Consider the following 72,089-nt stretch of genomic DNA (forward strand, 5'->3'; position numbering starts at 1 on the left):
AGTTTCTCAGAAAGTTGTGAAAATAAATAAGTAGAAATTTTTATTTGGTAATCTTCTGAAATTTAGAGGTTTTAATGTCCCTAAAACAAAGTATGAATTAGATAGGAACTAAAATGACCAAACCTGGGACCCCTATACAAATATTCCACATCTATTTGTGGGTTATAATGACAATCTGTAGTGAGCCCATGGAAAATGCAGCACTGGGGACTCTGCACTTAGTCATAAATATAAACTAAACCAGTCTGGGCCCAGTCAAGCAAACAAAACAGAACCAAGAAATTGTTAAGATGAAGAGCTAAAAACATTGACATAATTGAAGATGATCTGAGATAACTGATGACGTCTTTACAGTTTTTAGAAGATGCACGCTCACTGATGTTGAGTAACTGAGCAAAAGCATGATCCATTTGACTGTGAAGTGTACATGATAAGAAGTATACTAAAATAACATAATTACGTGTATACGGACACCTGCAGAGTCAGTGGTCTGTGTTCTCGTCTGGGTCTAGATTTCTGGGTTCCAACCAGCCATGTTGTAACTCCTATCGTGTTCTTTCCTCTGATCTCTCAAGCCCAGTACGTATGTCACCTCCGTGATAGTAAGAATTCTTAGACTCCCAAATGGTTATGCCCTTTTATTCCCTCCACTAACAGGTGCACACGCCTTCCCTCTCCAGGTGATGTAAATGGCTGCAACCTGCTTCAACCCTAGACTTTGCTTAAGAGGCGAGCAGAAGCAGAAAGCTTCCTCTTTGGCTTTATACCCAATCTGAGTACTAATGATTTAGAGATAGGCAGAGAATACTGATTTGTGGGGACAGTTTACCTTTGGTTCAGGTCTATGTCAGCACGAGGTGAAGCATTCGGGGCAGCATCAAGAAGTGGTCTTGACTGTGGGACCATAACCACATGGGCAGTGTAGTCAGGATCCAGGCAGTATTTTAGATCTTTAAGTATTGGAAATTTACCTGTTTGAAGTTTCAAATATTAGCCATCTAATGATGTCCACTATACTTTCTGAAAGTGGAAATAAAAACCTGAGTTTGGGAAAAAAAACAAACATGTTGGTTGCATCTGGCATTTGTGTCAAGTATACAGCATTTCCTTGAAGCAGAAGAAAATCACACTCAAGCAGGCGTTTTTCAAAAATGTGCAAATGATCTCTTGTCTCAAATTTGCAGAGCAAATGAGGAAATTCTAGTGCTCTAAAATACACTTACCTACCCCAGTTTCCTTATTTTATAGCTGAGGAAACAGGTTCATCAGTGGTGTCTGCCCAAAGAGCCACAGAGCTTATTGCCATTTGCCTGTTTAAAACCTAAAATTAGGGGCACCTGGGTGGCTTAGTTGGTTAAGTGTCTGCCTTTGGCTCAGGTCATGATGCCAGGGTCCTGGGATCGAGCCCCGAGGACTCCCTGCTCAGCGGGGAGTCGGCTTCTCCTTCTCTCTCTCTGCCTCTCTCCCCTGTTTATGCTCTCTCTCATTTGCTCACTCTCTCAGATAAGTAAAATCTTTACAAAAAAAATTAAAACCTAAAATTAGGAGTTTTAAGTTCAAGAAATTTTCCACTATGTTATATGGCTGGATGAATCCTGATGACCTGAATTCAAATCCTGATGTTGCCATGTCTAGGTAAATGACTTTAAGCAAGTTAATATTTCTGTGTCTTGTTTCTTACCTGTAAAATGGCAATAATGTACTGCCTGCTACGTAGGACGATTATGAGGGTCATATCATGTAAAGCAGTTAATTTCACACAAACACACAAATGTTGAGGGGCGCCTGGGTGGTTCAGTTGGTTATGCATCTGACTTCAGCTCAGGTGATGATCTCAGGGTCCTGGGACCAAGTCCTGCCTCGGGCTCCGACTTCAGTGGGGATTCTGATTGTCCCTCTGGCCCTCCACCTGCTTGTGCTCTCTCTCTTTTCTCTCTCTCTCTCTCAAATAAATAAATAAAATCTTTAAAAAGCACACAAACAAATGTTGGCTAATATTATAAATTTGAATCATTTGATAAATTCATAACTGTTCCTATATAAATATATATACCTTCTTAGAAAACCTACCTTCTGAGAAATATCCATTATTGGAGAGCCAGCAATAAGGATACTGTAAGATAACCTTATAACCAAGAAAAGTATAATTCCTAAAGCTAGGTGATAACTGCTCTTAGTAACATTAGCTATAGAAACCATCTCAGAGTGGCCCTTACAGAAGGTAGGATCTGCAGAACAGCTCTTCCAAGGGACCTGGCTAGTGCTGGATCATGGCCAACTAGACAGCCTACTTGGTTGGGTGTTTTCCCCAACAAAGCAAGTGGTCTGAAGGTAATTGCAATCTATCTGAACTGCATAACGCAGAAGACAATAGGTACTCTGTGGAATATCAAGGTTAAAAAAAATGAGGGTTTTTTTTCTCTTTGTGACATTTTATGACTTCATTTGAGTAGAACAGGAGAGCCCTGTTGCGCTACTGCAATAAAAGTGTAATTGTAGGTTTTTGCGGAATACAGTACTATGTAAAAGTGAGTGAATAAAAACAATTATCAGCTAAATGGGCAATTCTGTTACTTCGAAATTACATGAGATTATGGAATAATGTAATGGTCCTACTCTTTAGCTAAATTGAGAAATAATTTGGTGTTTATTAGCAACTCGGAGAGGTAGGATGTTGGTTATTTTTAACCATGCAAGGTATGGGAAAATAAACTAAGAGTCACTTAGAAAACATAGGTTACTAAATTCCATTGACTTTTAATTGCGATGCCAAGTGATTAACAAAAAATCCTGAAAAGAGGCCTATATTAAGGATAGGACATTCTATCCACTTGGAACTTTGAGATCTAGGTCTGTTTAAATATCATTTAAGTCTTCAAAAACAATCACCTTTTATAACTGAGCAAAGTGGATGTCTTAGTCCTAGACATTAATTAAGATTGTGCCATAATTTTTTTCAACAGTATTGTATGTAGGATGTTTAGCATCACCCTGGATGTGTATATGTACTTTTAAATCGCCATGAATCTATTAGTTTAATGAGTCATTTCTTTAGTAGAAAACTTTCTCTGATCTTTGCCTCCTTCTCCTGAAGTTTCATTTGGGCATATCCATCACCATTGGTCTCAGTAAGCTGCTTAGACTCACTGATCCGAGTTAATCTAGCTGAATTAATTCGTGATTGGGACAGGAGTCCAGAATGCATAGAGATGACTCAAATGTAGGAATTGACCTGCAAGAAGACACAAAGTACATAGGGGTACGTAATGAAACATATCTGATGTTTCAGCTTAGCCCCGTCATTTTAGCATTATAGCACTTGCGTGTGCTAGCAAGCACCAACACGTTTTAGGAAAAGTATTATAAGAAGAGATTAGTTGCAAAATGGGAAAATTGCAACTGTGATCCTACCACGTGACTTTTTCTCCTGAAGTCCTGTGTGAGGACAGTTCCAGATCTCTTAGAACAAGTGAGGACCAGCAATCTTCCTGTCCCAAGGCCTACCAAGACTCTGGTGTCACTCTCTGGCATAAAGGCTCTCTAACTTTGCTTACAGGCATTGTTCTCCTGTGCTTTTGCTCATGTTTTTCATCTATCTGCTGCCTTTTCTGGTCACTTGAAGTTGGTTAGCACTGGTCTTTCATGTTACAATTCTCACCCTGCTCCATACCACTACTGTGAATTCCGTACTTCCAGAAAAAATCTTTATGCTGCAACTTCTTTACCTTCCTAAGATTTGAAGCCTGAAGAGCCACCCTCCCAAACTGCTTTCCCGAGAGGAGCACAGGGCTATGTTTGAAGAAACAGGAGAAAAGGAAGATCGTTGCTCTTCTTTTTCCCACTTATTCTACAAGCTATGAATCCCTCTAAACAAGGACTCAAGAGAAACTAATTGAATTCAAAGTAATAGGGGATTTTGGACTATTTAATTAGAATGCTCATATTGACGATATACTCTGGTATAATGAGTAAAATTTAGGGATGGGTACAAATACAGTTGGAGAAAACCAAATTGACTCATGTTCTAGAGTTTTCTGAGCTCTGCCTCCCTCTGAAGCTGTAAAGTTAGACCTGATAAGGGCCGTTGTGTTAAGTAGGTGTTACTGCAAGGCTGAAAATAATATTTACGATTCTAATGGTTGCTGACATGGCCAAATCTGAGTACATGTGGGAAGACACAGGCAAAGCACATGGATACAGGGAGGCATGAAAAACTGGGGCCATTTGTACAATCAATTTACAAAGCTGTAGTAGTGAAGAAAGCATTGAGATGGAGAATAAGAAAGCAAAGCAATGGACTTTTTCACAGGATGTGGTCTAGGAAGGACACTGAACAACAAGAATATAGGGCAGCTCATCAAACTTTGCAATATCTACAGCTGACAAAGAGTAAACTATCTGTAGGTTTTATAAAGTATTGTCAGACTTTTTAAAATTGCTTTTAGAAAATAGGTTATTTTTTTTTTTTAACACGTGAGTCATCTGGATATTTCTATGCACTTGCCCAAATCATTACTTCATTTCATTTTGTGTCACAGTATCTTCTTTTGTGCTAAAGAAAACCTTAAGAATTAGTTTTTATTGAAACCGAATCTCCTGTGATAAAAGATTTTAAAACAGCTGTATTTTTAAAAATCTTCTCTTAAACTTCCAAACTCTTTGTGTGATAATGGAAGTGTGATATAAGGCCTGACTAGCTGCAAACCTTGCTACATGCCATTTTTGAAGCATAGTCCTCAAAATTATTTGGCTTAGAACAAAAAATAAAACCTGTTCAAAGTTAGATAAAGCCAAAGTTAAATAATACCAGCTTTAAAAAACCTGTCAACTCCATCAACAAAAGTTTTCTGCATTTAAAGTAAAAATGTTTAGATCTTTTCAACACAGTGAAGTCTACAAAGAGATGAATAAAAAGATTAAATATTACAAGAAACTTTAAAAGGGTAATATGTATTATCCTGAAATAGAATTTATATTTACTGCAACTGTATCCACCATGGCTTCATTTTTCTGTAGTTATTTGCTTATCACATTAATTTATATTTATAACAAGCTATACCTGGTATATCTATTGATATAAGATATAAGAAAAAAGAGAGAATAAAATAATTTCTAGGTGGAAAAAATTAAGATAATAAACAATAAAATTCCTAAATGGTAAGACCTGAGGGAATAATATTTTAGAAAAAAAAATTAAATGTTGGCAAATTAATAGAATTTTAAAATAAACAGAGCCGTAGAGCACAATTTGGGGGACTAGGACTTTGAGAGAGTAAGTACCATTGCAAGGAAGGGAATATGTGGTCCCTTCAAAGTCTTGCTAGTTTGACAGCCTGTGCCTCTCTATTTTAATTTTAGTCAATATTGGAATATTTCTGCTTGAAAGCCTCTTCCGTAAGCAGGTGCCCTGGGACCTAGAAAGCAGACCTGGCGTCTTCACTAAGTGTCTTCGCTTCTCTTCCTTCATCTCCCATTGATTGGTCTCACTTACAGACCAACATGGGTGTAGACAAAGCGAGAACAGTCCTTAGAGAATCTTCAGAAAGAGGGAAGATTTTAAGAGAGGGGGAGGAGAAAAACTTAGTTGCAATTGGAAGTAGGGTCAAGGTGAGCAAAGGGTACAGACTGACAGTTGGAAGAGGAAGAAGTTCTGGGAATTAATGTACAGTGTGGTGCATGTACTAAAAATATTGTATTCCATATTTGAATGTTGCAGAGAGTAGATTTAAAAGTTCTCATGCACACCACAATTAACAGTGCGAGGTGATGGATGTGTTAACTCACGTTCCTGGGGATTCCTCTTGCAATATTTACCCCCATCAAATCATTGTTGTACAATGATTAAACTTGGACAATATTATATGCCGATTATAGATCAATAAAGCTAAACAGTAGTGACGATTGCAGCAGATGTTCTCACGACCATCAGATCCCTGCTTCTCTGCTGTCCAGATGATGGAGACCCTTCTGGAATGTTTCGAGGTTTTTTTTATTTGTGCCCAATGAGTTGTGAAATACTCAACATCCAAGAATGTTTTTTGCTGATAAGGTAGCTCACTGACTCACTTGAATTTAGCACAGACCTTCTCAGTCCTTCCTTCCTTCCTTCCTTCCTTCCTTCCTTCCTTCCTTCCTTCCTTCTTTTCTCTTTTCTTTTCTTTTCTTTTCTTTTCTTTTCTTTTCTTTTCTTTTCTTTTCTTTTCTTTTCTTTTCTTTTCTTTCTCCCTTTCTCCCTTTCTCCCTTTCTCCCTTTCTCTCTCTCTCTTTTCTGCTGGGCCTCTAAACCTGCCCATGCAAAGTTGAGCATTTGGCTGAAGAATTCCTAAGAAGGCCACTCTGCAGAATTCTGGAGGTTTTCCTTTATGTAACTCACTTCTCCAGCAATGCCTCCAACATTCCCTCAGCTTCAGCAACCCCCCCCCGCCCCGCCCAATTCTGATCACTTCACCCTCTGCTTAGTGAGCCTTCTGTGCTCTTCTTGGGATCACTTGCCTACAACGAAATCTGGAGAGTGCCTTTAGGCAGAAAGCCTGGGTGATAGTGGGAACTCACTTCATTGCTTCCTCTTCCTCAAGAAGTCCTGTACTATCTCTTTGCCAAAACGTGCACACATTTGCTTCCTATGTTTCCGGTTTGAGAGCTGGTTTTGGCAGGAGTGCTAGTCCTGTACCTGTTACTCACTGACAGCCGGAAGGAGAAAGTTGATTTCTTAAAAATTTATTTCTCAGTGTTTTTATATTCCCCCCATTATAAAAGGATCAAGAAATAAGATCTTTTCTCTTTTAACTTTTCTTTTTTTTTTTAAAGATTTTATTTATTAATTTGACATAGAGAGACAGCCAGCGAGAAAGGGAACACAAGCAGGGGGAGTGGGAGAGGAAGAAGCAGGCTCATAGCGGAGAAGCCTGATGTGGGGCTCGATCCCAGAACGCTGGGATCATGCCCTGAGCCGAAGGCAGACGCATAATGACTGCGCCACCCAGGCGCCCCTTTTAAATTTTCTATACATAACAAAAAATGAACCACAGTGGTATCTTACCTGAATGCTAAGGACTGTGTAATATCATTCATTCTTAAAAACATATGGGGACCACACTTTGCACATTGAGTAACATGTAGAGTAGTCTATAATCACTGTGTTGTATACCTGAAAATAATACAACATTGTCTGCTAACTATGATTTTAAAAGTTGTAATCCCATCCTAAAATTTGTGTGGCAACCACTTACCCTTTGTCAAAGCTAGCATGCAATAATAATTAAATTAGTGAAAATATCTTTAACTGTTTTTACTGTTTAAAATTTCTCAAAGGGTTTATTATAGAAGCTTATCTCTGTCAGGGATCTAATTATTTGTCTTCATATTCTATGCAATTTACCTTTCATCTTTAATCTTGACTTCCTTGAACTTTTTCTTTTTGTATTTGCTTCAATTTTATATGACTTGTGTTAGGTCATGCCATGCCTGTTGATTTTTATTTTCTGGGTTTCCTGTGCTTTCTCTTCATTGCTCCCTTACAATTAATATTGATCGCTTTTCACCTCTGGTATATTTATATCTCAAAAGTACATCTTATTGAGTGTCTTTCTAATTAGCTCAAGTCTTTTCTTTATGCCCTTCCTCATATTCAGGGGCATCTGGCTAAGAACCAGATTTTCATATATTTAAAATCAATTTTACTTAGCATCATTAATATTTTATATTTTACCTTAAAATTTCCACTACTGATTCACTTGGAATTAAAATATTTTCATTAAGCTTACCTTTTTTTTTTTTTTTTTAGGGTATACAATACACATTATCTTACCCTTTGCTGTTGAGACAGTATTCCATCTGGCAATCCTAGATATTAAGGTACTTAATATCTCTGCTTCAGGTATTGCTTTGCTCCTTTGAGTACCTTTGTTTTTCCTCCCTTCTTTCCATCCTCCCCTCTTCACTTTTTTCTTCATCTCCTTTAAGCTTTATAACTACTCCTTAAGGAAACTTGCAGGTAAGTCATGTGAAAATTGAGATATAGCTATGTTTTCTCTCTCTTTTTTTTTAAGATTTTATTTATTTATTTGAGAGAGAGGGCAAGACAGAGAACACGAGTTGGGGGGAGGGGCCAAGGCAGAGGGAGAAGGAGACTCCCCGCTGAGCGGGGAGCCCTGTGCAGGACTTGATCCCAGGACACTGGGATCGTGACCTGAGCCAAAGGCAGGTGGTTAACCACTGAGCCCCCCAGGCCTCCCGATATAGGTATGTTCTTGAAGTTAAAGACTGAGTAAGTAAAGTAAAAAACCCAGTTCTGATTCATGAGTCCAAGCTCTTAACTGCCAGTAGGTATTATCCGAAAATTGAAACATGTAATGACTTTGTAAATGGAATAAACTCTCTCTATGGTAATGATACTTATTTACTGACTAGGAAAACTGTTTCTAATTTTCACATCAGTCTCGTAGGTTAAACTATATAATGACAAATGTTGCAGCTATACAAAATAATTACTTAGGAATTCAGCAAATCTCACTTTATAGTGGAATTCATATAAAACTAAGGCAGTGGTTCAACTTTTTCCTTCACTTCAGTTTAAACAAGGACATACCCTGGTCACTGGAGTCTATGCTGTGACCACCAAAGGCTCTTTATAAGTCAAAGGAAACCATGTTAAATGTGAATAAAATCTCTTTTATATGAACATCCACCCATGCATTTGCCCATTCACTCATTTACTTGATAAATACTGAATGATCTGTTATTTGCCAAATATTTTATGCAGAGAGAAGGTAACAGTGAATGTGATAAAAGCATTCTCTCCTTGTCCTGAGCCTTAAATTATAATAGAAAACTCAGGCAGGGCACCCGGGTGGCTCAGTCGGTTAAGCACCCGACTCTTGATTTTAGCTCAGGTCTTGAGCTCAGGGTTGTGAGTTCAGGCCCTGTGTTGGGCTCCATGCTGGGCATGGAGCTTGCTTGAGAAACTTTCTGTAGAGGTTTTTGGTTTGTTTGTTTGGTTATACAGAAAGGATAAGATTATATCCCAGTATCATTTTAAGTCTTTAATATTCTCTGTACTTCTTTTTGAAAATGAATATATATTTCCTCAGAATACCCTGGATTTCTCACTGTTTTGTGTAGGGAATCTAGTTATGGCAATATTTATTCATCAGCTTCCAGTAAGAATAGCAAGAATGTTTTTTATCTGTACACTTTTAATTTTAAAGGTTGGTTATTTTTCTGAACGTGAATAGTATCTATGCATGCATAGGGACCCTCTTACAGCTCTCTTCTCTGAGTGTTGGAGTGGGAAATAGCACAAAGCAAGTGGCCTTATATTCTCTCTAAGGAGTTTCATACTTGTAGAAGTTCTGAGAGATCCTTCATAAGTGTTGTCAATACAAACGCGATCATTTCCTTAGAAATCTAAGGACAGAAAATGTTAGGAATACATTTATGTCTTTGTGCTTCCACATTCTATTTGTGAGATTTCTTAAAGAAAATTAATATAATCCGCTATTGAAAATGATTCTCAATTAGCACTAGGCCCCTAAAAGTCTTAAAAACATAATGATTTGCAAAAAGGTAAGACGAACAGCTTTGTGCCATAAAGTAGTATGTTCTGACAGAGAAGCCTTATGATTTTCTCAGATGGCAAAAATACTGTCCAGTGAGAAAACAGTATTTAAAATTAGCACCATAATGATTGTTTAATGCTATTAACAGAATAATCTTACAAAATGAGAAATTGGGCATCCCTTCATTTTGGGGCTCCCTCAGACTTCCAGAAATGTTAAAATTTTTGTCAGTGGTTCACAAACTTCCTCTCTGGAGAGGCTCATAGTAATATTTTAGCCTTTGGGGTATAGAGTCTCTGTTGCATGACTCAGCTCTGCTGATGTGGTGGCAAAGCTGGCAGATCTCGACAGGACCTGACCGGCTGAGTGTCTGTGTCACAAGGAAACCGTACTCACCTCAACAGGACCCCTGTGCTAGGTGGAGGTGGGCATCCTAAGTATAGTCTAAATGATGGAAAAATTGTTTGAATGGAAGGACCTAGTGATGTCATAGTTGATATAATTAATGTAAGAACTGTATAAAGAATAGCTTCCCAGATGAAGTACATAAAAAGGTAAAATTAAAATAAATGGCAGACTTTGTCTTTTTTTAAGAAGATTTTATTTATGTATTTGTGAGAGAAAGAGAGAGCAGGCATGCACACAAGCAGGGGGAGGGGCAGAGAGAGAGGGAGAAGCAGACTCTCCATGTAGCAGGGAGCCCCCATGTGGGGCTCAATCCCAGGACCCTGGGATCATGACCTGCCCCGAAGGCAGCTGCTTCACCAACTGAGCCACCCAGGTACCCCAAGACTTTGTCTTAATATTCCTTTACAAGCATTTTTTGTTGCTGTTATAAAACCAACACGTATGTTTGTTGATGCAGATTTTGTATCATAAACTTGTGTATTTCAATTCCATTACCACATGGTCTTATTTTTTCAATAAAAGGGTTGATATTTAAATTACAGGTTTTCCCTTGGGAAAGGGGCTAGAAGAATATTTTAACTTGAAATTAATACTTTAAGAAATCAAACTATGAAGTTAATACTAAGTCACGTCGTCGACAAGCTTTATCTGGTTTTTCTCAGCCTCATTATACTTAAGTTTTCAAATCATTGTGAGTTTCTTAATTCTCCTGTCAGAAAAGGCATTTTTTTAAGGATTTTTTTAAAGATTTGGGTTTATTTATAATAATGCGGTATATGTAGGGCTTTCATTTGTAGTTATTAATTGAAAAACTCATTTGACTTACATATTTTAATACACATCTGCTTCTCTTGATTATCTAGCGCTTCTGTCAAATAAGTCATAAGTCACTTGTTTTCCATCACCACTACTTTTCAACCTTAGATCTCTGTTTTATCATCTTTATCTCCTATTTTCTTGTAGCTTCTTCTTGAATTCCTTAATCCCATCTGCTGGTAATTCTCCTTACAGAACTACATAAATGAAGCCTAAAACCTTTGCCAGACTTTCAAAGATGTCTAGTACTTATGCTAATTTATTTCCTTTGCTCTTTTAAACTGCTTCTAGCTTCTTGAACGTTTGAGGAGCTTTTTCCTAGAATTTTCTCCCTTCACTGCCTGATCTTTGAAATCCTTTGTTTTCATGTAGGTCTAGGTCAGATATCAAGAACCCTTCCCTGCTCACTGAATTGTTTATATTATATTTCTCTAAGAGAAATCAGCATTGATCCTGCAGGCTGATGCCCCAGACACAAAACAGGTGTTCCAAGTCCAAGGCTGTGTCCCACGGGGCTCCTGGATGAGCTCCATTCCTGATCACTTCAGAGGAGGGATTGCTGTCCTCTAATGACGAAACTAAAAATCCCCCCAACTAGTGGTTCCCTCCATGGGGTGTAACGTGTGTCTCGGATCCCTAAATGCCCCAGTATGTTACATTTCTGAAGGCTTGCAGTGTCTGGTCGTTGGCTTGGGTTTACCAGCATTTTCCTATCACTTAAAGATAGGTTTACAGACTGTAGTTACCCAGGGTGTATTAGAAATTTTACATTTTAACTTCAATTAAAACAGCATGATCTGGCCCATCTCCCTTAGAGTACCATTTGGCAGTATTTGATGAGCATTAATATTCAGAATCCCCTGGGGATGGAGAGAAGCATGGAAAAAATGCTGGAAAACAAATATCTCGTTGGATCTTGAGTGCCAGTCCGGAAGCCTGTTTGGTTTTCCTGTCCACGGCCTGTGGTTTGGCCTCATTTCTCTAGGGGGAGTGAGGGACAAGAACAAAGAAATATTCACCAACTGCCTCATTAGTGGTCCAGCACTGGGGAGAGCCGAGCAAATTCCAGAACCCTGGTGAGACTTGTCACCACACTGCAGTCCCTCTGCTGACTGATGAAAGTATGGCAGAAGGACAAAATGCAAGCTTTTCAACTTGTATATATTCATAAGGGAATGGCTCGATTTCAAAAGGTTACCTACTATAAAATATTATCCAGTATGAAATCTAACTTAAGCAAACCTTCCTGAGAGTATTTCTTTGGGGTCAGTATGGAAGTCCACAGTCCTTCACCTCTAGAAGGTCTTCCCTGTGGATTGGGCCAAAAATAATGAGTGCTTTCTCCATTTTAAAGCCCAGAGCTCCCAAACAAAGATTAATTCTATAAGTGTTCAGAGATGGAGGGACACAGGCACTCTTGTCATAAGAGGAAGGACCATTGGATTAGGGAAGCTTGGGTATTAACTGAATGCCCTTAGTTTATTGATCCCAGAACCCTTAGTTTATTGAACCCTTAGTTTATTGATCCCAGATATAATTAGCATGTACTTGCTATTAGCACATACACATAGCTGGCTGTACATTTTTAACATATGCTAAACAGGCAATCCTCCAGTATCAATTCACTTTGTGATTAATCACATCTGGCTCTGATACTACATTTACCTGGCTGTAGTTGGACTCACATGGAAATTGGGTAGCCCTAATATGCTGATCCTGAAAAGAAACCGTGTACTTCCCTAGAATCAGGCAGCTCTTAATGTTACCAGTAAAGTGTTAAGATCAGGACAAGGACTCAGGGTCCCATTTAACACACACTTGTTACAAGACTTCAAAATGTTAATCCACATAGAAAATTGAGCTTACCTAGTGTTTTCTTTAAGCTTTATCTCTGGTTATTTCTGACACCCCTCACCCTTTCCTCACCAACCCAGTTTAGCTAGGGAGGACTACAAATTTGTGTGGCTTATTTCTACTACCATGCGAGCTCCTTGAGAATTGAGGCCACGTTTTAATTTTGTGTACTTTCAACAACCCAGTTGAACTAAAGATCTTAGATCATATCTCTTTATTACATGCATGCCTGAATATATTTAAAATAAGCACATTTCTTTACAAGTACATTGCAAAATAAATGCCATATTTAAAAATTTTCTCTTGGACTGCTAGTTGAAGTAGACCACTCTGTCTACTAGTAAAGCCTGAAATGGGTTTCTGGGATTCTATATAGAGACACCAAACTGATGAAGTTTGTAGATATTCTCTCTCTCCCTTGTATTGTTGATGGTATTATTATAACCTTCTATTATCCCTTATGTTTTCAGATTTACTTAAAAAATCAAAATGACCTAGACAAAAAAAAAAAAAATGAGACAGTAAGCATTAAAATAGACAGTAAAACAACCCCCAAATTAAGTGAGTTATTAATGAAAAAATATCTACAGTTTGAAACCAGTTAAAAATAGCCTGGAAATCTGAGGCAGAGAGTACTTTCTGTGTCTGAAAATTGATAGTGGTTAAGATAGTCCAAAGGATGTTCTCAGGTGAGAGAGGTAAATTATGTGAAGACAAAAAATGATGAAAACATCAAGTCCGAAGTTTGATGTGGAGTTTATATAATTGAAGAGCTTGCAAGTAACTTGAGAGCACAGTTATAAACCCATCTGTATCACTATTTCTAGTTCTGTTTCTCTTTAGATATCTTTATAAACGTTCCCCTAGAAAACCTATATCATTTCACTGCTCAAATTTGATTTTATGTCTGGTTATCCAAAACAGGAATAGGTTTCTTTTGGGAAACCTTTCTGTCAGGCAGAATGTCCGTTTGCAAAGACTAAATTACCTAAGAATTTGAATAAGGACTGAATCTGTGCCTCTGACCATATGTGAAGATTCTTATTAGAAGTAGAATGTTCCTCACCTCCCTGACGAAGGACCTGTTCGTGTGGGTGATTCCTTGAGGCTCATGCTTGAATAGCAGATGGTTTGGGACTGTATTTACTTAAGTACTTTATTTTTTGCTGAGTGGTTTGTTTTAGCTAAAGGCAGTGGCTGAATAGTTCTAGGTAATAGAAATGATTTTTAGACCCTGCGTAAAGGAAGAGAGTTTCAGTAATGCACCAAGCCCTGGAGAGGAACTTCGTGGGTGGGGGGAGGGATATAGAGATGTCTTGTGGGGAACTTGATTGAGTTTCCACTGTGTGGATAAATGAGTCTTTTTCTCTTGACACCCCATGAAACCTTTTGATAAAAAATGTCTGTATCTAGTTTATGTTTGTGAAGATGGGTTTGTACTAAGTATGGCTTCAAAGTACGCACAGTGGACAGGCTTGAACCATCATTACTGGGTTGTAGAGAAACTTTCCCTTTGTGCATGGCGAACACATGACGAGGCAATCTGTGAACAGATACAGCAAGGAAGTAAGTTACATAAAATGACACAAGAAAGAACACCTTCCTGAGGGTCCTGGGTGGCTCAGTCGGTTAAGTATCTGCCTTTGGTTCAGGTCATGATCCGAGGGTCCTTATCCCAGCGGGGAGTCTGCCTCTCCCTCTGCCCCTCCCCTGCTCATGCATGCTCTCTTTCTCTCTCTCTCTCTCAAATAAATAAAAAATATATTTTGTAAAAAGAAAGAACACCTTCCTAAAAAGGGATATTGTAAACTAATCCTCAATAGAAATGGTTGACAGCACCAGGTCTGTTAGACAAGACCCTTGATACACTGAGAAATTTATCAACAGAAAATGAGTGGTTGTTTCCCCAATATGAAGAATGGTCACCTTTAAGTTCTAACAAAATGGAGTCACGCTTCCATGAGAGCTACAAGAATTGTGAGGACATGGTGCCATAGTGCACTGCAGATCAGCAGTAAATTTCAGAGAAACTGAAGTAACAATACATGGGAGGTAACCAGAAATAGTTGATACTATCTTTGATTTATGCCAGTGGCATAGCTACCCAATGCCTCAAACTCTCCCCATCCTCCATACGGCAGCTACAGTAATTTATTTTGAATGTTACTGTGATCAGTGGTAGAAACTTCTCCATGTTTACAGAAGAGCCAGAGTTTCTAAGCAGTTCTCCTGCCCCAAACCCCTACATGTGCCTTTTTTAGCATTTCTCACCATCCAATGAATGCATGCATTTGCCCATGGTTTTATGGTTTTGTTTTGTTTTGTTTTGTCACTGAAATTCATGAACTATTTGCTTTCTTACAGATTTTTTTCCCCCAAGTTACTCATCCATTGAAGAGAAGCCTAGCAGAGTATGCATTCCTTCTTCTGCAAAACAAATCCTGATGTTCTCCTGTGGGGTAGTTGCTTGTCACCAGTGCTCGTTGAGCACTCCAGATGTGCTTTTGCCTTAGCAGATGGTTTTAATATGTCCTATGACATGCTCATGTTTATCTCTAGCCATAAAATATTTTCTGAGGTTAGGGACTTTCTGTCATTCATCTTTTGTGACTCTGGAGACAATTAGAGCACCATACAGAGTAGGAAGTCAATAAATGTTGATTGAAGGTAAAGTTGAGTCATTAGGAAAAGTAGGGAGAATTTACAATTGATCCTATTACCTATTCTTGGCTGGTGCGAGCATGTTTAATTGCCTGAACTGCATACACAGTCATTTGGCAGTAAAGAACGCTTTCACTGGAGAGTCATAATATATTCTAGTTTCACTTTGTGATATAATTTGAGTCTTTATAGAACAGTCCTTTATTTTCTCAATTACTTGCCAATTCTGGTATGTGGAGTCCAGAAATAGTCTTAAGAACTACCTCACCATCCCTATTTGTTGCTAGAACTTTATTTCCAGGCCTGGTTACAAAGCCATCAGGGGTCTTTTTTATTATCTACCCTGTCTTATCCTTCAAACTGTAGACAAAGTTATTCTCAGAAGGTGCAGACCAAGGTACAGACAGGCCTGAGGTAGAATCCCAAACACCTATTTAGGAATTCAGTGTCCTCTTACGATCTGTTGCCATCAGCTTCCCCTCCCCCCCACATTTCTTACACATCACACTTCTTTTATACACGTGTTTCAGCCACAGAAATCTCTTAGCACTTGTTGCACTTCTCAGTCACGGTTTCTTTGTGTTTATTTAGCATACACTCTCTTGTTTCTGCTTCTGTTGTGAACACGCCATCCACCCCTCACATCCATGTTCACCAGTCTCTTCCAGAAAGCCTTCACCATATAGCCCTAATCAGAATTAGCGTTATTTTTATAGTATCAGATATTTCATACTACAGCTATTTCTGTTTTATAACTCACTCAGTTTTATTTCTGAGTAGGAAAAAAATGCCTCTAACCTCCTGAGTTTATGTTTGGTGTAAACACCAGTAGTAGTAGAAAACTCAATGTTGACGGTAAGATTCTTTGAGTTGGAGGGGATCATGCAGTCTAAATTCCTCATTTGAAGAAGAAGGATACAGAAAACTATTTCTGAAATTAATCAGAATTTGAAGATAGATCTGGGTAGTTTATCTATCAATATATTTCTCTTTCCATGGTACCTTTTGCTTAATATATGCCTTTAATAGTTTTCAGTACCAGAAGCTCTATAGCTCTATACCAGCACTTTCAGTGAGCACTTTCTTTCTTTTTTTTTTTTTTTTTTAAAGATTCTATTTATTTATCCGACAGAGATAGAGACAGCCAGCGAGAGAGGGAACACAAGCAGGGGGAGTGGGAGAGGAAGAAGCAGGCTCATAGCGGAGGAGCCTGATGTGGGGCTCGATCCCATAACGCCGGGATCACGCCCTGAGCCGAAGGCAGACGCTTAACCGCTGTGCCACCCAGGCGTCCCTCAGTGAGCACTTTCTACAGTCATGGAACTCTTCTATATCTGCATGTCCCATGTGGTGGTCACTAGCCATAATTGGCTGATGAGTATTTGAAGTATGTCTAGTGCAACTGAGGAGTCAAATTTTAAATTCCAGGTAATCTTAACTTAATAACCACATGTAGCTAGTGGCTACTCTGTTAACAAACAGTGCAATAAACTATATGAGTATTTTCTAAAACAGCATGTTTTCCCTTGAGAAGGGGCAGCACCAAAAGTGTTGTGATTGAGAAAAGAACATACTATTTTAGTTTTCTTTTGCTTTTTGCACCTTGTTCTCAGTGCAGTAATGGATAACCACTACTTAGTCATTGAATAATGGTATTGGACTCTTTACCCTGACACAGAACAAGTGTATAAAGATTTATAAAGACTGAATTTCAAGCAAAAAAAAGTGCACCAGCTAACTAAGGAGATGACTTGATATAATCTTTTGCATTTGGAAGAATGTTCATTAATGGGAAATAGCTTAAAAGGAAGGAAGTGTGGGGTTTTTTAGGCTACAGGGGAGTCATGAAGGAGGATGGGATTGAGTCTTAATCTGAGGAATTGAGGAAGTGTACAGGTGGGAGTACACAAAAACAGGGTGGTCCTCAGTTTGGTCATTTCTCTGGACACACAAGGAATTTTTGCAACCATCCATACTTCCCAGAAAGATGGACATGGATGTACATGTGTAAAATTTCAGGAAGAATACAAAGTTCACAGATGTTACCTGTTCATATTTCTTCATTTCTATTGAACAGTCTGGGAAATCCAGGCATAGAACTTTTGTTTTCTTACTGAATTTCCGGTAGGAATTTTGTTTGCCTAGGAAAAAATGAATTATATATATTCTCTAATTTAAATGAATAATTTAGCATCCAGAATCAAATTCTGAAATATTTATTCAATATCAGTTATATACTAGGCAAGTCATAATATATATATTTTCTATCAATAAATAACATTTTACAAGCAAGGAAACCAAGGCTATAGTTGAAGGGATTTGCTCCATTTAGATCTGGACCTTCTATTTCCATGAATATAGTTATTAGTAATAACTACATTGTAAAACTGAAATATCCTCTGGGATCACCTCAGCCCTATGGTTATCAACAGTAATTGACTTAAAATTTGGGACGGTTAGATAAACTAATGCCCACCCTGAAATTTCGGCAAATATCTGTGCACTTAGTGTGTGGTCACCTCAAATTTCGAGCTCTTGTTTCAAGCAAATGAATACTGTTTATGGAGCATTTCACCTCAGCCTCTGTGTATATAATATCTCTAAATTAAAACATAAAAATGAATTTGAATCTTAGGCCCTCTCCTTGAATTACACACACACAATTTTATCTCACACACATCAATGCACTCATATACACACCAATGCAAATAGAATGATGTCTGTGGAGATCTTATGACTCTATTTATGCTTACTCAGTTCCATATGACAATATGGCAGTTGGTCTGCCCCTTCCCACCCCAGTTCCAACAACTTGAGCCCAGCCCATGGGTCCAAATTCTGTCTTCTTGCTCCCCAGACAGATGCCTTTGAGCCCCTTCTCAATCCTAGGAAGGAGGACTTAGGGAAGAGGTTCGAGGAGGTCTTAGAAGCTTTATCAATGATGATGAGGCTTTAAGGTCTTGTAACAAAGATGTGGTGGGCTCTGGATGGCCACATATTGTTTGCTCTGTGTATTTCTTGCACCTTCAGGAGCGATCTGGCTGGAGGAAATAAAGACTAAGGTCCTTTAAAGGGCAGAGTCCAAAGTAGGGCTACCTCTTGGTTAGTGTAACCTTGAAATGAAACTGTGTAGTCTCTTTGGTCTCTGAAAGTTAATCTGGAAGCAATATGAGATATGGTGTGGAAGGGGCTGAGTCTGAATGCATAAAGACCAAGGATCTACTTCAATATTCCAGTCAACCAGAAAGGGGAGAGTGGCAGTACAGGTGAAGGGGTGGACAGATTCAGAATGATAAGTAGGTGGTATGATCAATAGAGCCCAATGGCCAACTGAATCCCAAGAGGAAAGGAAAAGAGTTGGAAAGTAGGATGGATCTGAGCTCTTTGTAGGGAGACCAGCAAACAGACAAATTGATTCTAGAATCCTCTCTGCACTGTGCTGTATCTTAGGTTTTAAAGCAGTATGCAGCAGAAATCTGGAGGATAATTATTTGATGAAAATCAAGCTATAAAACTATAAAATGAAAACAAATTATATTTTTCAAGCATTTTGTCTAAGGAATACATACATTGAAGGCACATCCATTTATCCTTCCAATTAAGTATACTTAAAAGACCTAATCATAATTTAGCATGGTATCATTTTACATCCCATCAAAGGCATAAGCAATTTGGGCTCACTCAGAATACTACTAGTTACATGTAACCACATTGAATCCCACTTCAATCACTTAGTTCATGGACTTTATTGAAGATCTTGAACCCAACTTGAGCCCTTAAAGTGTAGCTGGAAGTCTTTGAAGTTGCAATATCTTCAGTCCAATTAGAACTCTCTGAAATATGGGGCACCTGAGTGGCTCAGTCAGTTAAGCACCTCTCAATATCAGCTCAGGTTTTTATCTCAGGGTCCTGAGTTCAAGCCCCACGTTGGGCTCAAAAAAATTCAGAAACAAAACAGAAACAAAAACAAAAAATCTCTCTGAAATAGAGATGACTTGTGTTTAAACCAAGCCTATGACGCTAACCACTGAAATGGAAAGAAATTGTTTAATTTCTTATATAAATTTAATTATACCAGTTTAGAGACTTGTCATAAATAGTACTCAAACAAAAGATAATTATTTGAATGGCATTACTGCTAATAAAGCTACATAAACAGGCTAAACTAATTAGGAACTCAAATGCATACGCTGTGAACCTTAATACCAGATTTTCAGCTACAATATTGTATTGTGTAACTTGATAAAGTAGTTTATTATTGCTGCCCTCATTAAAATAAACCCCCTTATAGCACTTATAATGTTGGACTCCTACAGATAATATTATAATGAGGGTATGATGCATTTTGATGGAGTTACCACAAGGGAGAAATTTAATTTAATTAAACCGGTCTTCATTAAAGTATTGCATTTAAGTGAAGTAATTATATGGCACATACAGTATAGAAGAAATCCTGCTGTTTTAAAGGGAGAACATTCACAATAGACCAGCCGTGATTTCATTAGAGTGTCTTTCTCAATAATTAGCCTATGACATGGACATAATGATAAAGCGGACGGACTAACATTACTTTATGCTCTGTTTTTTTTTTTAAATAAAGAATATCTTGCATTTATAAATACATATATAATTTTTACACATGAATATATATGCACATCATATACATAGTTGTATATAAACACTATTATATATGTAAAACTGAAAATACATACACATTAATGTTTATATTCACTTAAGAAAACATGCATGCATACATACTTGTATTAAATTGTTAAAATAGGTTTCTTAGAGACATGTATTCTATATCTAATGCAATCATAAATCAACCTATAGCCAACCAGTTTATTAATAGAGTGTTAAAAATCTGAGGAATGTATGGGGTGTGTGGATAGGCACAGTTAGAATGTGAAATTGTGGGAAAATAGCTATGACCACTGCAGTGTCCTACTGACAATGCCCCAAGTTCGTATTTTATATGTGGACAAGAAAACCTGACTTTAAATGTTCATAAGCATAAGGAAGATAACTTGAATTATTGCTATTACTTTCAGATTCTCAAAATCAATAAAACCTGTGAATTACCATTCTAAATGAATCCATTAGTTACCTGGGTGCTTAACTGGGTTTATATATTGAAATCAGCAAAATACAAAATTGTGCTTACCTTGATCTTGGCTTCATTGTCTGTATATGCTTCCTTGTTTCTTCAGCCACCCTAGTGAAAACTTCTTACAAAGTCTCCTTCCATGGATTTTGTTTCATATTGGTTTTTTGCCTGATAACTGTATTCTTTCACTAATATATTAGAGAAGGTAGGGACTGAGTTCAGAACGTAGCTGAGTCATGCTATACTAGTTGCAAAGATTTATTGCGTAACCATTTTTTCTTCAAAATTGAGAAAACTGTGTTGCCCCCTCCTAGATGGGCACCAGTTCCTAGACTAGAATATTCTGTGTCTCCCGTCTTCACTCACTGCTGTTTGTACTGTTAAGTCTATGTTAATGATTGCCAAATGTATATTCTTACAACCAGGATCAAGATCATATATTTCTGTGAGTCTTTTTAACCCCTTCACTTATATCCAGCAGCCGTGTTAAAGCAAACTGGCCTTAAATCTATCCTCTCCTTCCTTCACAAGCATCATAATTTCCTTCTGGAGTTTTTCCTGGGTATATAACATTATTCCTCTAGTAAACTTGTATTAAAACCATGTATTAAATGGCCATTAGAATGCACATCAAAGGGGTGCATCAATCTGGATGTACCTTTATACTCGAGATACACTTTCCTCTGTGCACATTACCATTTCAACTCATGGTGTCTTCCTCTAAGCTTTTGATATTTAACATCAGGGCTGTTGGCAGCACCAGCTTTGTCCTGTCACAGAGCCTCATGCACAGAAAGGCCATGGACCTGGTTTTGATGCTCTGAGATCATGTCTTAAAATTCTTTATGTCTCTGAGTTGTTACATAAGTGAAGTCTGAAGAAGTAAGGGAACATGGCATGGACTGGGGGAAAAATCATGACTTTTCAAAAGGAAGACTGAAGAAAGAAACAGATTGGTTTTCCCGCTTGAAAAAAAGAGCCCTTCCTTTTCATTTTGCACTGAGCCCTTTGTGTAGTCTGCCCTGACTAAAATTTCTAGCCCCTTTCCCTCATTTTGGCTTCGCTGTTCTCTAGTCCCTGCTCACATAGTGATTAGGTTGTGGGATATAGGTGAGATTCTGTGGGGTGGAGTCCGGAGCCCACGACCGAGAGAGACTTCTTGAGACGCCTTTGGTGCAAAATGGTGGTTTATTAAAGCACAGGGACAGGACTTGTGGGCAGAAAGAGCGGCTGCCCTGGGTTGTGAGGGGTGGCTGATTATATACTATGGGGTTGGGGGAGGTAAGGAAAAAGGGAGGTTTCAGAACAGTACTTTAATATGTTAAAGAAGACACTCAGGATACCAGAGGCCTTGCAATTGTCAAATTAAGTTTGTTTACCCCTCTAGAAAGACATTAACATGAAGATAGTTGGGAACTTCCTGGAGGAACAGTACACTGCCTGCTTCAAGTATCTATCTATGCCTGCAGGTTACAAAGACATTCAATTGTATTTACATTCCCTTTTGGAAGCTAGGTTATTGATAGAAATGCTTTGCTCTAGTGAAGACTGCTAAGACATTTGTAAACTGAGGGAGACTCAAATCTTGCAGGATTGTGGTCTCTATAGGTTAACTATCTTTTTCCTTTAGGGCAGCCAGGAGTCCCATGGGGGGGGGGTGGTTTGCAGGGTGTCAGTTTCTGCTTTGTCCTCAGCTTGCTTTCTGTTCCCTCATCAATATGATCAGTCAGTCCCATCCTTCCTACCCTTAAGGTAGGGTGCACTCCTGCCTCTGCCCGCCTGCCTAGCAGTAGTGAATCATCTTTCCTCTGGTGACAGCAGGTAATCCTATTTTCTAAATTCTTTGTAATTGCTCTTCTCTTGGTTATCATATTTTTATACCTAGATTTCTGTTCCTTTCCTAGATGCCACCCCTTTCTCAGGATTGCAATAAATCCTCTTTAACCTGCAGCTTCTTGCTAAAACCTCTACATCCCCATGAGTATTTCCAGTGGCTCTCAGGAAACATGTTTCTCTTTTGCTTCCCTTATATTCTTTGCCTTTCATAATGCTTATTTAAGTATTTCCTTTACTCATGTATATACTCCTTAATCCTCAAGAGCAGAATCCATGTTAATGATTTGCATATGCCCAGTTCTATAATAATGTCTTAAATGTACTGGGAGTTCACTGCAGGTTCTTTGGCTCTCAGTTGCTTCTTCATTAATAGTTAATGGCATTTCATTGCCAAGCGAATGTGGTCCAAAAGTCTTGTGTAGGTTTAGAGTTGCATACTAGTGCTAAAAGACCAAAAAGACAAAGGGGCAGTTGGCTTTTTAATAGGAAACCTCCCTTTCATTTGATTAATTGCAATAAAAAAGGACTATGTGGATTATTAAATGTTTCAAGATAAAATTTAATCAACACCTTTTAAATAAGTACTTGTTTTCAGGATGATACCTTGGAAGGCTTGGACATAACATTATGTTTCAGTATAACCATTCAAACTATGTGAGAGAGGTGGTTTTAATGTGCAATCAATATTATATGTAAAACCTTCAAGATTTTCTGAACAACTAGATTTGGAATATGTTTAGGATGAGAAAAATATTTGCGGAGCTGTATTGCTAATACAACTACTGTAGCAGTTAGTGAGAAAATAACCTTGGACCGTGGGTGTTTATAATGTTAAGAAACATAAGGTAATATATTTGAGTTTTAAAAGGTATTTCTTTATATTTTCACCAAGCACTGGTAGAAATGTTTATTTTATCACTTCTATTCTCTATCCATTTATTTAGCCTTCTTATTCATGGCATAAACATATATTTGAGGAGTTTACAAAATGTGCATGCTAAATTTCCTTGATGCTTTTATATGTATGACCATTAAGCTCTGAGGCAAGCGGAGTGCAGAGGACCATGTTTTCTTCCTTTGTACATATTCAAAGACCTTTCCTTCCAGCAGCAAGCATTTCACAGGAGGCTTAAAAGCTTTTGTATTTTCTAAAATGTTCGCTGCTCAATTTCTTAAAAGTTAGAAATAGAAATCAAAATAAGAGCTATTTCTATTCACTACACAATTTTTTTCTTCCCATCTTTTCTGGCATACAGGAACATGTTCTATAATGTGATGCAGATATTTTGAATAAAAACTAAAAAAGCAGGTTAGATTTGCAAATGAGTATGTACGATGATCCAGGACACTGATGGTAATTAAACTGAGGTTTATATGATATAGTAACTTCTAATTTTGCAAATTAAGCAGCAAGATATCATTTGATACCTCTTAAAATTGTTACTGGTGTAGAGTTCAGTGTTATCCTGTTTTTCAGAGAAGGATGTTGACGTTTGAGAAGATTATTTGACTTGCTCAAAATTTGAGAACTGAAAGGGCTAGATTTCTAAACCAGGTCTTCTGATACACACTCTGGTTCTCTTTAACTGTTTCTCATGGCTAATAATTATTAGAGACCTTTTCTCCCCCTTCCTTTGTCTTCGAATTTATCAGAGCTTCAAAAAATGGATAAATGGTGATAAGAATACAATCCAAAGGTAAAACATGTACGTAAGCTTTTCACAGATACTGTATCCTTTGTATATAATGCAGATTTCTTCTCTAGGATTTTTCCAGAGGTACGTTTTAAAGACGCTTTCTAATACTATAAACTTAGTTCAGACGGAAAATAGCTTAAATGACGCCATGAGATTCCTAGTTACATGACGTACATCAATGTCTTTTTACTTCGCCAATGTGAATATTGGAGATATTCACTGTATGTAATGTCTAATCCTTAAACTCTTCCTCATTTATAAAGTGGAGACAATACCCACAACAAGGAATAAATGCAATTGTGTATATAAAATCACACTATCTGACAAATAACATTCAATAAATCCTATCTTCAAAAACAAAATGACAATCACAGGAAATGACAATACAAGAGTCAAGTTCAAATAAAAAACGTAAGAGGATGATTCAAAATAGAGGATTCTTTTCATCTTTGTACACTGTTTGGTATTTACATGCTTTTTAAAAATCCGTTTAAATCAGCTTAACATAAATGTAAATTAAAGATCAGATTCCATATAGATTACACACAACTCATTTCTGATGGTGTGAACCAAAGTACTCAAAAGCTTATACTCTTGAGGAATTAGTCTATTCTATGAGAAAGGATGCTCTCTCCTGCACTGTTCAGTCTTTCATCAAATTACTTTTATCGGCCTTATATCTTAAGGTACCATTAACAGTGTTATATCTGAATTCAATAGGATCTACAATTCTGTGTTTTGAGTTTTCTGGTAAAATTGACATTAAGTTACTTTGTACTCAAAATTTTCATACTATACCCACACTAAATAATTCATATTAAGATGAATATTCTTTGAGGAATGAAATAAGTTTCCACATCTAATTGCTGATTCTACTATGTTTATTTTGTGAAATTATTCTCTCCACTTGCTCAAAATGCCATTCATTCTTAATTAACTTACCCTGATTGACTTTGTTTCTTAATTCTTTTGTCAATAAGTAAATACACTGTGACTTGAGCACTTCTTAAATTTTTGATAGAAATTTCAAAAGAATAGGTGGAGACTTTTTTAAATGATCAGGATCTTTTTATACACTTAAATTTATTGAAGATAAATGATGTGTATCTCTCAAATTGCATGTATTTTGTAGAAATGCTAATAGTGAAAGGAGTTTCATGTTTACCTGTCAGAAAACACACTTTATAACAAAAGAAATGAGTCTCCAAACTCAGCACTGAGAATGAAATGACGTCCATATCCTTTAATGTATTTTGCAGTAACCTCCATTTCTGAATAATTGTATTTGAAAGAGAAGTAATCTCAACTGGTTTTGCCTGGGTATTCCTTTCTGCCTCTATAATGTGGAATTTCTGTAGTGGGAACCAAAAAATGGAGTGGTTCTTTAAGGTTTCTTTTTTTCCCCCGCCTCTTTGGAGACCGACCTGGCATAACTCTAATGCCACCTGTGTCTCACTGTATAAAATATACAAAAGCATGACTTGGATGTCAACAAGTGAGTTCCACAGTATTTGCAGAGTATGAGCAACTTGTATATAAAGTTGGCTTCTTACTAGAACCTGTGAGAAGAAAAGCTCCTATTTCTTGTTGACCCACATAATTGTGTCTTCCAAACACAATGTCTAAAATTTCAGGTGTCCATAATTTATTAATTGCATGGGGTACCATAATTTTCTGAATTGTAGCAGCTCAAAATAATTTGTTGGACTTGTGGTTTGGGCTTTGAATGAATTCAATTTAAATGGAGCATTAAAACAAATAAGACTACAAATGTCTTAGCATATCATTCGAAGGCATATTTTACACTACATCTAATATATGATTGTCTATTTTCTCTGTTAGCTAGCTGCTACATTTGTCTCTGTGGCCCATGTGAATGACCAAGAATTATTCAAGGCTTGGCTCAGATTGATGTTTCTTCACCTGTTCCACTCTCTGCTTTCTCTTCCTTCTTGGTATTTCTGTTCCTGCTTGCTGCACTTCTCCATCTGTCTCCATGAGTTTGCTCTCCCACTTAAAGGGCTCTCAGCTTTGTTACTTCAATTAACTTTTCAGTGGACCCCCATCAGCTTCCATTGTTTCCTGCTGATGCTCCCCATTTTACTGCTGCTCTGAATCACTGTGCTTGGCTCCCCCCACCCCCAGACCCTGTTTAGCAATTAGTCAGCTGGTTGAACTGTTGTTAGGAGCACTATGGATTTCCTGCTGATTTTATCACTAATTCCCTACTGATCTTTTGTTACACTGTTATTTCATTTTCTACCTAATTCTGTCATCAGGATGCTGGCATTATTTTGTAAGACTCAGTGTTAAGAGAGCCGTTTTCCCAAAAATTGTTAATCTAGGATCTGTTTAGTTCCTTTCTCTATTCGAAATGATCAGGAGTGAACTAGAGTTCCCACTATGTCTACTGGGGAAAAAAATGTACTTATATTTGACAAGGTGTTTATATAAATACTACACTACGTCTAGTTGTGATGTTAGCACTTCAATTCCAAAGTATTCCCCCAGTGACTTGTTAAGCAACTGGTTCCTTTCACAGACTTCACTGTGATATTCTGAAGGTGGTTACCTTAAAAACAATCGGCATTACTATTTACATTTTAAGAGTGACCCTGGTGTTTTTTCTTCCAATCTAGCAATCTTCTGTGGTATCATGTCTTGATGACTATAAGGTCCTATTCTCAAGAATGGTATTCTGTCTAGGTCTAAGAAGCTTGTTAGTAATTCATATTTTTTGTGGGTACCACTTAAGAATTGTGAGGCCTTTTTTTTTTTTTTTTTTTTTTTTTTAGGCCTTTTAACTCCGGAGAGGGAGAGGCAAGAGGCCAGTATTAAGTTTCACAACTCTTAGTGTGATTCCTGGTACTTAGGAAAAACAAAACAAAAACCAAAAACAAACAACTAAAAAACTCACAAAGCATGGATTTTTCTAAATAAAATTAGATTTTTTGAGTATCTTAATTGACCTTTTACATGAAGAATGCACTTGTGATTTCTAGTATAACTTTTGGCCAGATCACCAATGTAATGTAACCAATGAAATAGTAGAATAAAACTGTCCAGGAGAAAGAACTTCCTCTGCTCTCTGATCTTCTAGCAGGACTTAGAACAAATTGCCATGAGAAGATTAACAGGAGATAATCAAATTTAATAGGCTTCAGTACAGGGAATACCCACAGACATGAGATTCCAAAAGACAATGAGTCAGTAGGAAACTTACTTGAGCTAAGGAGAGGAGTGGGGTCTGAGGATCCAAAGAGGGGAAGGCCATTGGCAGGAAGGCGAAAGGAGATGATTTAAAATACAAAGGTTGTAGGGGCGCCTGGGTGGCACAGCGGTTAAAGCGTCTGCCTTCCGCTCAGGGCGTGGTCCTGGCGTTCCCACATCGAGCCCCACATCGAGCCCCACATCGAGCCCCACATCGGGCTCCTCCGCTGTGAGCCTGTTTCTTCCTCTCCCACTCCCCCTGCTTGTGTTCCCTCTCTCGCTGGCTGTCTCTATCTCTGTCAAATAAATAAATAAAATCTTAAAAAAAAAAAAACAACAAACAAAGGTTGCTCTACTATGCAGATACTTTTCTTAAGTAAAGGAGAGTCTCTGTTAATAGCTCTCTACTTCACCAGTGTAAATATTGGGGATATTCACAGTATGTAACTTAGACAGTTGAGGGGGAGGTACAGAGCTTTTCCTCATCTGCTGGATTCTTATTACTTTCAACTCTAAAGTGGCCCCTCTTAGGGCAGCTTTTCCTTGGACCCTACATACCTATGGGAATTGAAGCTGTATAGAACTAAAGTATGAGGAAATAGCCTAAGTTTTGTAAGTAAACATTTTTTGTGTTAAATACAGACTTCGACATGTTTTAGCAGTATAATCTCAAGCAAGATTTAAAACATGGGTTTAGAGCAGGCCTATGATTTTCAAGGGTCTTTTTGTTCACTTGTTTTTAATAACAACATTTTAAAAACTCACATAGACCTCCATGTATTTGTTTGACAACAAGAATAGAGCTTCTCTGATTAAAGTGGAAGTGGGGGACGCAGGGTTACATGTTTTTCTTTCACTTGTCCCACAGGGTGGCTCTGAGAAACTTGTTTCTCCAAGCTTCTGTAGACCAGTTTGAAAGCCTCTGGACTATTTATCTCCTTGTATTAATCATTAAGTGCAGCAGATGATGCTTCTGTCACTCCCCTTGGTTACTGTGTTTCAGATGTGCTTCCATCCCTAAGACTAAGGATCCATCATTTGAGTACCAACTTCCTTCACTGTTCCCTCTGAGAAGTAGAGAGTAGTAATGACAACGCTCAGAGATACTGGAATTCTAGTAGCATCCCTGTGCCTGCCTTCTCCCAAGTACTGTCTTACCACTACAGGAAACTTCAGTATCACCATGGCCAGTTCCACCATGTGTTTAGCACTGTCTAAATCAGTTGCCCCTCAAAAAAACAAAACAAAACCCCCCCCCAAAAAAAACAAAAAACAAACAAAGAACAACAACAACAACAACAACAAAAAAAAACCCAAAAAACAAAAACCCACATCCACCCAGGACCTTTCCCATCATGCTGACCTCCTACTCCTGGGACTCTGCTGTCCCTTAATCTGATATTTCATCTCCTCACATGACACCAAAGTCCTTCCAACTGTGCCCTCTGTAAATAGGGAATCCCCTATTTACACCAACCCCTTGGCCCCTTGCACTCTCCTTTGTAGGTTTAAAATTCTATGTGGTTTTTCTTTTTTCTTTTTTTTTTTTTAAAGATTTTATTTATTTTTTTGACAGAGATAGAGACAGCCAGCGAGAGAGGGAACACAAGCAGGGGGAGTGGGAGAGGAAGAAGCAGGCTCCTAGCAGAGGAGCCTGATGTGGGGCTCGATCCCAGAACGCCGGGATCACGCCCTGAGCCGAAGGCAGACGCTTAACCGCTGTGCCACCCAGGCGCCCCCTATGTGGTTTTTCAATTACAATTTCTTCCAGTTCTCATACAGCTGAAGATGCATTTTTTTTCTTTAAAATTATGACGTCCAGACCCAAATGTTTGGCAGATCCTCAATAGTATTAGTGGATTTTTACTCTCCCACATCCATTATGTCATACCTTGACAGTATATAAATCCTGCTCTTTTTCCCTATCCTCCCCCATCTGCTGATGACCTTTCTTCCCATGAACCGAGAGAATGCATTAAGAGGAGAACCTGTACATTGTTCCAGTCACCACAAACCCTAACTCTGTTCATTTTTCTTCTACCTTCCATTTCCGTAGATCAACACCCTGCCTTCCTATATGTGCTATCTCCTCTTTCTGTTGTATCTAATGACAATTTTGAACAATTACCTTCCTTCCATATCATATGTCAATTCTTTCTCTGCTGGATTGTTCTCACCACCGTATAAAACTGTGATAAAATCTACCTTAAATGGAAAAACTCTGCCTTGATCTCATGTCCCTTTCCAGATACCACTTCATTTCTCTGCTGCCAGATTACACCCAGAACTCCTTAAAACGGTTGTCTGTGGTCACTGTGCACCGTTCCTTTGGAGTAGCTCTTAAAATAACCCCACCAGAATTAGCAGCATTAAGGTTACTAATGTTCTAAACTTCAAAAATTGGCTAATTTTCTATCCTCTTTTGACACTTTGTTCACACTTTCTTAAAAAGGCTTACATGGCTTTTGGTGCTTCATTGACTTTTTAGCTCCCCTGCCCTTAAAGTTCACATTTTTTCATATTCCTTTGCTAGTTTCTGTTCATCCCCCTACCTTTGCAAAATTGAAGTGTCTTCCATTGAGTTCTTGTCCATTACCATCTAGGTAACCTCTGTGTGATGTCATCCAGACTTAGGCCTTCATATACTGTCCTCCAGACCCACATCTCCAACTTCAGCCTCCCCTCCCTGCTCCCCACCCCTCACCCCCAACGCTAGACCGACATATCCAGTTTTATTTGGATGTCTAACAGACATTGCAAATATAACACAACTAAATCAAACTCCTGACTTATTCCAGTCACAAAATGTGAACCTTATGAATCCTTCCCTATCTTAATAAATGACAACTTCATCCTAAGGCCGAAACCCTTGGAGTTACCCTGGGCTCCTCTCTTTCTCAAGTACCCCACATCCAGTCTGCCAGACTATATCCAGAATCCCACCAGTTCTCCCCATGTTCAACAAAAATTATCTTGTCCAGCCCACCACAAAATCTTACCTGGGTTATACCATTATTCTCCTATAACTAGTTAGGTTCCTTTGTGCTACTGATGTAGGAAAGACGATAGCATTCAAAGCTAAGGGCCAAGAAAGAATTCTTGAGACATCTTTGGTGCAAAAAGGTGGTTTTATTAAAGCACAGGAAAGGACCTGTGGGCAGAAAGAATTGCACTGGGATCATGAGGAGTGGCCCATTATGCATTTTCAAGTTGGGAGAGGGTTAGGGATGGTGTAACTCTCTAGAGAATTTTGGAAGCAAGGTTTCCAGGACCTTGAGCGGGCTAGCTATTGTTGGGAAAAGGTCATTTATTACCGTCTAATAACATCTTTAGTCTTGAGACCCTTCAGATGTATATCAGTGGGCCATATGCTTGGGGGATGATTGCCAACACGTATCTTGGGGGATAGAGATAAAGGAATCTTTATATGTTAAAGTAGACTCACAGGGTCCTTGGCATCGAGCTAAGGTTGCCTTTTGCCCTTAGCAAAGTATTAACATGGAGGCAGTTGAGTCCCTAGAGGAATGTCATTCTTCCTGTTTCAAGGATTTGTCAGTGGACTGTAGGTAGTAAGGAAATAGAATATTTTTTCTTCTGCCTTTGTTTCCCATGTCACTACTACAGTGTATGCTTAGTACACCAGCCAGTAATCCTTTAACATTTAAGAGTTGGCATATTTCTGATAGAAGTCTTCCAATGGCCTTTCTTTTTCACTCTCAGAAAAAAAAGCTACAATCACTGTAGTAAGAGGTTATTAGAGGACCATATTATTTACCATCCAAACTAGGACACTGTTCATAGTGGAAGGGGACATTCATATCATGTCACTTGATGGATTTAAACAGGGTCTCCCAGCTTCCTGCCTATAAGCCCCTCCATGATCTGCCCCACTCTCTGGCATGCACTTGAGTTCCTCTTCTTCCTGCTTCCCTCACACACACACTTCTCACTTATATACTGAATCCCATGAACTTTTTAGAAACCGTACTGCCTAAAAGCATTCTCCTACATCAGAGTTATTTGCTTTTGCTGATCTCCTTGCTTATAGTACCCTTTCCTCATACCTACAAAGATCATTCCCCAGTTCCCTTCACGTTTTGCTCAAATGTCACTTCACCACAGAGGCTGCCCCAGATACCTTACCTAAATAACACTTTTTTATTTTTTAAGATTTTGTTTATTTGACAGAGAGAGACAGTGAGAGAGGGAACACAGCAAGGGGAGTGTGAGAGGGAGAAGCAGACTTCCCGTGGAGCCCGATGTGGGGCTCGATCCCAGAACCTGGGATCATGACCTGAGCTGAAGGCAGATGCTAAACGACTGAGCCACCCAGGCGCCCCATAAATAACACTTTTCCCTTATACTTGGAACATTCTTACTTCATTATCTTCCTTTACATTTTTCACATACCTTTATTATCACCTGATATATTAATGGATTTATTGATTATTGTGTTCCCTGTCCACTAGAAAGAAAGTTAGGAAGGTAAAGAGACGTTTTTTATGTTTTGCTTCCTACTGTGTTACTAGCCTAGAATAGTTTTTGAAACAGAGTGTTGACTTAAAATTGGCAAATTAATGAATGAAAAATATCTGCTTTGTACTAAATTGGTTCTGATCTTCTAGCTTGTCTGGCAGCATTGATCAGATGATAACAAGCATGTCCTGGAAATATACATAATTCTCACTCATCTACAGAAGGACGTGATTTTATAATACAGAAGATACTCTTTGCCCTTATGTTCATATGTACATAACTGCAAATATACACACATATATATACTCAGAAATGTTTCTTATAGCTAGTATTTAAAAGACCATGTTTTTATTCTACATTAATATATATTTTTCTATTGCACATTAAAAACAAGCACCACCACCAAACGCACACACACATACACACACACACACACACACACACACACACACAAACCCTCTAACTAGCGTGTTCTTCTTCTCTTCCTCTCTGCATTACCAATTCTGGGTCCAAAAAATTTAATTGATTGAACAAACACATATGCTCACTTCCCAGTCAGGATCAGTTTTAGTTCAAAAAGATGGTTCTGTGGAACTGAATTTACAGTGAGAAAATAGCATAGTCTCCATAAACTGAGTGGAAAGAAAAGGTCTAATTTCAAACAGATAAAACCTGTTTCATTTCATTTCTCAATTCATGGCCTTAAAGCAATATTTTTGTCAGCCCATTAGGAAATGTCTCCTGTTCTAGAAGATACTTTATCCTGGATACAGTCAGGAAGTCATCTTTGTGATTTGCACGTTTCATCATCATTCCTTGCCATGTGTTAGCCCGAACTTCATCTTTCTACAGTATTATATGAGTTTCCCTTCTCCCTTGTATAACCCCCTATTTATGACCTACTGTCCAATTTAAGTCCAGTTTTGATTAGCTCTCTACAAATCAATCCGTTGCCATAAATCCATTAATATTTAGCGCTATCAAAAGCATACTCTTCCTGAATATATATCTTAATCCTGTATTTCATTAACATGAATAAATACGTTATTAGGAAACTTTAGAACTTTAAATTAGGTTTGGAACATTGAAATACATTTTAAAATACTTGAATTTCCCGTTGTTCAGCTTTGTTTATCTGATAATAACGTAAACTAGTCTATGCATATAAGCAATTGAATTGCTGCTAGATTTAACGTTCATTTCATCTGTGGTGGAAATAGTTTGCCAGACATTACAGTGCTGCATAGGATATAAGTTAAATCAAGCAGATAAATTGAACAGAAGAATCAGTAAAAATTTGTAGGTTCAAAAACTAAGTTAATGATACTATGGCAATCTGTCAAACTTACACCAATTATTTTACATTAAATACCTTTCAATTGATGAAATGGTTATTTGTATATAACAAAAAATATAAATTTCATTAATTAATTGGAAAACGTGGAAGGATAAAAATGATAACATTGAGTAGTAAGATTATGGTGAACTTTCTTTTTATAACTTCAATTGCCTGGGTTATTTTACAATGAGAATACATTTTACAATTAAACTTCTTTTTTTCCTCTCTTCTCCCCCCCCAAAAAAAGAACCACAAATAAAGCTAACAAAAGATCGGTCTTCACATCCTGGTAAACTGATGTTATCTCATAAACATCTGTTGATGTTCAGTAGTTAGAAATTATCTCACGTATATCCTCTGTCTTCAATTATGATGATCCGAAATCTGTCATCTACACTATAAGCAGAACTCTTAGTAACACAAAATAGTTACAACTCGACTTAAGATCTTCTTGCAGTTGGCCTCCTACTGCTTTCAGACTAAAACTTAAGCTCTTTAGCATGTAGTCCAAGACATGAGGAACTTCTGGTCCTGGTCTTCATGTCCTGTCTCTTCACTATAGGCATAAATGTTCCAGGCATATGGAGGGACTTATATTCCAAAAAATGTGTCTTGCTCTCCCCCAGCTTATGCTTTGCCAAGTTGTTTTCCTTCAGCTATAAGCGTAGTCACCTTCTGTATACCATTGTCTTGGCAATTTCTCCTAAGCCTTTGAGTTGTGTTCCACCTAGTCTACCATATGCTGGTAGCCTAGTCCTAGCACTGTGTTACAATCCTTGATTTTTGTGTATGTGTATCTACGCATTATGCTGTGAGCTTTTTGAACTCCCATGCAGCTTCATCAGCTCTGTATCAATTGTTCATTTAACTACTGGTTATCAAGACGATACTCAATAGCTAGACGATGAATGGATTTAATGGGTTAGTGTCTATTGTGCTGCTGTTAGAGTATCTTTGTAAACATAAATTACTGGGCAGGAAGTAACCCAAACAAACAGATTCAGGAAAAGAGTAAAGGTGGGTGAGAGCACCTTTAAGCTAATTTAAAATTGTTTAGTATGTCTTTAGATGGACCAAATATTATGCCATCTTTGATCTCACAAAATTCTAACAATTAAACCCTTCTTTTATAGTCAGTGCTTTGACAAGTTTGATGGCAATATATTTAAACATAACATTTTGATTTTTATGATTTTATTAAATACACATTTTAAACATCTGGAAGATAAGCATAATGAAATGTAAAATTACTGTTCTGTGGCATGAAGTATGTCACAAACAGATTGGAAATCTTAGTTAAAACATTGCTCACCTGTTTGGTCAGATTTGTAAATCTGCATTAAGAACCAGGGTAAATACAATTTCCTTTTTAATTTGTTTTCGGTTTGGCAATTCTCCATGATTTGCGTACAATTCAATGTGTGTCCTAATTCTAGAAAATCTGTTTATTATATTTTTATTTCCTGAAGGGTGTTGCCTGAGGGCGTCTGGTAGCTACTGTAAATCTTGGGCAGGTAGGTACGGTGTACCTTTTTAAAATGCTTTAGTGAAATCATCTTCAGTTTGAGTGTTTTTGTTGTATTTTTGAGGCAGCGTTTCTGGTTCTAGATTGCAGTTTTATATGCATGGATGAGGATGCCATCTAACTCATGCTCACTTCTGGCCTGACTCATTAAGAGAGGTGATTTCATTTACAGATGTGAAAGGTGACTGTACTTTCCCCATCGCGTACTGGGCCACCTGGAAAGATTTTACTCTGAAACAATCAGACAAGATGTTGGTAAAGAAAATGAGTGACAGGCCTACCCTGTATGCAGCAAGCCTCTGGAGCTTTTATGCATATCAATTATTATAGGGAACAATTTATGCAGTTTTAGTCCTACAGTTGACAGATGACTTCTGCTCAACTTGAGGCACATTGAACTACACAATATACATTGACATGATGCTGAGAAGCAAGTTACATTTTTTTTTTAAAGGTTTGTGATACCAGACCAGTAAACAAAAGTATATCCGTATTACCCAAATATCTAATCTATCCTTTTAGAAAGTGGTGAAATCCCGAAGGGCAAGTCGTTTGAAGAAGATGAACCCCAAGGAGCGTGCTCTAAACCATAAAGCTCTTATCTGTCAATATCATACGCGGTAAATGTGTTAAAAAAGAGCATAATGGTGTGCTATTGTTATTGCTGAGACATCAGTCTTCTTTATGTTTGCATTAGGGACTTGTTAAGGTGCGGAATGTTTTGCCCACTAAATGTCTATAGGAGACAAGATTGTCAACTCAGCTGTAACAGAGGGCTCTCTTCCTAGAAAAAAATCTCTGAAATTGGCTTTATACGTGTAAACAGCAAAAAGGTTTCTCAATTTTTACTTTTACTTGGATAATTGCTTAAGAGTTTGAAAGCAAACGTAACTGTAAATGTAATTTAAGAAATTTTGGAAGGCTTACCTTAATACTTGTTTTCCTTTCTGTTTTATTAAAGACTGATTGTACACTAGACAATGGTCATAAAACAGCTGGTAATCTGTGCCCAGTGGAGTCACAAAAGCACACATTGAAGATTGTTCTNAACTCAAAGAGACTTTGGAATTTCTATCAGATTTGGAGGGGGGAAAATAGTAGACCTTTCGAAATTAATCTGCCTGTGTGAAAATGGTAAATACGAAAAGAGAGGACCAAATGTTGTCTATCAGCCTATATTACTCACTTTCCCAGCCCTAACACCCTGTGTCCACCTTGGTGCTAATTATCTTGGCCACAGAAACCACCAAATATGCTTTTACTTATGACTGCCATTTACCTCTGTGAAATAGCATAGCTAAACAGAATCGATGACACGTGTTAATTTGTCTTTAAATAAAGCTCACAGCGGAACATCTGGGTGGCTCAGTCAGTTAAACCTCTGACTTAAGCTCAGGTCATGATCAAGACCTGTGTTGGGCTCTGTGCTCAGTGAGGAGTCTGCTTCTCCTTCTCCCTCTCCTCCCGTCCCTCCCCAACGTGTGTGTGTGTGTGTGTGTGCGCGCGCGCGCATGCATGCGCACTCTTTCTCTCTCAAATAAATAAATATAATTTCTAAAAAAATTAAAAAAAAAAAAAAGCTCAGGGAAATAAAAAAAGTTGACAATGATGCATTTCAGCAGCAGAGGTACCAGGGCCTGTGTTCTATTTAAGACCAGGAGAAACTTTAAATGCAGTACAAATGTCCAGGAACAATATCGCCAGCTGTTTTGTTGTGAGTTATAAATCCTCCCTGGTGCCTGGATATCTTGCTGTTCTGGACCAAATTAAAATGGTACTTTTAAACATTTTTAAAAGCTATTTTAAAAACAACATCTGAAGAGTTTATCTCGAGTGAAAAAGATGATCTTTTGGAAAATAGAAATTTAAACACAAATATCACAATACTTTAATACTCTAAGCCTAATTTTACATAGACTTTTAGGAATCACTTAGATCCCTTACATAAAAAATACATTAAAACTGGATGTTCATTACATTAGTGTTCTTTAAAAAATAAAAGAAAAATCTGAGGATGTACATAAACTTTTTATTCAACAACATTAGAATGGTGGGAGTAGTAGAAGTGCTCAGTCAGAACTGAAATCCTTCTCCTTTATGTTCAGTTGGCCAATACTTTTCAGTGCTGTGTAAACTAGTTACAGAAACAAATGTTAAGGATTTCCCTAATTTTTGTAGTGAGAATACTTAGAGTTTAAAAAAAAAATAGGCATTATAATTTCATTTCAGCCCAGTTTGTGATTTAACTTACTGAAAAATATTTTAGCTTTTATTGCAAGGAGGCCTATCTCTTTTAAAAATGTTATATTTCCCAGAAGGTGACGAGCAGTGGAAACTGAGGAAGCTGGTGCAAGATCGGCAACTCTCCAGGGACATCCAAAGATCCCTGCCCCCTTTCTCCAATTTCTTCTGCCTGTCCCAACGTACTGTGATCTAGTCTTTGAGAAGAAACAGGGCGGAAGTTACCACAATCCTAGACCAAAGGGATCTCTCCCACTCCCAAGTGGAAAGAGGGGTCAAATAGCCGACCATTTTATATTCCCCCACTAGAGGTCACTGAAGCTTCAGGTCAAGGCTCTGATAATCTTGGGGGCGGGGATGGTATTTATATTGAGCTTGAGACAGAATCTTTAAATTGGACTGGTTTTAATAACTAAAAGCAAGAAGTTAGGGAACCCACCTAAGGACCGATGTTAAAACTGAATTGACAGTTCTCGGTCTGTGACTCGCGCATTCCGTAATCAAAATGGAAATTTCACTTGAAATTCGAAGCTTTAAAATTCAATGTCTGTGTGGAATGAAACAGACCTATCACCTATCTGAGCTGAAAAGCACATCAGCATCACCTATCCCAGCACCTGACTTCATAGACAAGGACTTGAGAAAGTTGAATAAATGAACCAAGTTTACAAGACTGCGTTACAGCCAGTTCCAGAACTCAGGTGACCTGATGTATGCTTCAGTGCTGTTTATCCTTAGGAGACTTTCCTAACAGACCTTGACAAGGGTTGGCATTTATGAATCTGAAAAGACACCGAGAAAGTAGTAAAAATAAACCTCAGAATTTGTCCTAACGTGGCAACCTCTCCTATCTATACGCGTTCCCTCAGAACACTTTGAAGCTCAGACTGGTCCAAAAATGATGAGTTTAGGTAGTATTTTACTTTGAAACATCTCCATGTGATACATTTCAATGAAAGAGCCTTAATTCTTGATAACCTATTTCATTATGAAGAGCGAATACATACGTTTTATTGTATGAGCACAGTTGAGAATATCTAAACCTCCATTTCAAAGCCAGGAATATTTGAGTGATACTATAATATTATTTTTAATAATTACAGCAAATTTTAATATCTTAACCAGTTATGTGCCTGATGCTAAATTCTTTGAGTAGTTGTGAGCTGCTTACAGAAGGCAGGCAACATTGATACCTTCCGGATATCGAGGAGAAGCTGAGGGTTAGCACTTTAAAATAATTTGCTCAAGTTCACAAAACTACACCTCAGTGGGAACAAAACCCAAGCCGTCTTATTCTAGTTGCCTCAGGCTTCTGCTGTCCACTGCTACTCTTGGATTAAGTATTCCTTGACTTTTATAAGGAATCTACACACTAAAAGGAAATGTTTAAAAAACTTTTAGCAGTGAAGGAATCTTTGAAATATATGTATCTTTTTGTGGTAAGTGTATTTCCTGTGCACTTTGTTTTTTGATCTTTATATTAAGAGAAAACGTATTCACGTATACTGCCCTTGTTGAAATGTGGGCGAGAGACCATAAGGAAATACTGCAAAGTTTTATATTAAGAACTTGAGTGAAACGAGAACTACCTGTAATAAAAATCGGAAGGGATGCTGTAGAAACACTGGGAATATTAATGAAGGGAGGGATTTTATGCATGAGAAAAGTAAGGGTTGTCTCTCCAGTAGGTGAGGAGATGGTTAGCTATCTTCACAGCTCTCTGCAGACCAGCTTCTGCCTCTCACAGGGCTTGCTCTTTGTAAATTACTGCAAGGGATTTGAGTAGGAACACAAGCAGTATTTTGACTTGGAACCATACTGCAAACCCAAATTTGGCGCAGGATATTCAAACATCACTTTAAACTTGGAAAATTATGACTTTAATTAAAGATTCAGCATAAAGCCAGCAAGATAATATATCTGAAATGGAGTCTTCAGTTTGGATTACATTCCAATGACCTCAATGGTCACATCATCTCTGAGTGTTGTTAATGCCATTCCTACCTTAACCCTTCATCTGGAGCAGTTTCCTCCCCACCTCTACCCCTTCTGGACTCCTAATGTTAGAGAGCTCAAAATCTTAGAACCATTGATGCTTATATCTAAGCTGTAAGAAATTGATCTCTCGTACTGTACTAGGGAAATGCGTGTAGTTGCTCAGATGACAGTGATAGCAAAAAATGAAGCATTGTTGAGTATAGTTGAACTATTATAACATCTTTAAAAAACATTAAGTATAATCTAGACTTTTTTTTGTTAACTCACAGAAGCCCAAGTGAAGATTGATTAAAAACATGTAAGATAGAGACTTTCAACTATGCTATTTAAACTGAGTTTGAGCTCATTTTAACATAAAGGTTTTCAATTTCCACTTTGATACATGGCTTTCTTGTATGTTGTATTAACTAATGACTGATTTTTCCACTAACAGCTCTTGGAATACCTGCGCATTATCTTTTTCCATTTTCCGAATTCTAGCTCTTTCCCTGTGACAGGAATGCCCTTTCCATTAAGGCACAAAAAAATAAGACTTAAAGATGTGAGTAAATGCACTCGTGCAGATTTTTGGGAGAATGTGAATAGAAATCAGGTAGAAGGAAATAATGGATTCATTTTCCTGTGATAACATACATTAAAATTCGAGAAAGTTCAGAAAAAGGGAATGGAGCTAGAAAGTCAGAACTAAAAAGAAAAGCCTAGTGAGCTTCTCTCTAAAGCTTGAGGCTGTCATTTCTTAAAATATTGCAACTTGGTATGAGGAGATCTCAGAACAGTAGGTGCTCTTACATTTACAATCCATGCTTCAGTAGCTTGGCATGACAGATGACTGGAGGACAGAGGCTGCCATCTTTGGTTGAAAAGGACCCCCCTTCCCCCACCACTACCAGTTGTCAATCTTAACTCCTATTCTGAAAAACTTAGACTCAGTCCCAAAATGACCTTGGAACACAAAGTTTAGTAAACTTTAATCTCCAAAAACCAAAAGTACACTTATGTGTGCACATGTTTCAAAGAAAAAAAAAAAAAAGTTGCTTCTATTCAGCTAGTGTCTTGGGCTTTAAGTTTTACAATAAAATGACCTGAATATTTCTTGAAGTAATAAGTATGGGCTGTAAAGTCTGAAACACGTCTTAGGCAGTACTGCATGCATTTATGAGTTAGCTTAGGCCAAAGGTAATTAGTACTCGAATAGAAGAATTATCTGATACTCACATTTAAGAGAAAAATCATTAGCATACCCTATACTTGGAAATGCATTGCCGAAGAAAATGTGGCACACTTGGTAGAAAACAAACAGCTAACTAAGTGCTAATATTAAAACAACATATAACACATTAATTGAAGATCATTTCCTCACTAAACTTGTTTCCTTGAGTTGAGATACTGCCCCTTAAATATCTTCTTACTCTGACTTACATACAGTATAAACTGGTGATACATTTCTTTCCCCTCAAGTCACATGGTCCTAAGCAGCTCAGCATTTCTATCCTTGGCCGTATTATGGGGGAAATAATCTCTATAACCTGATCATAATTTGAAACTCTTAGACTTAGTATTGAAATTTGTCTATGGCAATTTCACAAAATATTTTAGAAGTTCAACTTTATTTGAAGGGAGCATTTGTGACTCTCCACATCCCCTCAAAGACATTATGCTGATGACTCTGGGCCACCAGTCTGCCATCATGACAGTCACTTTGCCCTTTATACCTGAACAACTCGATTATTTCATTATTGAAATAACTTCACCAGGGCACTTAATAAAGAGTTTCTGAGGGAGAGGGAGGAGGTGCTTACAGCTGTAATTTTATAATTTTATTACCTCTATCTTAGAGATGGTGGTGGTTCTTGTGGCCCCAAAGACAAGCATAGATGATAATCTTCCATCGTGGTTGTTTTAGTGTATTTAGTACATATATTGAATTAAAGATGGTGCGTGAATATACACACTAAAGTTACATTTGTGTATTAGGCTAAGAAATAAATGAAATGTGAATGAATTTTGAATATTGACAAATGAGATTGTTTAATCTGTCATGATTTTCGTGTCATATTCATATTAATAGGGTGGGGTAGGGTAAGCAGAATATTAGAGTGGGTAATGAAAAATATTTTCACTTCTTTAACATACTCTAATAAATTCCTTCATGAAGACTAGGCAGGAGATATGTTTCTCTAAGAGCTAAAAGGCAGTTAAAAAAAAAAAAAAAAGGACTTGTTTAAATTCCCAGAAGAGCTTGTCAAAGTAGAATTGACAGAATAACATTAGGGATCCTATGTTAAAAGATGTCCATTTGTCTTTTTTGTGCTCCAGGTGAATAAAATCACTATTTTTGGTCTTGATTAAATCAACCTGTAAGAACAACATGTTGTAAAAGGAGAACATAGTGAATAAAAGCCCAAACCACAAAGAAATTTCTGCACATGATTGCTGAAATGGCTAGTTTCTTGTTGAAAGCATACAATTTACTGCATCTGATCAGGGAGGGTCACATTCCGTCACCCCAATATTCTGTTTGTTTAGAATGCTAGAGTATAATCAGCTCTCCAGTTGACAAAATAGCTGGCAGTTGAGAGTTCTTTCAACAAATGTCATGGTACTTGGCCTTTTCAACTACTTCCTGATGTCCTCAGGCCTATTAGCTACTTTGCTCTCCTAGGTTTAAAATGTGTGTTAGGGAATTTGTGACAACCAAAAATGCATTTAGTTGCAAGTAAGGGAAAAAGAAAATAGTATCTTAAACACTGGAACTTTCTCCATGGAACTTTGTAAGAACACAGTTAAGCGCCTTGTTCCAGCTTTTTAGATGGTTCTTAGCATCAAGTGTTCTCTATTACCATGATTAACTACTGGCTTTTTATTTCCGTGTTTGTTGGCTTATGATCCTAATATGGCTACAGCCTCTCCAGATATCATTATCTTATTCACAAGCAAAAAAATAATAGTTTGAGGACATATAGGCAGTTAGCAAGAGATAGGCTAGAGGAAAAATCTCCTAGAAGGAGATTATTATATGTCCTATGTCTCATTGAACAGAACTGGGTCCCATGGTTACTTTAAATTTGTGAGACCTAAAAAATAACTCCATTTTTTGCCCTAGATAGAGTAAAAAGCAGGTAAGAGCTAGATGTGTTGGGATTGCCTTAGGAATTTGCCAATGAAGAATCTACCACTGCAGCCCAACATGGGCTCCCCATTATTGCCTGAACCTTTATCACCGCTTGTCGCTCTCTTGTGTTTTGTTTGATACCTGGCCTTTCTGTGCTTTATGGAGTACATCATTAGATTGTCTAAGGAATGGGAGGCTCTAGAGTCATAAGAAGATAGTGTTATTTCTTAGAGATATACCTGTAAGTTACAGAAAACTCATTAATACAAGATTTCTAAAGCAGAATCCAAGCCTGAACTTATAAACCCAGATTTGCCCTGATTTCTAAGGCTGAGCTCCAAAATTTCTTCAACTGCTGAAGATGAAGACAGGCACGCTGATGAAGGGTTGCCAGTCATCGTATCCTATGGGGCCTCCTTTGCATTGTGAGAATGTCCTTGGATTAACACTTGCCCTCCGACACCAGCAGTGGGTGACTTTTCCTGTAGTTTTCTCTAATGTGCACCACGCCTTTTCCTACTCTGCCAAAATCTTCAGGAAGTCGGAGAGATGTTCTTGTTCCTTGACGTAACCCACCTATGAACAATTTTGCTGCTCAGTCTGAAGGGTTTAACAAAGTTCCCCCTTGGGAACCTGATTTTTTGAGATCTCCTTATACTGTTGGCCAACTTCAAAACACTATCTCTTCTTTAGGAACTTGGGTTCTTTGCTCAGAGTTTTTCTCTGTCACCCATTTTCTGCGACTCAAAAATCCATATGGCAGACGTATCTGATGCTCTGATCCAAGTCTCTCTTCCTCTCTAACAGCAATTTGTGCTACCTTCACTGGACTGTGGTGACTCAAGTTTCATTTTCAATGAATCCCTTTAAACCTTTTCTTCTCATAAAGAAGACAGCATCATGCCGTGGTTATACGTACCACCCCTTATGCCCGAGACCTGCACTTGAAGCCTGTCAATGTCTTCAGACTGTGAGTTTAACTTTTGTTGCTTGTCCTGGTCAAGAAAATTTGACTAAGATTATAAAAAATCAACACTGCTTCATGCCAGAGTAAAAAATTATGGTTCACTTATAAATATTCAAACTATTTATGGAACTCTCCTACTGCTAATAAGATTTCAAGGTACTGACCTGGAAGCCATAATGTCCTAAAACTACTTTATTCTTATGGCAACTCTTTACCAAGTGCTTACTCCTGTATTTTCCCCACTAGCCTCACTTTTCTCAGCCAGCTCTCTCTTGTCTACTTGCTGAAATCTATTTGGGGAACAGATGATGTGCAACTTCATTTTCTTTTTGTCCCAATTTAATACACTCTCTTCCTCTGCCTTGTTCTCCTATGATAACATACCAATTATATGGTATTTAGCAAATATTTTCTTTGAAAAGAATCCTTGAAAGTATCCTTTTTGTGTATATTGTTGTATTTTAAGCTGGTTCAAGAAAATGGCCATGCACATTTTCGAGGTTGCATGTAGTTTCTGATCGATAAACATCTTTGGGTACATGCTTCATGTTAAATTACTCAACAGAAGTATTTTCACCTAGTTAAATTATTCAAATATGAAAGTGCAAAGGTAATATTGGTAATTTTAGGGGAATTACAAAGTCATCAAAACCAAAAGATGACAAGCAAGATGAGATTAACATCACAAGAAATGCAAAGTGCATTTGTCACATAGTAACATAGAGTAGGAGAGTTGGCAAAGCCACGCGATCTTGTCTCAGTTTTTAAAGTGTTGCTTTGAAATCTTCCATGCTTAATTAGCTTTGCAGTTTTAGAAGTTACCAAAGAAACTACTTCATCTTTTGTAGAAACATTGAGATGCTTGCTAATTCCTAAATCGTTAGGATAATGCAAAAGAGAATGGGCAGAATGGAAGCGAGGAATACAATATAGGTGTGAACAGAAAATTAATCCTTAAGAGGAAATTTGTCTCCAAATATATATTGATTTGCTACTTAAAGCAGTGGTTTCCTCAAGTGGGGTCTTAGAAGCAGCAATGTCACCAAAGGGTTAGAAATGTCCCCCTGAGCTGCTGAGTCAGAAACTAAGGATGGGACCCAGAATGCTGTGTTTTAAACAATCCCTCCAAGTGCTTCTGTTACCCACTGAAGTTCAAATTCACTGACTTAGATAACCACTGTAGTATTTTCTGTTTATAAATTCAATTCAGAATCATAGAGGATGCTATATAGTCAGGAGGTATTTAACAATAGCAACAAAATATAATTCTAGAGAAAATGTAAGCTATCATTAATGTCTTGGCATTAGCTGAACTGAATGATAATGAAATGACAACCCTACTTGCCTGTTAATAGAGATGTATTTGAGCACCTTCCTCTCAAATTCTATTTCCTAGAGACCCATTTGCTGCCTCCTCCACCCAACATCTCAGCCCATTAGACAGGGAGTTTCCAGAGGTCAAGGATTATTTTGCTCATCACCAAGCCCAGTAAATATGCATGTACACTTGATATCTATGGAAGACATACTTTATACAAATCAAATGTGAACAAAACAAATAGATCTCTTGCCTCATGGAGCTTATATTTTCAGTCAAGGAGATAGCCTAAATACATAGCATAACATTTTCTAAATGGGAAGTCCTAACTGGGTGCCTTGAAGAGAAGAGTCACACAGGCTTTACGTGGGTGGTCAAGAAGGTTTCCCCAAGGACTTGTCATTTAAACTGAGATCTGGAACTTGAACAGCCTGAAGATCTTGAGGGAAAGCTTCCCTGGCAGACAGTAAAGATGGGGCAAAAGGCCCTGAATGGTGGGGAGAGTTGGCATTGCTATAGGACCTGTCAACGTGTCTGCTTAATTAGCGGTGGGGGAGGGGGCAGACTGGCAGGAAATGCAGTTGGAGAGTCGTGAAGGGTCAGAGATTGAAAGCCCTCTAGACAGGGGCAAAGAGTTAACTATAAAAAAAAAAATAAAACATTGGTCTCTGTTTTAACATCAAATGATTGTACAAGGTGATAGAAGGTAATTCTTCAAATTGTGGTTGTTCTTAAAATATGGTTAAGAGTGAAGGGAGAGTAACAGGTGCGCTAAAGAAGGCAGTTTAGTGTCTAGTTTCACATTATGCTTCAAGGGTCTACTTACTGGTCAGTATATGTCTGACCGAATGCTCAGTTCTACACAGCTGCCTGGCCTTTCGAGCAGGTTTCTCATGAAAAGATTTCCAGCATTTTGTGCACGCAAATTCAGAATGCCGGCTTTCACTATCTGCTCTTCAACTTGTGAGTTTTGGGCACCACAGAGTTAGGGTAAACCTGCTCGAAAAGTAACTGGAAGATAGTGAGATGAACCAAACTTGGCTAAAGATGCTGTTCCCCTCCCCCAAACTTTGGGAAGCCTGTGTGTGCACATTGTTAGCAGCTAGGTGAATGGTTATTGAAGACAAGCAGAGCCTTAACATAGAGAACATCTTGGTCTGTGATGTCTTGAGCTTTAACTGAGTTACTACTGTACTTGATACTAAAAGGTTAAATATTGTCTTGAAAGGGAGAAAAAGGAACAAAACTTTCCACCTGACTTCTCCTTCTAGAGTGACTTCATAATGTTACAGTGTGACTTTAAAAGGTCCCATTTGCTTCCCTTTTCCTTTCTCTTGGAACACTACAAATGAAACCAGTATGGTTTCCTGGTCTATAAATGTACCATTCATTCAGTCTTCTGCTTAAAACACTTTGTAAATTTGTGATTTCATCCCAGACAACATTCAGTTACAGGTCACATGACACCTGTTTTCACTGTTAAAACATGTTCTGTTTTTGTCTTTTATACTCAAATGATACAAGTGAGATTTAATGTATTTGCACACTTGCTCCTTATTGCTAGCCTGACTTGTTGAAGGAAAACAAAATACCTGTATTTCTGTAATTAAAGATACTGCTTAGCATAATACATAGTTGTGTTCTCATGTGCTTTTTAGAACTTTTTCTTCTCAGTGTCAGAATTTAGGGGAAAGCAATGCCTGAATGCACTAATTTTATACTTTGCAAAGCATTAAAGTTATAGTGCAGCTGAGGGCATATTGCCATTTTTAGGATAAGTTTCAAGGGGTGAAATGGTGTTTGGAAGTGAAAATAATTGACGTTTTGTGAATTCTGGATCATCTTTAAGGTTTTTTTTTTGGCAATGAAATAATCCATATATATGTATTTTTATAATACTGCTATTTGGCATTTTCATATTTGAATTTTCCTTAGAGACTTTCGAAGAAGAGTTGTGACATATTTGCTGTTCAGGAAAGACTAAATCTTGTAGCAGTTTAATCACTTTGTGATAACGTTTTTGATATGCCTTGTTAAAGAAATCAAAACACTTAATTTTTTCTAGTTGGAGTAATTGCATTCTTGTCTTGAAGTTATCAAAGGCCACATACACACACACACACAGGTTGGTCAGTATAGCAGGAATCAGTCTGTATGAGTTAAATGGTACTTGATTAAAAAACATAATTTTTAAGGATTCTGTATAGTCTGAATGATATAGGAAGAGTAATACACCTGGTGTCAGCACCGACTTATAATCCCTATAATGATGGCATTTAAAATACATGAAAATTGAATACAGTGATACACATTATAATGACATATCTAAAATATAAAATAAGTGATCCGATTAGATCAAATAGCCATAAGTTTGAAACAAAAGGTAAATCAACACAAAAAAGCAATAGGTTAAACTTTATTGTTGATTAGTATTTTTTTTTCCTATGGAGCTTCTTTAAATATACTTTCAAACATTTGTGAAAAGTCATGCGATTGCCAAAGAACCCACATTATTAAAAATCAGGCCTACTAGGTTAAGTGGAATGTTTGCAGATATGATTGTTAATGTAGAAACAGTCTACACATACTCGACTAACATGAGTAAAAGGAGGGGTCTGGCATTCATTCAAATGTAAAATGTCTTAACGATAAAAAATATGTTAAAATACATTCCAAGAGACTAATGATAAGCTCTGTACATAGTTGGTTTGCTTTACTCATCTAATTATTTTCTATTCAGTAATTTCATTTTCAGTTACATGGTAAATATTTAATAACAGAGAAAATTAACATTTCAAGTTTTAAACACTATGAAAATGGATTAGCTCCAAATTACACACACTATTCACTCTTTTATTTATTTTTTCACATACCAGTTCTCTTTTAAATTTGCCTCATCTGCTTGCACTATATACTTAGTAACAGAACTAATAAATTAGATGAGAGAAACCAGTGGAAAAACTAGAAGTAGAAGGAAAGTTAGCTAATCCAAAATTAATATTTGAACCAAATAGGATTATTAACCTCAGGATAACAACACCTAAACTTATCCTTTAAACAAAGGTAGTTTTTTTGTTGTTGTTGTTGTTTTTGTTGTTGTTGTTTTGTTTTTTTGTTTCCCCATCTGGAGCATTGTATACTAGCCTAGTTTTCTCTACCTGTCTGTAAAACATCAGGATTTTAAATTCACATTTAAGTTTTATGCCTTGCACTGTAACCTAGTAACTAAATACATTTCATTCCTAACATTAAATTGCTCCCTTTACATCAATCATATAATTTCCAGTTCTGTAAACTCATTGTGATTATTCTTGATCAAACACTGGGTATTTTGTTACATGTGTCACAATGTTAGATTTTTTCATGTGAAGGGTGTTGACTCTGGTGTTTGAAGTTCTGCATTGCGATAGTGAGAGCAACATGAGAGAACTCAAGAGTTGGCCATTGAGCTGGTCAACCCTTCCCTCTTGACACCTGCACACATTCCATTACAGTTCCCACTTCCTCTCTTCTGTCATCCACTATGTGAGTATTTCCTGAACATAGAATTGTCAGTAAGGTGGTCTTCCTATTAATGATTTCTGCCAGTTTCCTATATGTCCATTTCCAATTCATCCATCCAAAATGACCCCCTATGGCTATCTCTGAATGATACAGGCACTTCCCTGAATTCAGCCCAAGTTATTTCTGTAACCAAACCTTGACCATCGGGGTCACAGGAATCTCTCCTTCTCCTGAAAGTATTTCTTGCTTCAAGACACCCTCACATACATACACTACACCAGCCCCTATATACTTCTTTTGTGACTTTTTCAGCTCCCCAGCTTGACACAGAAGCTCATCCACACATCCTAGTTTGTGTTTTCTGGGGAAAAGCTAGATTAAAAAGTGCACTTAAGCACATTTTAGTTGTTAATTTATAGGATTAGAATTAAGCAGAGGTGCTGGAAAATGTAACCTATGTTGTTGTTCATCAATATTTGAATGCCATAATCTATATTTGCCTTTGCTTTAATCTTGTAAGACATAAGCTAAAAAAGATCATTGTCTAAAACAAACCACACCTTCTTTACCTTTTTATCCTTATATCTGATTACATTATTCTTTTTAATAGGATAGTTGCATATATCCTTTATTGAGGGCCTCCTGGAACTGTTAGGTTATTTATATGTGTTACCAATTCTCTTTTGAGAATTGTTATTTTCTACCTCCTAAGTTTGTAAATGGGAGCTCAAGGATGTCCCGCTTCTCAAAGATGCCACAGCTATTAAGTGGTGGAGGAATTTGCATATATCACTTTATCTGGGGTGAAAGCCCTTTCTATTCCTACTCTAGACGTGCACCTTCTTTTAGAATAAAAATAACCAGTGTATTGCATCAAATATATAAGAATATATTCTAGTTTAGTCCCAGAAAACTGCTTTCTATTTACTGCTGTAAACTTCCCAAACTGATAATTACAAACAAGTACTTGGAAATGTAAGTTTTATTTGTTTTTTTTTTTGTTTGTTTGTTTGTTTGTTTTTTTTCTAACCTGTTACTCAGGTCAAAACAACCTGTTCAAGGGCGCCTGGGTGGCTCAGTTGTTAAGTTGTCTGCCTTCGGCTCAGGTCATGATCCCAGGGTCCTGCTCAGCGGGAAGCCTGCTTCTTCCTCTCCCACTTCCCCTGCTTGTGTTCCCTCTCTCGCTGTGTCTTTCTCTGTCAAATAAATAAAATCTTAAAAAAAGAAACAAAACACAACCTGTTCATACGTCACTGCTACTTTAAATTCACATATGAAGTATATGCTTAGCCTTGTAGTTTATTCACGTTTTCCTGTTTTCAAACCTTTCTTCTTTACATATCCAGTTTTTTTGCTGTTCTTGTTTTTGTTTTTTTTTTTTTCAACTGAAAGATGAGTGCTAATTTCTGTATCCTAACAGAAAACTGAAAATATAGCATTCCGATCTTTGTCAGTAAGGGCATTTACATTGACTAAACTCATTTCTACTGTCACCTTAAATGTTAGGAAAACTCATCTGTGAAAGAGCAAAAAGTGTTGAGCATGACATTCATTAGAAAGCAATTGACATTTTTGCTGAAAAGAAAACTTTCTAAAACATATTTCAGCAATTTTCTGATGAGAATACATATATGAAGCATTTTTATTGTTAGCATAATTCCCCTTATTTTAAACTATCGTAACTGAGAAAGTCCTGGTCTAGAAAGCCACATCACGTTCACATTTTAACAGGACTAACAGGTCCTCAGGGCTCTGGGACCAGGAAGGGGGTCACTGATTGAGGACAAACAAAGGTCTACTATGTAACTTCCCACGGCAGCAGTCAGCCCATCTTCCACAACCGGAGTCACACTCGATGATTTATCTCGCATTATCCAATAAATAGAATTTGCAAAGGTATAATTACAGTACCATTGCACATTGTGGGTTAGAGTAAAACAAAAAAATATAAAACAGCACTTGGTTAATCTAAGATGCTTTGCGTCACTTCATTTGCATGCTATAAATATTGTTTCATGAGAAGTGGTTTTAGACCTGGCTGCCTAACTTCCTCCATTTTTACAGCTTTTAAGGAGTAGCCAACTCCATACATACACATTAATCTGTCTTAAGAATCAGCTTAAAATATCTTCCCTCATTTTCGCTAGTATAACACAGATCAAAATAGAGGCATTTAGAGCATTGACTTAATATTGAAATTTTGCTAGAGTGCTTTCCAAGTCGGTAATTGCAACCTCTCCCTGAAGTGTATGGTATTATATTGATCCTGGATTCATCACTCACAGGGAGCTGACCACTTGACTCTTGACCATGACCGTGCAAAGTACAGCAGGTAGGAAGCATTAGAGTCCTTATGGTTTCCCTCTGGTTTCACACTTCGTGTGTTCTAATTGGATAGCATGAGTGACTGCTGAAATCGGGAGTGGGCGAGAGTGAGCAGTTGGGAAGTTTGTGATGAGGATGGTTTCCTGCGAAACTTTTTATTTTTTTAATTTGTGACTGCTTTATGACTGCTCGGTATTTAAAACTCTTTGTCATAGAACATTGGTTAAGTCGTAGATTGAAGTTATGCTTCCACTGGTCTGTGTTGTTCCTCTTGGGAGAGTAACACTTGAGAAAAGTTCCAGTGGAAAAATACTGGAAATATGTAAATACAAGTCTGTGTTCTCTCTTTTCACCTTGCCTCCCATGTCTGCCTTGCTCCCTCTCAGGGCAGATGATGGGTAATCTTAAACTCACCCTGAATTGAATGTTCACCAATTGGCTAGAGCCTCTGCAGAACTCTAAGCTTGCTTTTGTGCATAAATTCTAGCCCAGGACCTCTTGCATCTAATATTCTGAGTACAGCAAGGCTTTAGGTCTCATTTTCCACAGTCACTCCTCGTGGCAATTACATCCATGTGAATTTTGTTACCAACTTAAGATTTCGTATAGCTTTTATTTGTCCATTTGTTTGATGAGGGGTGTGTGTGTGTGTGTGTGTGTATGTGTGTGTGTGTGTGCACACGCATGTGTGTGATGTGTGCCTCCGTTGAATGACATACTGGAAATGCAAAGAGGGTTAACATGAACCTCCCATCCTCGAGGTACTTAAAATCTAATGGAGTAGTGGGACACTGTACACAGATAATGAGTGTAACATGATTGGTACTAGGAAAAAAAATCTATATAAAATATCATTAGAGCACGTAAGATAAAGCATCTGGGGATTGAGAAAGAACTCCTAAGACCCATGCCCTGTAAAGGCAAAAGTATCAGAAGTACACCCTTGAGAATCAGATATTGGGAGTAGACTTTATTATAGAACAAATTTCAATAGGAATGATAGCTTTTTAAAAATAAGCAGTAGGGGCACCTGGGTGGCTCAGTTGGCTAAGCATTGGACTCTTGGTTTCGGCTCAGGTCATGATCTCAAAGTCGTGGGATGGAACCCCACACTGGGCTCTGTGCTCGGCATGGAGTCTGCTTGTCCATCTCCCTCTGCTCCTCCCCCCACTTGCACTGCTCTCTCTCTCTCCCCATCTCTAAAACAAGCAAACAAATAAAAATAAGCAGTAATGAAACTTGAAAGATTTCTAGATTACCTGAATGATTGTCCATTTGCCATAACAAACAGGTGATCAGACATTCTGCTTATTCTGATATCATCGGTGTTAACTCTCATTTCAGTACTGATTTTAAGATTCAACTAAAATTGTTCACCAGTTTCTGTCAGGAAAGATAAGTCTAAATATAAATAACAAAAAAAATAGTTAGATTTAGCACTATATATCATGCAGATGGATAATAGTAAGCAACTCGATTCAACAGATTAACTAATTTAGTTGTCTGGGGGTATGTCTTGCAGATGATTTATCCTGGCAAACCCACTGGGAAGCAGTCTGCTCAAGATTTTATTTTCCACAAGAGTCACATTAAAGCCCTCAAATGCCAGAAGCAGATAACTGACAACTCAGCCTCCAGCTTTTCCAGGAAATGACAGTTTTCCTCTTTTCTTCTAGAACTGTGGTTCGCAGTGCAAGCACTGAGGAGTGGGTCCAAAGCCGTTCTCCTACACACCTCATCCTTGCCTGTGGGCTGCCTTGTAACTCGCCCCATTAGAATTTTAGTGGCTTTGAAATTAGGTGGACTTGAGTTCTAGAACAAGCTTTGACTCTTACTAATAAAATTCATTTCTATGGCCTTTATAATCACGCTGAGCTTCCTTCTTAATCTGAAAGAGAGGATAATTTAACCGCTAGGTTCTGACAGCATTTAAGTGATAAGACAAAATGGGTTTGTTCTGTATCTGTCTGGCCGGTAGGAGGTTCTTGATTAATGAATAACTTTTTGGTTTTATTTGAGGAATTGGATGCATTGTTTATTAGATCGGGAGAACTTGGGAAACACATTTCCCTTTTTATCTGGACTGTCAGTGTTTTATCACTCTTGCATCTTATCGATTACTATTAATGTTAGAACTATCTACCTTGTCATATTTCATTATTTAGGTTCTACTTTATTCCTAATATTCTATTACCTGCCTCTTATTGGAAATATTAAAGAATTTGGATATAAACAGTAAATAGTAACTTCCTTGGACTCAATTTTCTTAAACACTTCCAATGTTCTCTTCTACCTTTCAGCTCTAAAAATCTATGTTCTAGTTGAAAACACGCGAGGCAAGTTAGAGTGGGATTAATATATTCCAGGCACTATAAAGTGTATTCTGTCTCGTGGCCGGAGGGTGAAGTCTAAGGAATGTTTGCGAAAACATTTCATGCTTACACCCTTTAAGGAGTTGACCATAGGTTGTGAGTGGAGCTCTGTGCAGATGAGGAAGTGAGGGACAGAGGTGTTAAGCAGCAATAAAATGGGTGGGCGTGGTGAGGTGCTTGCAATGTGAGCTGCAAACATCCAGAGACCTTTCTAGTGAGAAGGTGAGGTTTGAGCTGAGTCCTAAGGGATACATTTGAATTAGAAGGGATGTTATCGGTATGGAGAAGATGGGAACAAAGAGAAGTGACAATCCATCAATGAAATTCAGGGGCGTTAATGTTTCCGTATCCATTTCAAGCACAGTATTTTTATAGAACATCCTTTCCCCAACTATGCCAGTGAGATACTAGATATAAAGAAAAATACGTTTTTGGAATGGCATGAGTTAGAGAAATGTTTGGTAAAATAAACACACTTATTCACCACAGGACTTCTCAGAGCCTTTTTACAAGGAATTCTTTCATACTCTTGTGATCCTTGAAACTGTCTCGGGGGGCGCTCTCACATCTCCTGAGACCTGTGTGGCAATTGTTGATAAAGAGAGTAATAGCAGATTGGAAAGATGACTTGGAGACAGACGGGAGAGCTTGGAGTGTTTAGACTCAGGGGTCTGGCATAAACCTGGGGGAGTGGACATCCCCGGCTCTGAGGTCAGTGTTCGCCCCTTCAAACTGCACCACATCCTGGGCTGGCTGACCTCGGGAACGTAACTTCACCTAGGTCTGTTCTCGAATCTCCTTGGATGCTGTTGTGTTCACTAGCAGTTGCTTTGTGAAACTGGGGAGAGTTGACAGAGTTAATATATGCAAACTGCTTAGATCAGAGCCTAGCACAGAGCAAGCTGAGTGAAAGCATTAAATAACATTAATGGGGGGGTGATTGAATAATTATGAGCAAAGAAATGGTACCATAAAAGAACTGTTTTAGGAAAGCTAATCTTTGATCAAAGAAGACAATCAGTTAAAATCCTGGCTGTAACAGTAGGAAGCAGAAGAAAGGATGGGATTTCATTGGTGAACGTGCCATTCACAATGTCATACGAGTGGAAATAGTTCCTTTACAGGCCTAGAATTCAATTCTCTATTGAACATGTTGGTGTGTAACTTCTTTAAAATGAAGACATTTCCTTGGATTAGCTAGCGCCATGGAAATATTTTCCTCAAAATATCCTGGGAGTGTGAATGTGACTTCTGTGTGCTCGGGGTGTGTGTGTCACATACATTTTTTAGGGGGCAGGGTTTTTTTCACATGTACTCGGTTTCACTTTGAGGATTTTATTATGGATCATCGTGCTGTCATTTCTATGGCATTTGTAATATCTTTGGACTTAATTGGAAATTGGAACTGACTTTTTAATGAAAGAAGTTTTCCAATAAGCATATTTTTCGGGGCGCCTGCATGTATCTGTCAGTTAAGCGTCTGCCTTTGGCTCAGGTCATGATCCTGGGGTCCTGGGATCAAGCCCTAAATCAGGCTCCTTGCTCAGTGAGGAGCCTGCTTCTCCCTCTTGGTCTGCTGCTCCCTCTGCTTGTGCTCGCTCTCTGTCTCTCGCTATCTCTCTCCCTGTCAAATAAAATCTTTAAAAATAAAAAGTTAATTGTTCTAATATTTGTCATATGCTACTTATCCCCAACTATGAAGTATTACTTGAAATATACTAAAACAGATGGAAGTATAGCAAATAAGATTTTAGTTTAGGAGAACATAACCATTAACAACTTAGGAGAATTAATCATTTTTATTATATTAGAGAAAAAATGGATAGCATTCAACACATTAGTTTTTAGGCTTCTAATAAAAGGAATGTAAACAAAAATGTTGTTCTAAATAGTAGACTAATGGATGGAGAAATGGGACCTCATATAAAAATTATCAGGGTCATAGATTTAAGTTGAAGTATATCAAAGGTAGTATCAAAGATCCTTAACTCCCAAGAATTGCCATTTTTTATGAAATGGAAATCTTAGTTGGTCAGAATTTTATTTTAGAATAGTAGACTAAATGGTTAGAAAGTTTCTTTTTCAGAAAAAAATGATACAAAATTGACTTAGAACAGCATATAGTTAATAGTGATGGATAAAATCACTTCATTATGTATATTCAAATTGTCATTTAAAATATAGACATAAATATAACTAAGCCCATACAAGGACTAGAATTCCAAAATAAGTGTTAATAAAAATGCACTATAAATGTGCTTTCTATATTTCAAACTGACTTGAATGTTAATATTTTAGGTAAATTTATAGTACAGTTTTGTTGTTTCCTGAGTGAGGTAGTATGAACCATTTCTAAACTCCTTTTTTGAGTAGAATAAAATCACTGGCTTTAGAACTCTCAAGATGACCTGCCCTTTTCGAGCAAAAGACTGGCATCACTTAAGCTGATGTGAAATAGAATAAAATAGGATTGGCTGGGTTTGTCCCGTTCAGCAATAGATACTTTCTTTAACCATTTACTTTAACCGGAGGCGGTTGGGAAAGTCTTTGGTGCACAAACGCTATTGGCTAAAACGGAGTCATGTTCACTCAGCAGTTCCTTTACAGTCCAAAAATAGTATCAAAACAATTAAAATGTCCCCTTTTATAAATCCTTCAAAAGGCATGGGAGACATTACTCTTGATTTACACTATTTGGCCTGCACAAAAAACGGCTTTATATCTTTGTGATACATTCATGATTAGCAGTTGGTCTATAAGCTGTTTTTTTGGTGGGTCACAAATAACAATGATGTGATAGGTTTTGTTCTTTCTGAACTGTTGACTAGGTACCAGTAATCTAGAATAGTTTTGGTTTTTAATCACAAAAACAGACAAATTGGGGACACCTGGGTGCCTCAGTCGGCTAAGTGTCTGCCTTCAGCTGAGGTCGTGATCCCAGGGTCCTGGGAACTGCACATGCTCTGAAAATGACCCTGGATTTGTAAGGCTCATATCTGTGTTTTCATAACTTAAAAAGATCCCAGTAGAAATAGTTGTTGATGATAATGGATCCTGATAAATCTCTTCTGTTTCAGCATGATCCGGCTTTACAGTTGAACTCAGATATGTATGTTCTTCCTCTACGGTCCTGGGATCGAGTCCCGCATCGGGCTCCCCAGCGGGGAGGCTGCTTCTTCCCCGCCCCCCCCTGCTTGTGCTCTCTCACTCTCTCTCTGTCAAATAAATAAAATACCTTTTAAAAAAAAACAGACAAATTGCCCAAAGAAATCTAGATTCAGCAAATTTCTTTTTTGACACCAAATGCTCCTTTGTACAGCTGAAAACTTAGGAACCAGCATGGTCTGTTTGGCTGTCGTTCACCAGATAGCTCAAATTTAAAGCACTTGAGGGCACGGTTGAGTAGTTAATTCTACAGGAACTGCTCTCCCATTCTGGGAAAGTGTGGGGAGAAGATATTTTGGATACTTTGCTTTCTTTCTTTTTTTTTTCTTTTTTCTTTTAAAGATGCTCCAGAGATGATACTCCTTAATTTTAAGTGGCTTTATTCTGTGGCAATAAGTTTAAGACAATTGCCCTTACTCTAATGTATGTACAGTTAGACAAATATTTTAGATATCTTTTTCATGATCCTTTTCTTTTTTCTAAATATCAAGTTATACTACTTAGATCTCCCCATGTTATTAATGAAAAATACGCTGGACATGGACCTTAGCATATTTGAATTAAGTTTTCCACTAGGTAGTGACCTCGAGTTTAGCATTCATGCAGACAAAGCATATTTGTTACACCTGGATTCTTCTGCCCTTGTGCTTAGAAAAAATTACCTCGTTGACACTTCATTGGAGCACTAAAGTAGTCATAAACTAGAAAACAAATGCAAAGTCTTTCAAATATTCTGAATGTTTTTAATATTTCCATTTCTCCAGTCTATTTTTCAAATAATTGTCAAATACATATGATGTATAGATTTTTTATTTTTAAGCAAAAGTATAAAACAATCATATGACATATGCAGTGTATATTGTTTTGAGAATCAATTAGGTGCTTTGAGTTATAACCTAATTTTCACCCTATGGTGTACATTTTAGCTGAACTTTTCTTTCTTTCTTTCTTTTTTAAAAGAATTTATTATTTATTTGAGAGAGAGAGAGAGAGTGAGAGAGAGCATGAGAGGGGAGAGGGTCAGAGGGAGAAGCAGACTCCCCGCTGAGCTGGGAGCCTGATGAGGGACTCGATCCTGGGACTCCAGGATCATGACCTGAGCTGAAGGCAATTGCCCAACCAACTGAGCCACCCAGGCACCCCCCATTTTAGCTGAACTTTTCTGTGTGAAATCACACCTTCAATTGAAAATTGTAACTTAATATATTAAATGTCATATAGGTAACAGTTATTTTGCAGGCAGCTCTGCGTTTTGGGGACTGTTAGGGCCATCATGGTCCGAGAACTCAGGACTGAGGACTTGAAGACTCAGAAAATGTCTTTGGTTTTTCTCAGCTGAATGGTCAAGAGAGCCTTTCTCAACTAATCAGCTTGACAGGTTCTCCTTATGAGAAAATCAGTCATCTTGGGCATCTCCAGACCTGCCCCGTGTGTGCTTTATTAATATCTATGGCAGGTATGAGCAGGGGGGGATTTGAAACTCATTATTAGGTTCTTTATCATTTTAGCATATCTTGAATCAGTTCACTCCAAGAACAGTGTACGATCATTTTAAGGAGGCTTCAGATACTTACGGAGAGTTACCCTGAGACTTGGTGTGGCTATGCCTTTGCTCGCGGTGCTCAGGCTTACAGACCTAGGTTTGATGTTTGTTTTCTTCTGGTACTTCTAGTTGTATAGCACAGTGCTTGAGGGTGCTGCTTTTGAACAAGACTGCCTGAGTCCCAGTCCTCCTACCATTCTCTGGTTGACCTTTGCAAGTCACCGAACCTCTGTGTTTCAGTTTCATCTGTAAGATGGTGTTGTGGAGACCAAATGGGCTGCTACAAAGTATTTAAAATGATTTGCACACAGTAAGCCCTTAGCATTCGATCAGTCTTACTACTGTGGTAATTCAGGGTTCATGTCTGGGCACATAGCACTAAGGCTGTACTTCTTGTTTGACTGGACACACTGCCATAAAATACTTTCTCATCTGGTTAATTGCAACAGCCATCCCTCCAAAGACACAAGGCTAGTATCGTTGAGGTCTCCAGAAAGACTCCATAAATATATGTCTTGCCCACATAGCTTTCAATTTGGGGAAATAAAACAAAAATATGGCAGATTGAAGCCAAAACATATTTGTTATTAACTGGTAAGGAATTGTCTCCCCTAGTGGAGTACTGAATTTTCTCTCCCTGCAGGAAAATTGCTTCTATGGAGGAGAGAGATGGAGCTCAGAGGAACTCCTACAGTTCATTGTTCTCAAATGTTCCAACCTGACAGTTCTACCTCCACCGTGTTGGAGTAACGGGGCAGAGGAAAGTCAGAACTTTTTCTGTTATTCGATATGCGCCTGCGCATGGATGGGAACATCTATCAGGAGTGGGAAACAAGTTCTCCACCTTGACCATGTTGTATGAGGTGGGAGAGTGCTACCTAGACCATGGTCATAAAATACTACAATATTGCCAGACAGGCATATTTTCATTTGGGTGCATTCTGACAAAGGGTTTATCCACGTTATCTATATTGAACATCACCCTAAGCATAGCAAAGCCTTACGTTCCACAAAAATCTACACAGGAATGTATACCTCTTGGCGGTTGAAGATCAGTGATTTCAGGGCATTTAGCAAGTATTTATCCTCTGTGACTTTGAAATGCTCTTTACTTATTAGTCCTGTTAATTCATCGTGTGACTTTGGTGGCTCTCTGATACTGCCTTACTGTCCTGCAGGTCTTCAGTCTGCTCAGGTCTTAAATGTTCTGCCCTTCCACCTTAAGTGCTCTGAGGAACATTTGTGTCTTTGCTAGTTTTGAAGGTGAGTTGTTTTATCTCCAAAATAAAGGAGGCGCATACTGGTGGTGAGCCACTTACACCAAGTTTTATTGTGCACATGGAGTGTAAGGTGCTAGGTGGCAAGTAAAGAAGAAAATAGCTGGTGTCCTTTCAGTAGTAATCACTCCCTCCTAAATCAGTAGCAAGTCAATGCCTTTAAAAGGTGCGATGGTATCTGTATCACTAACCTGAATGCTTCTGTTTGTTTTTATTTGTTTGTTTGTTTGTATAAATGACGCAATGTCTGCAAAGACAATGGATCTATATCTGACCACTAAGCTCCAATAGATAATATGGATATTGATTTTTTGAGCTCTCTTTATTACTCTAGGAATGAGGAATCAATGTCTTCAGTGATTGCATGATAAGAAAAACATAGGAAACGAGAAGTTTCTGTGAACAGAGAAGAAATTCTCTGGCAACGTTTCAAAGCTATAGTAGACTACACAAAATCTGTGTGAAGGTCAAGTAAAGAAATGCAGATGAATTTTGTCATCAGTTATAAACCTAACTGTACCACATAAAACTATGAAAAATTGAAATTGTCTTCAGGCTTAGTTGGACAACTACCAACGAATAATGACAGTGTTACTTTAACCAAGTTCTTAGCTTATAAGCTCTGTCTTTAAATTATGTATGTGTTGATCATGTGTACATTTGTTATCTCCATAGAATGGGAATCCTGGACTTCAACACATGTATTTCATCCTATAATTCCCTGAGCATATAACTCAGTTTTGCTTGATAAGTGGTTTTTCATATTAATGATACCTTGGGGTGGGATTGGAAAAATAGGGAACCATAGGGTATTATCATGTTATGACAACAACTAAAATGTAATGAGATATTTTCCAGGTTCTGGGCACAGTTCTTTACAAGCATTATTCATTTAATCAATACAACTACACTATGCTCTACTGGGCATGAAAAATCTGATGCTCAGTAACTGGTAACTGAATAAGTTACGTAGAAAATGATGTGCCATTATAAATCTCTATCTGGAACGTTCCCTCTATCTGGAATGTTCTTCTCTAGGTATTTCTTTGGCTTGTTTCTCATCAAGATCTGTTCTCCTCCAGACTCAGACCGGCCTCAGTGGCCTATCTAAAATGGCAGCTCTTCCCCTATTCTAATTTCCTTATGAGTTTTATTCATCTTAGTTGAGTACCATTTAACATTCTGTACATTTGAATTATTTTACATCTGCTCCCCAAACTTGAATATAGTAGGAGTTTATTTTTCCACTTAGGATAACTTACATTTCTTGGACACATTTGGGGAAATAGTAGTCACTAAAATAATTGAATTAATAATGTAATTAATAATTGAATTAATAATTGAATTAATGAATTTAGCCTACATGGGTGGGTTGCTTAAACCATAATGAAATATTAAAAATGTGTGTTTAGCGAATCGTTTAGAGCACATTGTCTGAATGAATCAAACAATGAAATCTTGTGCGTGGTTTTCTCCACTAAGGTTCTGTAATCTTTGTTTTCTATATCGAATTGTGTTTTTTTTTCCCTCACAGTGAATGTGTCTGTCAAATTGTTGAACTGCAGAAATATCTGGAGAACATATTCAGACATAGTGGTGTATTCTTAGGAGAACAAAGAAACCCTCCAAGGCATAGGAAGTTTGTGGATTTTGTACTGATTTCTCAGTAGTTCAAATGAATGTGGAGAAAGCTTGACTGCGTCTAAGTTAACATATTTAAACTGTTTTGTGTTCTGACTTCCAATGTAGACTGGTAACGAGTTAATGATTTGTGTTTCCAACACTGTTGGAAGTTGATTCCGACAACATCTGCACAGGCTCCTTGCCTTGGGGAAGACATACAATGAAACCGTGTCGGTAAATCCACATTACAAATGAATTGAGAGGCTTCACCCCCTTTTTAATAGTATTTTTGTTTACTTTATTGGCTGTACGTGTCTGTGTGTCTTTCTCTCAAATGCGTGTGTACATATGCACGCAGAGTAGTAGATCGCGTCGGGGTAAAGTGAACTTAAAATTTACCCCGTGAGCATAATTTTAAATGACATTTTTCATGCTTTTCACCTAATGTGTGTGTGACAATATAGAATCTGAAACAGTTTTTCTTTTAACCAGTTAAAACTTTCCCCATATTGTTGCTCATAGCTAGAGTAAAAGCTATGTGATATGAAGTATTTTCAACACTTATTTTGCTGAAATAAAACTTCCCTAAAGGTGTAGTTGCTGAGTAGATATACAGAACTAGATCAGAATGAAACAATAGAAATACATTGTTATCCTATATTGAGAACAATTCTTCACTGGATTTTCAATACAACAAAATCTCAATATAGTATACATTCAGAAATTTAGTCAACACCATAGGGACTTCATTTTTTAATAAAATCACTATTTTTAAATTTATTGGCCATTATTTTAGAACTGAAAACTCACTTTTTAATTTTTAATCATTGACCTTCTATTAAAAATGAGCTTTAAAAAATGCTCTTCACTGAAGTAGTGTTTAATTTGCCTTATGGTTTATAAAACTACTAATTAAAAAGTCTTTGGGAATAATTATTGGTTTCTAACTTCAAGCATTTATTATAGTAATAAATTCCTATTTCAACAACCCATAATCAGAAACTAATAGAATTAATGAATAAACTTGAGAAATACAGAGATTTAGGCAATATAGATAGTACTCTCCAACCATCATTAACGCTCAGTTTTTATACTTGATTTTCTGCTAGAATTTTAATTCACAGGTTAGCACTGATTTTTTTTTTTTTTTTTTTGGTCAAGTAGCATAATAAATGCTATGAGTTTACAGTGTATTTCACTTGATTACATATGGGCTAAAGTGATTTTTTTTTTATCACCCATTCTTTTGTATGTATTAAACTTGGGTGTATTTTTCAAAGTCAACCCTTAATTTTCAACTCCTAAGATGTTTAACCTGTACATTCAGGGAGATTGACAACTAAAAAAATATGGTATAATATTCTTAGTAACTGGTTTAAAGTCTTTTACAAAAATGTGTAACAGCAAATAAGTTTATTATTGGAATAACCAAATTCTGAAAGGAAGCAATCTGTGATGTCACAGAGATTAGCAGACACTTACAAAAACAGCAACCCCTTGGGGTCATCTTCTTGTAAGAGTCATTATCACTTTGGGGGGGTTTCTTTGTTTCTCATCTTTTTCCAAACCCTTGTGTCCAGAGCTGACGTTCAATAGATTGCAGTGGGAGCCACTCTGCTACATACGAAGTCCTGACCAATCATTTTTGATTTTGATCTGCCTTATGACTCCCAATCTTTGTAAAACCAAATTTTAAAAAGGACTTACATATCTCCTAAAATCTGTATGTGGACTTTACCCTTAGTTTGGAAGAGGGAAATAATAACAAAGTTGTTGCTGAGTTGAGACCAAGAATGAATCCCATTAATTAAAACATCTGAACAATACATTAAATCGTGAAGTTGAGATGGTAGAACCCCAACCACAGGGGCAAGGAGTCGCCATAGAAAGCTGGATGCAATAGGGTGAAAGTTAGCCTTTCAGAGTGAAATAAATAAATGAGTCAGGTCTTGTTGAGATTGGAGGGCTTGCTGAACGAACTAGTGTGCTAGAAAATTACTACAAACAGGAACAGATGGGCTAGTTGAAGCACAGACACAAAAGGCTTATTATGGTGAATGCAGGCGGAACAGAGAAAAGATTAGGGAATCTGGGAACAGTCTCAGGGAATCTTGTGCACTGAGTTTTAGGTAATTTTAGGGACAACAGTTTTGACTTAGAATCAAACAGCAGACCGAAAGACATGGTTTTTTGTTTGTCTGTTTGCTTACTTTTTTTTTTTTTTTCTTTCCCGTCCCAGGAAAGAATTGTGGTTGTTGGTAAAGATAGCGCAAGTAAGTGTGGGTGAATGGAGTGGGTTCAGGGCAAACTAGGGTCAGAGGAGCTCACTTTCTGGAAATAGCCAGGCATAGGCGGTGGCTACAAAATGCACTGTTCAGATTTTTCATACACAGGCAGATGCATTTAGAATTCTCACATGGTTTAAGACAACCTAATCAGTGCTGTTGGTAATCGTCTTGATGCCATAGGGAAATTCAGCTGAACACGCTGAAGGGCATTTTTCTCACTGACGGTTTTTGCCTGCAGGGAGGCTGACGTAGTCTAGGTGGCGTCCAGGAAGGCGACGGTAAAACATTTCGGTGTGTCTTTGCCTGGGTCACTACCCTTCCCAAGTAACTATAACCAATTCACAAAACCGAGTAACTTCGCAGTGTTCCCAAAAGCCTGCCAATATATAAATCTGTACTTGATCAGTTCACTTACTCACAAGTATGTCCCTGGCCCCCATGACAAGATGCATGTTTTCACATCCGTTTTGTACTATGCTATGCACTTAAATTGGGCCATTGCACACCTTGCCTCCTCTCCCCCTGCCAGTTCGAAATACTTTTTGGACCTGTTTCAGACTTCACCTCCTCCATGAATCTTATCATCTTCAATGAACTCTTCTTCTGCCAATGTTATTGTATGTATAACAACTCCCATGCTACTTTGAATTTGTGCTGTCTGGTATCTTGTGTGTGATTCATGTGTGAATTTTGTCTCCCTAACTAGAAGGTAAAATTTTCATGGAAGGGACTGTGTTTTAGAAATCTTACTCTGCACCATGTCTGCCAGTCACATCATAGACAAAAGCAACATGTGTTGCACATACACATTCAAATTTGTAGATTTTCCACATCTCCATTTGGAACAAAAGGTAAAACACTAAGATAAGTGGTTGCTAGTTCAATTTCTCTCGTAGTTTCCCTANNNCATAACTTAATATACTCCGTTCTTTTAAATAAGGAAAATACTAGGAGGCAGCTGTTTTTCTTGTCTTGGCCGGCTGACACTCAGGCAGTCACTTAAGCTTTCAGCAACTCTGTTCCATCACCTGTAAAAGGAAGAAGCTGACCTTACCTTCTGTGATTTTTACCACAGTAATTTATGCCTAATTAGATTCAAAAAGGAGCTGTGTCTTTGCGAGTATCTTACAAAGACGGTTCTTCAATCATCTGTTTATTCATGTAGACCTAGAAAATCTCCCCTGTATCCCTTTCCCTGTCCTAGGCCATGGGAACAGAGGTGCCCAGTAAGAGGCCAGACCCAGCCCTGATAGAGAGGGCAGGCGGGAAGTAGGAGGGATGGCATGGAACCAGGTGTGGGCATTGTGATCCCAAAGTGTGTATCCTGGACCAGCAGCACCAGCATCACTTGCAAGCTTGTTGGAAATGCAGAAATGCAGCAGCCCACGCCACTCACGGCATCAGAAGTCCTGGAGGTGGATTCTAGCCATTTGTCTCTAACAGCCCTGTTTCACGGTAGAGTTTGAGAACCACTGGCATGATGAATGAAAACAAAATGTGATCCACAAACATCTTTTTCTTACTGGTAATTTGAGCACAGTTATTTAAATTTTTTGTCTCATTTTTCCTTCTTTGTCAAATCGGGAATACTTGAAAGGTCAGGTTTTTTTTTGCTTTTGTTTTTTCCTGAGAATCATATTGGATATTTGCCAAGCCTATGATACACTGCCTGGCAAATAGTGAATATAGGTGTTTGTACAGTTTCTTGATGAAGTGAAACACTTTAAGTGAGGAAACTGATTTTATTACTCTGTAGGTGTCCAGCTGTCAGATTATTTTCCATTTCACATAAAAATGAAGTTTATCATTATAAGACCAGCAGTTTTTTAGGAATGGACCTGGGTTATGATTAAAAAGTTCTGACTCTGCATGCATTGATCTGGTTGGTTATTGTAAGCAGGTTGATATTTATTATTTCCCCACAGTGTAAACACCCCGATGGACCATATAGGAATATCTTATCTTGCCTTTATGATTGCCCTATAATGGGGTAAAAATGAAAGTATGAAGTTGAAAGAGTTTTCACAAATGTGATTTACCTGTGTAATTAGTGCCTCATAAAAAAAAAAAAAAAGAGTATTACCAGCACTTGGAAACTCCTCCTATTCACTATTACTTCCTTTTCTACTCTCTCCAAGTGTAACTACTATCCTTAATTCTAATGTTGTAGGTTAGTTTTGTCAGTTTTGAACCTGATGTAAGTTGAATCATACAATTAGTACTTGTTGTGTCTTCTTTTCACTCACTGTTGTGTTTGTGGGATTTATGCATGCCTTTTTGTATATAGCAGTAGTTCATTTTTGCTCCGAATCCCAAATCATTTTTCATGAATAGTAAAAGGAACATATGTGGGGAATATAGTCTAGGAATCATTCTATGAAAGAAAAGGCCAAAGAGAGAGTTTATAACCCTGCAAAAGCCTGGGACCCAAACATATTTGAATATCTACTTTCAGATTTCACTCTAGGTGGACCTTCTTCTTGGTACTCTGCCAGTTCGCCCAGTATTCCTCCACCCACATGGGATAGCCTCTCTGATATTCCTTAGAGCTTGTTCTTATTAACAGTCTTAAACCAGGAAAGCATTCTGCAAAAGCTTGGGTCCCCTGGGTATACTAGAGATTTAACCAAGACTTCACAGAGTTAATCCCCAAATGCAGTCCTGTCCAGTAATTCAAGATCTTTAAGTGAGATCCTTAGAAATGGTTTTATATCATTAGGAATAATTGCAACTTGGCAATACTAGTAAAACATTGGTTCTTGCCCTTATTTATCTTGTCCCTTAAAATTTTGAAGCACAATTAGATGTTTGGAACTACGATGGGGTGACAGGAAAAGGAAGCCCTTTCCAAGAAACTGGTTCCAGAATCCAGAATTTAAATTTACACTTCTAACACCCACATAACCATGTGTTCTCTCTCTTTTTGTGTTTCATTACAAGCCTTATAAATGATCATTACTGAAAAAGACATCTTGAGGCAAATTGCACAGAACATTTGAATACACTTACCTCCTGTAGAAACAGGATTCAGATTTTAGTAACAACACTTAACTTTTGTGATATCTGTAAGGTAAATTTGGATTCCAGCAGCAGTTCCTTTATGTTAACATTACTAGATAATGTTATGCCATAGCAATTTAGATTTAATCAGATGCGCTCACTTGAGTTCAGAGCCAAATGTTTGTCTGGGTTTCTCTGTTGTCATATCAAATGTTAGCTGATGTCTTTTCCGAGTTGGCAGGACAGGAATGTATACAAATCAGCATCATGGATAAGAACGATGTGTAACTCAATTTAGATATATGACGGATGCATTTTCTAAATGATGTTATAATGTACCACAAAAATAGCATGTGTTATTTAAAGTATCCAGTACCTGGAGGAAAAGTACATTTTATACCTTATAATTAAATATAGGGAGAATCAGCAGTAACAATTTTATTCAAAGATATTCAATATGGTTTAAATTACTTAAAATTTTGCATTATGCATCCCCATAGACCGAGAAAGTAATGTTTCCACATTTGTATTATTGCACCGTTGAAGGAAATCAAATTATAAATACATATCTTAATTCATTAGCATATTTTAATTCTTCCGAATAAACAGCAAGTCTTATTTCTCAAATCAGGAGGAAATAACAGGACACAATCAGCAAAACTGAAAAGCAAATATATGAAGGAACTGTATCATAACGGTATTTTTGCTAAGTGATCAAATGTAAATAATTATCTATGCCATGACATCAATGTGCCACCACATTTGACTTGACATCTAGCTGCACCCTGAATTGAAAATGACTACATTTGATAAGGTGTAATGGAACATTTTAATGAAGGCACTGTAGTTACATTAAATTTTCTCATTATTGAATATCATTATTGTGGAAATCGTGGATATTCTTGGATTCACAGACATCACATTATTTTTTTTAGTAACTACGTTGAACACGGTTATTCAACGTGTATAGGTAGCCTAAAGTGGAAGAATTTATACATGACTTAATTTCACTTCAAAATATAGATACAAATGATATATGTTTTCTACACAATTTTTTAGGAATGCCAAAAAAAATTAGATAAATTAGCAAAATACATCTTCACTCAACTGAAATGTTCAGAATATATTTTTGGCTTGCTTTATTAGTCAATTCATTGTTGAATTTTTTGTCAGTTTGTGAATTTGAGGACTTAATTTTTTATTTCCTACTGCTAATTTTCTGTTAATTTCATTACTGCTCTCCATTATGTTCTATGATAAGTTATTTTTCTTATCTCAGACTTCAATTAATAATGAAAAAAAGCTAGAAATGTAAAGAAAGGAGCTGAGGAGGTTTTACTTGGCAATCTGTAGACCCTCCTAAAGTTTTCTTTTCTGCTTTGTTCAAAGGGAGCCATCCACTCTAACTTGCCATACAGTCATGCCCGCAACTATGGTTTTAGACTTCTCTGAAATATACCAGTATGATTTAAATTCATAATAATGCCCATCAAATGTGTATTAAGGAACAGGTATTTTTCTATGTGCTCTGGTCACAAAGTTTTAAGTGACAAAATTAAGATTTAAGACAACTTTGCCCCCCCCATTTCCCTTTTGTTAAGAATGGAAAGTATTATCATGAATCACTATATGACTAAAATCATATTCTCCCACCGAAAAGACCTTACTTAATTGTTTAGAAGAGCTTTTTGTGCCGTGAGAGGCCTTGGGATTTGTTTCCACCACATGTCATCAAGAAAGACCTATAACTTAGCTCTTTCTCCAGTTACCCCTTGCCTTCCACCCCTGGAAAGTAAGAGGAAAAATGAGTAAATAACTCTGGTGTAATGTGAGCCTACTAATCTGATACTGCTCTAAAGTGTCCTGTTGGGGGCGCCTGAGTGGCTCAGTCATTAAGGGTCTGCCTTCTGCTCAGGGCGTGATCCCAGGATCCTGGGATCAAGCCCCACATCGGGCTCCCTGCTCTGCTGGGAGCCTGCTTCTTCCTCTCCCACTCCCCCTGCTTGTGTTCCCTCTCTCGCTGGCTGCCTCACTCTGTTAAATAAATAAATAAATAAATAAATAAATAAATAAAATCTTTAAAAAATACAAAAATAAAGTGTCCTTTTGATGAGGATTGTAGGTGGTTTGAATTTCATACCATACTAGCAGATAAAGTGAAATAGCCACTTTCCCTCACTGTGTATGTCTGTGTGTGTGTGTGTGTGTGTGTATGTGTGTGTGTGTGGGTTTGTCCCATGCTCAGTGTTTAGAAGACTAAAGGAAATATTTTGAAGAGATTCTTCGGTTCTTGAAGGGCTCTATGAGAAGGTGTTCATGGCTCTAAGAATGTTAAAATCCCTGGAAGTATTTTGTGTCCTGTTAGTAAAGTATAGAAGGCTAAAATTGGACAAAAATTATAGAACATACCAAACGTCGTGTAAATGGTGTGGAATGGAATCCTTATCAACATGAAGAATGGGATGGGGGTCACTCTAGGTCTTGGCTGGTCCAAGTGCTGTCCTTGTAGGGATATATCATCAGCATCATCTGGGAACTTGTTAAAATGCATATTCCCAGGCTTCCACCCCAGACCTATTGCATTTGAACTTTGATTTGAACAATTTACTACTTGATCTCTGACACAGTATTCTGTAAGTAGCTGCAAAAGTTGTTGAGTTTGAGCCTTTGTTTTTTCTTTACTACAAAGTTATCTCTAGGGCTAATGCTGTAGGAAATACCCGGAGGGGAAAATAACATATATTAATTGTTTTTAAATGATTTCATGCCTTTGCTTGAGGGTTAATGCTAACTTAAAATATGAAAACAAAGCATTGTATTCAAGATTCAGGTTATCAAAGGCTCAAGTCCTAGGGATGGGGTCAGTTTAGCTCAAGTCCTAGGGAGGGAATAGATCTAGTCTGTTTGCCATCTACCTGCTAGTACAGTCTGTCAGACGCCATCATGTAAGTTAATACTTCTTCAAAAACAGTGACAGTGGGGAGCCTGGGTGGCTCAGTCAGTTAAGCATCTGATTCTTGGTTTCAGTTCAGGTCATGATCTCATGGGTGATGGGATGGAGTCCTTTCGTTGGGCTCAGCGGGGAGTCGGCTTGAAGATTCTCTCCCTCTGCTCCTCCCCCCACTCTGTGCTCCTGTACGCGCTGCCTCTCTTTCTCTCTCAAAAACATAAATAAAATATTTAAAAGAAAAACAAAAAATGGTAACAGTGAACACGCACTGGGAACTTACTGGGCTAAGTACTGGAGTAAGCACTTGGTAGAGTTGCCATTTAAACTCATAACTAACCTTAGAAGTAGGTTCTATCATTAGCACTATTTAACAGATCAGGAAATAGCTCCGCTGTTAAAGACATTGACAGGCTTCAAGTGCAGGTCTCGGGCATAAGGTGTGGTACATATAACCACGGCATGATGCTGTCTTCTTTATGAGAAGAAAAGGTTTAAAGGGATTCATTGAAAAAAACCAATAAACCAATAAAAATAAGAATAAAGTAGTTTTAGGACATTATGGCTTACAGGTCAGTACCTTGAAATGTTATTAGCAGTAGGAGAGTTCCATGAATAGTTTGAATATAAGTGAACCATAATTTTTTACTCTGGCATGAAGCAGTGTTGATTTTTTATAACCTTAGTCATTTTAGAAAAAAGAATCCCTTTATTCCCTTTTATTCTATCAAATTTTCTTGACCAGGACAAGCAACAAAGGTTAAACTCACAGTCTGAAGACATTTCACAAGGAAGAGGAGGGTGTCTTTCCAACTCAGGAATTTACAAAAGACTCTGGTATATTCCCAAGTGGATGAACTAAGCCCGTTAAAACTAAACATTTTACATAAGCTGTGAAACTTTTCATTGTGATGGATTCTCATTATGTCCCAGCATGCAAACATTTCTTTTGTACTTTGCAAATGGCAGTAGTCTTGGAAATCTGTGCATATAATGAATGGAACAACTATAATAACAGGTCATTCACCTGCAAAGTGAGTAAAAGTTAGGGGTATTCTGCAAGGAGATATGTTTAAAATTTCTGTCAAGTCAAATGTGTCTGGTGTTTTGTTCTCCAACATAATGGAATTCATTTTTGCAGTCCTTTTAAAGGTACACAAGCGTAGCTATAGCAACATGAGGGGGGATCACTTTGTTTCCTAAAGCACAGGGAGCCCTGTAACTAGGCAGAGGCACATTTCCTGAGATATGTTGTGCTGTGCATCGGAAATAAGGAACTGGTTTTCAGTATCAATTTCACTCTCCTTAAATTAGAATATAATGATCATATTTTAATATGGAAAATTTGTCAAATTACCATAGTGCTGTGAAAGGATCTTCTATATTTAGATGCCTCCTCTTACATTTTTTAATACTAAGTGAGCATATACTTGTACCTGTAAATTAGGCGAGATATAGAGTCACTGAACACAGGGCAGGGGAGTGCTGCATCCCAGGTGCTGAGCTGGGTTTCTTGTCATTTGATAACTTTGTTCGAATCTAAAATATGTTTCACAACCAAAGTCCAAAAAAAAATAAATGTGAAGAACTGTTTGATTTTGTTTTTTCCTTGAAAAATATAATCAAAGGAAAGCTGGATGGGTTGTGGAATTTGTGGACTCAAGGAAGAAGAAGAAGAAAATACAGAGATGGTATAGAGAAGCCATAGCACCAGGCAACCCACTTTCCATCTGTTTTTTGACAGGAATCTCTGAGCTGCTTAGGATGACAGACCCGTGATCTGGGGATTTGAGGGAGGAGGAATGAAGTGGGAGTCACTAGTATATTCTTTGTCTTTCTTACGAATGGAAAGCCAGATTTTGCACTGTAGTTTGGAAATAATTCACAAGAGCGAGACAGTATAACAGGGGACTTGTGGATTACCTGTTTAAGTAGATATGGGCTTTTCTCTCGACACTTGAGATTTTGTGTCTGCTATCCAAGTGCATGGGGATTGTTCTTTTAGCCTCTGATGGCTGCATGGACCTACTGTGTGACAATATAAACCTCTTGAAAAATCCCCATTCAAGATGATCTCACCATTGAGCTTTGTCTAGTTTCTGTTCTAAAGCCAATGAAACTTTTAAATATTTTATTCTTAATTATCAATGTAGGTCTAGCCCATGGAAAGATTTTGAAAGATGAATTATAAAGTACAAACAGAAAATATAAAAATACATACCTGAATTGAAGCTGCTTCTTTGCTAATATGTATTTTTATCACCTACGTATACTTTTATTTGGTTTATACCCCTATTTTATAGCCAAATTTTGCCCTTCTCAAAAATATTAAAATGTACAAGTACATGATCGAAAATACTGCTCATAAACCTACCCATCATGCCTGCCTTGTAACCGATATCTATTTAACATTTTAATACAATTCTCTAATATGTTTAACCTTGTGCAATCGAAAACTACATTCTTCAATTTAAAGTAGTCACTATTCATCATGCTAACAGTATCCTTAAGTCCTACTTTCACACCATTTTAGAAAAATTGCTTTACACTTGCTTTTCATTTTGTATATTTAAACGTTTAAGTTGCGGAAACTCATTTGTACTGTTTCAGATCGTGTGTTATATAACATCACATTCATTTTTTAAGGACTTTGTTATTGTTTTAGAGCCGTATTAGATTCACAGAAAAATTGAAAGGAAGGTACAGAGATTTCCCCTACCCCCTTCCCTCGCATGCATTGCCTGCCCCCTTATTGACATCACTTATCACAGTGCTGCCTATCTTAAAACTGATACACTTACACTGACACAGTATCACCCAAAATCCATAGTTAGCATTAGAATTCATTCTTAGTGCCATACATTTTATGATGTAAAATGTATACATTATAATGTAATGATAATGACATGTATCCATGTATTGTACTGTATTGTATCAAAGTATTTTCGCTGCCCTAAAAGCCCTCTGAGGTCTGCTTGTTCATTCTCCTTTCCCCACAACTACTGATAGGTTATCGCCATAGTTTTGCCTTTTTCACATAATTACAATATAATGATATATATAATCAGTCATATAATTAGAATCGTATGGTAGATAGCCCTTTGAGATTGGCTTCTTTTCCTTAGTGATAGGGTTTTAAGTGTTCTCCGTGTTGTCTTGTGGTTTGATAGCTGAGCACTTTTTTGTACTAATATTCCATTGTCTGTTGATTCCACATATATTTATCCCTTCACCTCCTGAAGGACATCTTTGTTGCTTCCAAGTTTTATCAAGTACAAATACAGGTGGTATAAACATGTGCAGGTTTTTGTGTCCACCGTCATTTTTCATCTCTTTTGGGTTAATCCCAAGGAGTGCGATTGCTGGATCATATGGAGAGAACCTGTTCAGTTTTGTAAGAAACTAGCCAACTGTCTTCCAAAGCAGTAAGGCTGTCTTGCGTCCCCATCCACAAGTATGAGAGTTACTCCTGCTCCACATCCTCACCTGTATTTGGTGTTGTCGGTGTTCTAGATTTGGCCATTGTAATAGGTATGTAGTGCTATCCCATTGTTTAACTCACATTTTCCTGGTGAAATATGTGGAGAATTTTTTCCTATGCTTATCTACTGTCTGTATATCTTTTTTAGTGAGGTGCCTGTTACGGTATTTCACCCGTTTTTATTTATTTATTTTTTATTTTTTTTATTTTTTTAAAGATTTTATTTATTTATTTGACAGAGAGAGAGACAGCCAGCAAGAGAGGGAACACAAGCAGGGGGAGTGGGAGAGGAAGAAGCAGGCTCCCAGCGGAGGAGCCCGATGTGGGGCTCGATCCCAGAACTCTGGGATCACGCCCTGAGCCGAAGGCAGACGCTTAACCGCTGTGCCACCCAGGCGCCCCTCACCCGTTTTTAAAATGAGGTTTCCTTGAATTTTAGCAG

Source organism: Ursus maritimus, unplaced genomic scaffold, assembly GCF_017311325.1.
Source record: "Ursus maritimus isolate PB19 unplaced genomic scaffold, ASM1731132v1 scaffold_28, whole genome shotgun sequence".
Classification (NCBI taxonomy): Eukaryota; Metazoa; Chordata; class Mammalia; order Carnivora; family Ursidae; genus Ursus; species Ursus maritimus.